Source organism: Miniopterus schreibersii (genome assembly GCF_964146895.1).
Source record: "Miniopterus schreibersii genome assembly, chromosome: 4".
Classification (NCBI taxonomy): domain Eukaryota; kingdom Metazoa; phylum Chordata; class Mammalia; order Chiroptera; family Miniopteridae; genus Miniopterus; species Miniopterus schreibersii.
The window spans coordinates 25,209,037-25,275,497 of NC_138105.1; the positions used below are offsets into that span (position 1 = coordinate 25,209,037).

General features: G+C 48.3%; 1 protein-coding gene across 11 annotated transcripts; it reads left to right on the forward strand.

Moving 5' to 3' along the window:
• Positions 1-5,451: 5,451 nt before the first annotated feature.
• ACSL6 (acyl-CoA synthetase long chain family member 6) lies at positions 5,452-60,382 on the forward strand. Of its 11 annotated transcripts, XM_081136367.1 has the most exons (23): positions 5,501-5,625; positions 5,974-6,058; positions 15,836-15,912; positions 23,912-24,132; positions 27,096-27,210; positions 27,905-27,969; positions 28,223-28,324; positions 28,823-28,922; positions 29,461-29,639; positions 30,645-30,677; positions 32,021-32,072; positions 35,554-35,627; positions 37,269-37,346; positions 38,831-38,965; positions 39,327-39,461; positions 40,788-40,883; positions 41,904-41,976; positions 43,990-44,078; positions 44,814-44,930; positions 47,981-48,124; positions 49,655-49,756; positions 50,730-50,801; positions 59,914-60,382. In XM_081136367.1, the coding sequence occupies exons 4-23, from the start codon at positions 23,938-23,940 to the stop codon at positions 60,049-60,051; spliced, it is 2,094 nt and encodes a 697-aa protein (XP_080992493.1). In that variant the 5' UTR covers positions 5,501-5,625; positions 5,974-6,058; positions 15,836-15,912; positions 23,912-23,937; the 3' UTR covers positions 60,052-60,382. The 11 variants fall into 11 exon arrangements, with proteins under 11 accessions (XP_080992490.1, XP_080992492.1, XP_080992495.1 ...); XM_081136366.1 differs by lacking the exon at positions 15,836-15,912 and having other exon boundaries at positions 5,477-5,625; XM_081136369.1 differs by lacking the exon at positions 15,836-15,912 and having other exon boundaries at positions 5,477-5,625; positions 37,290-37,346.
• The last annotated feature ends 6,079 nt before the right edge of the window (positions 60,383-66,461 follow it).

The window sequence follows — 66,461 nt, forward strand, 5'->3', positions numbered from 1 at the left end:
TTTTATTGGCCTTTTTAAAAGAAAATAATCTGGTTGCTTGTGTCTGTCTAGTTGGCTCATCAGGGAATTTTTAATTAAAAGAACTCTCACATAAGTGGGTTAATTCGTGTCTAACAGTTGGGCAATGGTATTTCTATAGGACAAGTGCACTTCATGTGGGCAGCGACTTTTTTGTTTCTTTCTTCCCTGCTACATCCCCAGTACCTACCCAATGCCTCGGACACAGTGGGTACTCAATATGTACTTAACTGAATGAATGCATGAATGACTACTATGTATCCGTTTTTTTAATTTAAAGAGGTAATAACATGGGGAAAATACTTGTGTGGTCAGGTTTTAAAAAGTAGCATATGATACTGAATAAACTGCATCCATCATTCATTCATTTAACAAATATTTATTGAACTGTGTGCTATGCACGGGGAAAAGACAGGGTTGATGTAAGGACTAAATGAATTAACGTATTAGTCTTCTAAGGCTGCCAACACCACAGACTGGGTGCCTTAAACAACCAAAACTTATTTTCTAACAGTTCTGGAGGCTGGAAGTCTAAGATCAAGGTGTTGGCAGTGTTGGTTTCTGCTGAGGCCTCCTCTCTCTTTGGCTGCAGATGGCCACCTTCTTGCTATGTCCTCACATGGCCTTTGCTCTGTGTGCATGCACTCCCTAGTGCCTGTCTCTTTTTATGATGACACCAGTCCTCTTGGATTAGGACTCCATTCTTAGGAGCTCATTTAACCTTAATTGCCTCCTTAAAGACCCTATCTCCAAATACAATCACATTAGGAGTTAGGTTTTCAACACATGAATGGGGAAAGACACAGTTCAGTCCATAATACAGATGTAAAATGCTTAGAAATAATGCCTGGCACACACTAAGCACTATATAAATGTTTGATATTATTAAGAACTGCACAAAATTGCATTGGTTATTATCCTTGGGGAATGAAATCACAAGTGATTTTAGTTTATATTTTTCTGTATTTTCCAACATTTCTACATTGAACGATTTTATTAATCAGAAATGGGGGACACTACTATTCAATAAAAGACACAGGTTGACCATTGTTTACAGCTTCAACCATTTCATCATATATTTAAAGACTTTGCTCTGATAAGGTTTCAAGTTTTGGCTCAGCTCTCCAGATTGGAGAAACCAAGGTCTGGCTCAGCCCACCCAGGCACATCAGACAGAGCTTCCATCTCCTATGCAGTGATGGGGATGGGGTGAGCATGTTGTATGCCAAACCCATATCCACACCCTCTAGAGGGCTGAAAAGACCTTTAGCAGTGGGACAGTGAGTAGGTCAGTCTGAGTTCTTGGTTGCAAACAAAATCCATACTGACCATTTTAAGCAAAAAATGAACATAGTAAAGAATGTTAGGTAGCTCACAGCATTGTTGGGAGGGTTCTGGAAATAGGGTCAAATCTCATTTTCTAGGAACAACTCCCCAAACCATCCACTATCCATAGCTTCTGCCACCAGCCTTGTGCCAGCAAGATGGAGACCACTTGCAGGGCTTTCTCCTGCTCATTGCTGACTTTGGAATCAAAGGCTTGTGGGGCTGCATCTCATTGGCACTAAGTCACTTATCCACCCCTTCCTGCAAGGAAGGCTGGAAAAGAGAGTTTTCTGGATTTTACCTTGGGAAGAAGGTACTTACAATGTGGGAAACTATCAAAATATAGGAGAGTGTTAAAGAATGTTGGCAAGCTCAAATAACAGAGGGTCCACCACTGTCAGAGAAGTACCCCCCAGATGTCCTAACTGCACAGAACTGAGCTCAGAGTGGCTGAGGCCATCCTTGGCTGGCTCTTAGGGCCACTAGCAGGCTGAACACAGAGTAGACATTGGGCCTCACAGACCAGAGGATGGTCACTTGTGATGTAAAAGAGGCAGGAGAGTCATGGCAAGTTAGTCCTAATGCCCAGAAGCCTCGATCAGCCCTAACTTGTACCAGAGAGAGGCAGGGGCTTGCCCAGAGCTGCATAGTATAATAGCATCAGAACCAGGAATGGGAGTGGTGTCCTTTGACCCACTTCAATGCCTAGCAAGATTTAGGGCCCAACTCAAATATTTCCTCCTCCAGGAGGTCTTCTTTGGGTTAGGCCAGGCTCAAATGTGTGTTATCACGTTCACCACCCTGGACTTCTGATACTTATGCTTTTTTTTGTCTCTCCACATCCCCAGTGTCCAGCACCCAGCAGGGGCAGGACACGTATTAGTGAGCATTAGCTGAATGAGTGTGTGGGGGAGGAAGAAACTTATTTCTATCTTTCTAGGTTCTTTCAGCTGGTCTAATCATTAAAACACTATAAGATAGACTAACAAGAGGGTATGACTAAATTTAATTCTGTACATATGCATGGAACTCCACATACATGAGAGAGTCTGAGACCTCACATACTTGAGAGGTTCAGAGACAGAAAGTGAAAATGAGATACATGTGACATTCGGAGCTAAGGAAGAGATAAGGTGCTTTGGGGCTTCAGAGGGAAGGGTAATTGCAGGGTGATAAGAGGAGCAGATGTTCAGTCACTAGAAGTTTTCCCTGCCCTCTAGATAGGTGAGAAGTATTTCTGGTGATAGCTCTTATTATGGGCAAGGCTCTTAATTTAAATTTTTTAAGGGAGAGGAAAAGTTTCTTTTGAGCCTCCAGGGTCTCCAATGGCTTCAGCTCAAAAAAAATTTACATGCCAAAGTGGCACTTTTTTTTTTTTTTAAGAGAATGGAATGGACAGAGAGAGAGAGATAGAGAAACATCAGTGTGACAGAGAAACATCAATCATTGCCTCCTGTACACACCATGACCAGGGATTGAACCTGAAACCCAGGTATATGCCCTGACTGGGAATCAAACCTGCAACCTTTTGGTGTACAGGATGATGCTCCAGCCAATGGAGCCACTTGGCCAGGGCCAAAGTGGCACATCTTGAGGAAGTCTGTTCTGAAGCCCTTCAAGTGAATGAATGAATGAATGAATGGGAGTCTGGAAGCCAGAACTGCAGGTGACCTGAGGCAGATGCTCTCCTCTCTAGACTTCAGTGCACTGCTCTGTTGAATGGGATAATATTCTCCACCAGACCCTGTGCTAGGGCTGAAAACATGGTCAGGATCAGCCTGCCTGCCCTCTCAGAGGTGCTGATCTGGAAGGAGATAGGTGTGAACAAAGATGCCACTATGTGGCTGACTTTACTGACTAAAAGAGAAGTGCAAGGACCCTCCAGCCTAGCTTCTGCATCTCTAGGCCCTGGGTTCTCTCCTGCTGGGTTCCATGGCTGCCACGCCTACGAAGTCTGAAGTCCTCAGAGTCACAACTTCCCATACCCACAGGTGGTCCATAGATGGAGACCTACAGAGAGGAAGGAGACCTCAGGAGCCCAGGAGAGGAAAGAACAAGCTCCTACACAGTAGTGGGAACAGACTTAGGAGAGATACCTGGCCATGATCCCACAGCCAGACCCAGGGCTTTCCTGTCCCCATCCCTCAGGTGGGACCAAGCCATGCTCAGAGGAAAACAGAGAAATACTCAGTTAAGCTGTAATCTGTCACAGCTCCAGTACAGGTCTTTGAATTAAAATATTCACAAGTAGCAGAGACATCTGAAGGAACAGTAACTGGATGCACCATTCTGCAGGAGGACAGACTAAATGTGTCCCATGACATCACTCTAGAGAGGAGGCTGCCAAGAGCCACGCAAGGGCTTGGAGCAGTTCTACTGCTGAGTGCTGCAGAGGAGGACTGGGCCTGGGGCTTGCTGCTTGGGTCTTGGGCCCCCTGCTCTGTAAAGAAACGCTTTATGGTTTCTGGCCTATGGAGAAATTATCTGCCCACCTCTCTATGCTAATCTAGTCTGGGGAGATACCTTCTTTCTGCCAAGCCTTCAGGTTCCCTGTGGGTCTCCACTTGAGCACCAGCAGGTCTTAAGTTAACCTGCTGCTAGTGGGTGTGGAGGGGGGATTCTGACAGTCATGTGACACCCTCTTGGAGGAGCCCTGCCAAGCCTGGAGCATGAGAGAGTCCATCCAAGTCCCGACTAGGCTCTGCCTCAGTTCCAGCAGGAGCAGCTTTCCCAGGCGTCGAGATCCTGTGACAGGGAAGGAGGTGGAGGATCCTACTGTAATCAAAGGAAGTGTCTCAGAAGTACACATCTGCACTCTTGCAGCTACAAGTTGTACACAGACAGCCCTGGGCACACACATGCCGTATACTGGCACTGCAGGCATAGGTCCCTACACAAACCGGTGCCCCAGCTGATGAGCTGTGAGCACACACGCACAGAGGGTAGGTGGTCTCTGGTGGGTCTGAAGGGACCTCTGACTCTTCCACCCTCTGCTGCCTGACCTCTACTCCCTGGCTTCCTACCCTCTTCTTCCTGAGTCGGCTGGCACCGGGGCTGGCTGGGAGGACTACATCCAGACAGGATTGGGCTGCCTGAGCACTGTCCTTGGTGCTGGAGGCGTAGTGGGACGTGCAGGTTTTGAGAACAGGCAGGATTGTTGGGAGGAGGTGACCTTGAAATCCAGGTGTAGGTCAGGGCCCACCAGAATATCTACACTTCTTGTTTCCGAGGAATGTGCAATTGGAAAGAAGTTGAAGGGTCTCCTCCTTTCAGTCACAGACACCGAAACCCAAGGAGTCCAGCCCCTCGGCCAGCAGCATGTCCCTCTCTGGCTGTGGGTGGCTCTGTGGCCATTCACTGTCGCTGAGGTGCCACACATGGTTGTGTATAAAGATCATGATTGCCTGTGCCCTCTGAGACACCTGTGATTCCATGTGGTTTCCTGTGACTACATGGAGAGCGTGTGACTACATGGAACCCCCTCTGACCTTGGGTGGCCTGAGATCCAATCTTCCCATAGGGGAGATACAAGGACGGTGTCCCAGAGGATCGAGGCACTGTCTGGCCTAGCTGCCCTCTTACTAGAGCCTAGAAAGACGCTCAGCCCCTCTCCTCACTGCCTTGCGGATTTCACACCCAGAGGACCCTGGTGTCCTCAAATTCGGGTCCTCCGGTCTGCGTCGGCGGGCGCCGGCCCACAGGCCTGTGTGCCTCCTAGGACAGGTGACCGACCCCTCTGCCACCTGAGCCTGCCCCGCCGTAAAGCCAGGGTCGCGCGGGTAAGATTCGCGCATTGGTGGGGCGCGCGGCGCCACGCTCCAGCACCGGTCGCCCATGCGCCCCTCTCCTGCCGGTTTCCCCAGAACGCCGGGTCCTAACGTTGGGGGTAGGGGCGGAGACCGCCGGTCCAGGCTGCGGCCCGGCCCCCCCCCCCCCGGTCCCCCGGGAGCCTCGGCAGTTCGGCTGCGCCAGTGAGCTCGCGGGGCGCCCGAGACCCCCGCGGGCTGAGGCAGGCAGGGGGCTCCGCAGTGAGGCGCGCGCCTCGCCCAGCCCCTGCCCCTCCCCCTCCCCCTGAGACTCGCGGAGGCGCCGGGGAGGGGGCGCTGCGGAGCAGGGGGCGGGGGCTAAAAATACCCGGCGCCGGCGGCAGCGCGGCGACTGCTGGGGCTGCGGAGCTGCGGGGCTGAGGCCCGGGAGGCTGTGCCGGGCCAGGCCGGGCCCCGCTGACTGACATGCTGACCTTCTTCCTCGTCTCGGGGGGCTCTCTGTGGCTGTTCGCGGGTAAGACCCCGTCCTGTCCTCGTCCCTCACCCCCAGCCCCGGCGCGCTGGGACCTTGGTCCGAGTGGGAGTGAGTCCTCAGCCCTAGCTGCCAAGCCGTCCTTTCAAGGCCCAGGCCGCCCAGGCCACCCCTTACCCCCCAAATTCTGGCGAGCTCCGGGCGGGTTTGGGGGAGAGCTGGGTGGGTCTGCAGAAATGCGGGGCCTTGCTCTCCGGGACCGCACAACGACGTTCCAGCTCTCGCGGCCCCCTCCCCTCAGGGCGAGGACCCTCAGGCAGGCCCAGAGCCCGCTCGTCCCCCCAAGGCCGAGGCCAGAGACGGACTTAGCGAATCCTTGTCCATCTCCAGGGTCGGAGACAGAGGGTGTTGATCCCAGAGGTTCCGCAGCAGGTCAGCAACGTAACCAGGACTGGCCTGGGGCTTCCTGATCTCGGTAAGGGAGTCTCTCCACGACTCCTCCCTGCCCACCCTTCAGCCGGAACACAAGATTTCTGTGAAGGGAGGTTCGTTTGGCTCCTCAGCTTTGCCCAGGGCTCGTGTCCCCACCTCCCCTCACAGGAGTCAGCCCCTCACCCCGCAGTGTCTCAGGAGGCTGTGAGGACCTCTTCTGAATCTCTGCTCAGCACTTCGCCCCCTTCCCTCCACACACACTGGGGTCTCCCAAGGGGCCCATTCACCCACCAGTTGTGCCCGCACCAGCGCTCCCCTCCCTGAGCTTCCCCTTGTACCGCCCGAGGTTCTCCGCCGCACCCCCACCCCACCCCCTTCATGTGTCGATTGAGCCTGATGTCTGTGAAATGCTTGAACCTGAAACTGGTCTTAAGCTGGACCTGGCCCAGAGCAAATGCTCTGTGAATGTTAGTGTTTATTATTTTACAAACAGCAGCATCAGAGGAGGCGATAAGGTTCTTTTTGAGCCAAACAAGGCAGGGGGAGTCGACCTTTTGGAATTCTTACCTGAAACTTTGCCTGTTATTTAATATTCACAGCAAATCCTAGGAGGTTGGTGGTGCTTTCCCCTTTTTACTGAGATTCAGAAATTAATTGACTTGTCCAATGTTAAACAGATAATATCTGGCAGACTGGGGGTTCCGTCTGAGGTTTTAACTGATTGCTAAGTGTTTGATGGTATGAGGCCCGAAACTAGAAAGTTGGTGGACCAGGTAGTCTTTCCTCCCATCCACTGCCCATTGCCCTGAGTCAGGCCACAGGGACACCTCTCCTGAGCTGGGGAGCTGGGGAGCTGGGGAGCTGGGGAGGCCTCTCTAATCCCCTTCTCTCCCTAAGCTCCTTCTGTCTGCCAGTATCCGTGCAGGGCCACTCTGGGCCTGATGTGCTCATCCAATAGGCAAGGTCAGGGCTAGAGCTGGGGTCAGGAGTGAGGAGCAGGAGTTATCAAAGATGATGACAGCCCTGGCTGGTTTGGCTCAGTGGTTAGAGTGTCAGCTTGTGGACTGAAGAGTCTCGCGTTTGAGTCTGGCCAAGGGCATGTACCTCGGTTGCAGGCTTGATCCCCAGCCCCGGCTGGGGAGCTTCTGGGAAGCAACCAATGGATGTATCTCTCTCACATTGACGTCTCTCTCTCTCTCTCTCTCTCTCTCTCTCTCTCTCTCTCTCCCTTCCACTCTCTCTGAAAAGCAATGGAAAAAAATATCCTTGGGTGAGGGTTAGAAAAACAAACAAGAAATGATGATGATAGGAACAGCCACCCTTTATTGCCTGGGTGAGGGTCTCAGAGCCTTTCTCTAGAACCAGGACCCCTTTGCCCTATCCTTAGGAGGTCCCCACCAGCCATGGGTCCAAGGACAGCTCTCTGGAGCCTTGGTTGTGTGTGGCTGCTGGGAGGTATCTGAGAGCTACAAGGCCACATGAGGCAGAAATCATCAATAGCCTGTGAAAACAAAAACCTCTCACAGTGCAGGGTCCTTGTCTGAAAGTGAGGTTCAGCAGGCACTGACTCAAACTCGCCTTCTGTCCTGCTTCATTGTGGAGCATTTCTCAAAGTGGTCAGGTGCCTCCCCAAATGGAGAAATTGCCTTACTGAGGGACTGGCCAGGATCCTTGGAGTGGTCAAGAAGGGCGACTCTTTATGCAAGTGGCAGCTGCCTCCATAGGGCCCAAACTTCTCAATGCAAACAGTAATTTCCTCAAAGATGCCACACTTGTTCTAAAAGACTGAGGCACTTGTTGGAGAGAACACCCCAGACACACATTGGGGCATTCCCAGATCATGTATCCACTTTGCTTGGGACTTCACTGGGACTCCAGCCTTTCTCTAGGGGTAGAGGGGACTCCTAAGCTAAAACTGAGAAAATATTCTGCCTTGCAGCTGCCACAACCCTTTGGCTCAGCCAGAAACAGGAGAAGACCTCCAAGGTGGTGTCACCCTTTAGTAGAGTGATGTGCTTTTTGCCACCCAGTCTGACAAAGACTGACTCCAAGAGGCCACAGGGAGAGAATGAGGGACAAAAAGAGTAGGGGAGCTGCTTGGAGGAGGAACTGACTATCTGGGAGAGGCAGCCATGTGCTCTGAGCCCTCAAGAGCAGAGGCTGCATCTGTCCTGCTCCCACTGGGGAAGCCGTCCCACATTTCACCTGTGTGTTGAGTAGTAAACAAAGAAAGAGATAAAATAGTCAGATGCTGTGCCTGGTCTCCATGCAGTCAGCACTCAGGACCATGGGAGCAATGGATTGACACTTCTGCCTGCCTATACGGCACCATTGTGTAAAGCAGGTGAACTTCTAAGATGGTACTCCTTTCTCTAGGCTGATGCAGCCTCATGCCCTTGTGCAGGGTCCAGTCTGCTCAACCATATACCTGGCCAGCAGTTGCCACAGAGTCGACTTTTCCAGCATAGAGGGGTGCTTGTCAAAGGCAGGAAGGCCAAACTCCAGATAGAGAAAGTCAGGCCAACAAAGATGTGGAGTAAGAACTATGGTAGGGCCCGGCCGGGCGTGGCTCAGCGGTTGAGCGTCGAACTAGGATCCAGGCGATCAGGGTTCGATTCCCGGTCAGGGCACATGCCCTGGTTTCGGGCTCGATCATTGACTCTCTCATTATTGATGTTTCTATCTCTCTCTCTCCCTCGTCTTTCCTCTCTCTGAAATCAATAAAGATATATTTTTTTAAAAAAAGAACTATGGTACGGGTGAGTCTTCAAGGTCTCATGACTAGGGAGCCTGGGTTGTAGGTGGAGGATTCTGGTGGAGAGGCTTTCATTTAGGGGGCAGAGAAGCTCTCGATTAGCTGTAGTGGACAGGCTGAGCCAGCAAGAGGAGAGTGCAGCCTGGGAGAGCAATGAGAGGCTGTTGTGAAGTGTATGAGAATAGATGTGGCCCAAGGGTGGCCCATTTGAGGCTGAGCTCCAGGAAGGGGAAGATAGGAAGCCTCAGCTGTGACCCTGGGGGCTGGCCCTGGTAGCATAGCATGGTGTGGAAGCCGTCTTGCTGTCCGTGTCCAGGGCAGGTGCAGACCTGCACAGCCTGGCTCAGTTCAGCCCTGTCAGGCCTTCCCCCCCCCCCCCCCCCCCGCTCCAGGCTCTCATAAGGGTGGAAGACTGGTGTGAGGTCTGGGGCCATGCCAGAGAGCCCAAGAAGAAGGCAGCTAGGACCTTGATAGATAGTGGAACTCCAAGCAGAACAGCTGAGGACATACCTCACAAAAGAAAGGCTGGATTTGCACACAGTACACCACTGTGTAGGAAAATTCTGACCTCAAGGCCTTCTTACCCTGCCCAGCCTGTGGTAGGATACAGGGGTGGTCCCAGTGAGAGTACACTGACACCAGGGGGCAGCAGAACTCTCTGGCTAGTTTTCTGTTCCTTGTGATTAAGGTTTCTTAGGTTGACCTTCAGAAGGCCGAATTTGGCTCAGCCCCAGTTGGGAGCCAGGGCGGTCCAATATACACAACAAGCAGGACACGTGAGCACAAAGCTTTGGCTTATTTGCAAAAAGAGGAAAACGTTATAGCTGTTTTATAATAGAATTTGCATTGTGTAACTAGCCAGTGCCTGGCCCATGGCAGGCACTCAGGTATTCACTGAATAAAGCACTATGGGTGGGAAAGGGTTTCTTATGGGGGGAAGTGTTGTTGCAGACTTGCTGACTTGCCTGCTGTTTCCCTGAGCACCTACCATGTGTCAGCACTGTGTTCTACAATTCCCCAAGCTTTCCTTTAATCTTCCCCACAACACTGTAATGCTGTTTTCCCCATTTACTAGATGAGGCGCTGAGACACAGGGAGGTTCAATGATGAAGCAGCTCCTAAGAGCTGTGAGCCAGACCCCACTGTCAGACTTCCAGTCCAGGGAGGCGCCAGAGTCTGAGCTCCTCCAGCAGGCTTGTTAGTGAGCAAGGCAAGGAAGCAGTCCTTGGACAGGGGAGAGTTTAAGGGAGGACAGGTGTGAAGTGCCAAGAGCAATGACTGGCACACAGGAAAGGACTCATTAAGTGTCAGCTAAAGTTATAACAACGTGAGCTAGGCCTTTTTGAAAGGGGGTATGGGATTCTGACACACAGAAAGAGAGAAAGGGAAGGAAAGGCATTCCAGGGAGACCAACCTGTGTCCTCACATAGGCAATAGGACTAACTGAGGGACATACTCTGCTTAGTCAGTGAGGCCACCAGGCCCTAGGATGCCAGGCCAGGCAGTATGGGCTTCATTCTGTATAGTGACTGCTTTTAGGATATACAGCCCAAACTTGGATGACCAAGGTGACACTATCCCTGCACCCCATAAGCCACATGTATCCCTGGTGGCACACACTCAATTGAACTAGTCTTTGGCCTCCTTCACTAGCCCTTTGACCTTTTTTTAAAAAAAAATTAAAAAGTTATTTTATTGATTTCAGAGAGAGGGAAAGGGAGAGAGAGAGATAGAAACATCAATGATGGAGTAATTGATTGGCTACCTCCTGCACGCCCCCTACTAGGGATCAAGCCCACAACCTAGGCATGTGTCCTGACCAGGAATCGAACCTCGGTATCCTGGTTCATGGGTTGATACTCAACCACTGAGCCATGCTGATCGGGCACCCTTTGACCTTCTTGAGGACAGGGCCAAGGTGCCTCCTCTCTGTGCCCCAACTCAGGGCTGGGCACACAATGTGCATCAGTGTTATTGCATACATGAATGATATGAAGAGTTCCCTGAGAAGAGCTTATTTTAATAATGACGTGTTTTATCATATGCTAGAAACAGTAGGGGAAAGCAGGTATGGACTCCTTGTGAGCGGGGCCAGGTCAGCCTTCACTGGACAGCCCTTAGTGCTGAGACCCCAGAACAGAGAAGGAGCTCCGGAAGTGTTTGATGAATGAATGAATGAATGAATGATGGAACCTGCAGCTGCAGGATGACTGGTTTTGTGGAAGATAGTCTTCTCTGAGGACAAGATCCTATTGTTTCCTTAGAGCTCCAAGTTTCCAATCTTCCAGTAGGCTGCTAGCTCTCGCCAAGCAGAGTTGAGAGGAGGCCCCAGTCAAGGTCCACAGCTCACTGGATGGTCTGATGAGATGGCTCCACTCCCTGCCTTAGCCTGGCCAGAGCACCACTAACCACCCATTGGGCCCCAGGAGGGGAGCACTGTGGGCAAGAGGCTACTTTAGGCCCTGGGTGTTGTCTGTCAGCATGCCCAGGGGTGGCCTCCCATCATCACCCAGCTACTCTCGGAGCCCATGGTTGCTTCCCAGATCTAGTTCCTTTGTGTGGCTTCTGATTCATCTGAAGCTTGAGGTCTGTGACAGGCAGAAGTGGAAAGATGGGAAGTGGACTGGGACAAATTCTGAGCCAAGCTGAGCTAGCTATTCTGAGGCCCAACCTGTAATCTCAGAGCCCGAAGGATTTCAAATTTCAAGAAGTCCCACCTTTGCCTATTCACCTACTCTTCCTGGAGGCACCTTTCTTTTAGCAACAGCTGCTCCAGGCATTTTTCTGGGGGTATCTTTGGAGTTGGGGGTGGCTAGCTTCCAATTTGCCGTATATCCATTCAGGCATGAATTCTGAGATAGCTGTCTCCTGGGGTTTTAGAGCAGGAAGCCAGGCCAGGGTGGTGCCAGTGAGGGACCTTAGTTTCAGACCCTGGGATAAGCCAATCTGGGTTGGCACCTGTCGGGCCAGGAACAGACCTAGTGATTGATGGCTATTGGAGGAATGAGAGAGGACATGTTGAATGGGCAGCTCTGGGACAGATCTCACTAAGCAAACCTGCCAGGAACCCTGCCTTACTCCCAGCACACTGCAGCCTGGCCCACCAGCACAGGAGGTGGATCCTGAGAGGCCGAGCAGGATTTGGCCCTGCTACAAAGTCCTGTTTTTGCCTCCAGGATTGTTGGGGCTAAGACTTCCCTGTGGGGCTCCTCCTGACGACCAACCCCTGTCCCAGCCATGGCAATAAACCATCCTGGGCACTGACTGCAGATCCTGCCAAATAGGCAGATGGGCCACTGGGAGGGACAATAAAGTCAACCAGAGATAGGACAGCAAGGAAGCTAGAGGCCACACAGCAAGGACAGAGATGGGGATGAGAGGTAGTCAGAGCTGGGACAGAGAGAGCAGCAAGATGCGCTGTGGGCCAGTCAGCAAGACTGGACAGGGAGGTGGGCCAGAGGCTGGGATGGCGCGGCCCTAGAAGCCAATGAGGGGAAGGCAGTTATCAGCACGGAGAAAGGGCACTCAGCTGGGACCCATCCAGGCCTGCAGTGACCCCTTGACTTTGGAAGAGGCAGTGCTTCTGGCCCCCTAAGATCTTGGCCTGCATGAAGCCACCTAGACCCCGGGACCCTGCTTCGTAGCTGGAGAACTTCAGTATTAATGGTGACAGTACCTTCCAGCAGATGGGCTGGATGTAGTTCTCAGGGGAACACCTTTGACTGATCTATCCTCAGCCCCCCACCCTGCCTACAGGCTGTCTCCCCAAGCCTGGCTCTGTCTGGGGTGGTGGAGGGAAAGGGAGTGTGTGCAGTCCCTCCTCTGGCCGGTGGGCTTGTGGAAGAATTGGATCTCTGTGTCTCCAGTTGCCTTGCCACAGGTCAGACGGCAGGGAAGGCTGTGACCCTTGAAGCCCCCCTTTCATCTTAAGTGTCCTTTCTCCTCCCACGGCAGCTCCATGAACTCTCTGCAGACACTGTGTGGCCCTAACTAACAGTAGGAAGACCTGAGGAGAGGGCAACTGGACAGTCATCAGAGATGGGCACTTTTTTGAGCTGAGAGGCTGAAGAGGCCCATTTCCCATGGATTTAAGGAGGCCTGTGGAGTGTCCACCTGCCCTCCTGTTGGTTCAGAATTCCTTTTCTCTTTTTTTTATAATATATTTTTATTGATTTCAAAGAGAGGAGAGAGAGAGAGAGAGAAAGAAACACCAATGATGAGAGAGAATCATTGATTGGATCCCTCCTGCACGCCCCCTACTGGGGATCGAGCCCGAAGCCCGGCCATGTGCCCTGACTGGTAATCAAACCACGATCTCCTGGTTCATGGGTCGATGTTCAACCACTGAGCCACACCAGAATTGGGCCAGAATTCCTTCTTAAGTGGTTTTGTCCTAGATTGCCTCTTAGGCTAAACAATCTTGCTGTGTCATTGTCTCCTGTTAACAGGAGTTTGAGTAGCATCCACGATGCGTAGGGTACAAGATTTGTGCCATGGTTAATGGGCAGTTCCTGGTGGCCCCAGGGTGTCAGCAAAGCAGCATTTCTGGCCTCTAAAAGTCTGAAGGAGACTGAAGTCTGACCTTGTTCTGCTGCTTCTGTTGAGGATGGAGTCCAAGCCCTGAAGTGTTTCAGAAGCTGGTGATGGCACACACGGGGCTCTGAGTTACTACAAGCCCATCCACATTGCAAGGACACCAGTGGCAGCAGCACTGTGAGTGGCAGGTGGAGAATACATGTGGCCTCCATTCCTAAAAGTCCCCTCTGTGCACTGCAAGGCCTTATGTTTAACATCACACTTTCTTTCCCATTTCCTTTTCCACAAACACCATGAGAATTACTGAAAGTTCCCCGTATAAAAATAAAGCTTGTGCTTGGCCAGTGTGGCTAAGTGGTTGAGCATTGCCCCCCGCATCGGGAGGTTGCCGGTTAGATTCCTGGACAGGGCATATGCCTGGGTTTCGGGCTCGATCCCCAGTTGGTGGCATGCAGGAGGCAGCCAATCGATAATGTTTCTATCTCTCCCTCTCCCTTCCTTTCTCTCTAAAATCAATAAAAACATATTTTAAAAAATAAAAATAATTAGGTTGCTACCTCAGGCCCATCCAGTATTTTTGAAAAGGGTAAAACCAACAGAGCATCAGAATGGGCCATCCCATTTCTTGGTCCCACCCCTCTGACCCAACACGGTGCTTTCCTCAGAAGCCACAGAGCCTCCAGCTCCCTCTGGAGAATGGTGGATTCAGTGAGAATCCGAGTGATGGGTGCTGCCGGTGGGTCAGTATGAGCAGCGTCTAACAGCCTTCTTGGGCCAGCCAGGACCTCATTTTGCTTTGGTCTGAAAGAGAGTTTTGTTTTCCGGTGAGAACAGCCCCAGCCTGGCCTGGCCGGAGCCAGTGGCAGGAATAAAAACCCTTTCATGTGACAGGCCCAGAGTGGAGAGATGCAGGCCTGCCAGCAGCTGGCCCTCCCCTGCCTTTCCTTGGCAGGCGGTCATTTGCATATTTCCCATTCACCCTGGCCTTGAAAAGGAGGCCTGAGTTCTCAGTGCTCCCTGCCCAGCTGAGGGCTGAGCTGCTTGAGCCTGGCATTAACCCTGTGGATGCCATGGGTTCATACTGGCCAACAACAGGACCCGGCAGCCGGAGGGCAGTGAGAGGCTGCAGCAGCTACTGTGTAGCCCTGGCCTCCTGAGGGATGATTCAGGAGGTGGCAGAGTCCCTTGAATCAGCACAGCCTTCTGCTGAAGTGAGTGAGATTCAGACTTGTTTCTTCTTGTGGCATTCAGAAGAGAAACTTTGTCGAAGTATGGGGAAGCCAGAAAATTAAGCTGTATCAAATTTGCCGGAAAATTTACCAAAATTTAACCAAAAGCAAAACTCTTTTCTCTGCTCATTGTCCATGCAATAAAAAAACAATGACACCTGGAATGGTGGGTAAAGGACCCATGTTGGCTTCTGGCTCCAGCAACCGTCCCTTTGCCAGGGACCTAAGGACACAGCTTGCCTAGGGCACTGTTACATCCTGAAACCCCAGCGCACTAGGTCAGGTGAGCTGGTGGGTGCCATTAGCTTGTGGCTGTGATTTCAAAGGTGTGAGGCATATAGACAACACCAACCACAGCCTTTTTCCCTCTGAAGCTAAATGGTATCCTCCCAGCGTCAGCTTCCTGCCCCTGTTCTCAGTGCAGCCAGTCCTCTGCCTCCTTCCCCGGAGCCCAGCATCTTACAGGCTCTTCCTGTGACTTAACAACCCACTTCTGTCACTCTGACCTTTTCTCAGGACTCTCCTTCCTACCCTGCTCCTCATCTCTTTGCTCCCCCTCTGTGACTGAGGATGGGCCTCAGGTTCTCCCTGAGCAGGGCATCCCCAGATTCTCCTGAGTGAAGGGGGGGGGGGGGCAAGCAAATCCCTCTCTTGCTCCCCCAGCTCAATGGCCCCAACCGTATCTGAGCAGGACCTTCCCTACTTAAAGGAGCCTCCAGCTAGCTGGAGGAGATCCCATCCTGTACCCTGCGGCCTGGCCACCTGCAGCTGAGCCCTGAGAGCATGGCCTTGCCAGGAGCAGCCCATGTTCCCTTTACTGAGCTTGAGTCTGTAGGGTCTGCAGTGTGTCCTCAGTCTGGGGCAGCGGTGGAAACAGATCGCTGCTCCTGAGGCCAGAACACTGGCAGCCCTAAGGAGGACTGGCTGGTGGGGAAGAGGGTCATGTTGCAGCCCCAGGGTTTGGCTGTCTGCATAGTGGGGCCTGGCCAGGGGGTTTCCCTCTGCTTGTGTGGTGCCATCGCCCTCGCCAGCACTCCGGGGCTGTGCCTTCTGTCCCAGGGCTTGGTGTGCAGGGAGGGACAGTGAGGCTGGGGCTCATTTTCGCCATCAGTCCTGGTTGTCGTACCCTGGAAATATTTCCAAAGGGAGCGCTGCCACTGTCTTAGCCTCTGCTGTTCCTCTTTGCTCTGAGAATTGTGTTGGACCTGATTTGTAATTAAGAACAAGTTATCTCAGAGCTTGTGAAGGATACTGTGTTTCTCTTTGCTCCTCTGTTCTCAAGGCTATTTATATTTTTCAGTTCCTGAAAGTGTTGTTTGAGCCTGGCCTCCCGGTGCTATGGTCATGTGGGTCCATGGTCCCTGACTAGGTCTTTGGGTGAGTGAGATTCTTGAGAGGTGCTGGCATGAGAATGTGGGGTGGGGTGAGGGCAGTGGAGGCTGCGTCCCACACCAAGTGAATTGCTATGAGGAGGGACGTTCCCAGTGAGTTCCAGCTAGTTGGGACAGGTGGCTCTGCACTTTGGTCAGGCACAGCCAACCTCAGCTGGGCCTTTGCACATTCAAGAGGCTTAATTGAACCTTCAGACTATAATCAGGCTCCTTGGGGAGGCTCGGTGGGTGAGCCACCCTGTAGCCCAGCAACCCTGAATTGTGGGCCCTTCTCTCCTGGGGTATATGAATCGGGCTTGGGGAAGCTCTCAGCCCCAGTTCTGCCCCAATCATTTGTGGTTCTGCAACTCTAATTAAAACTCAAGAGGAAGATGGAGGGAAAGCCCCTCTTACAGCAGAGATCAGCGTGAGTCTTGGGTGGACGGGTGGATGCCGGGACAAGGTCAGGGTCACACAGGTATTACAGTGAGATTTGTGCTCTTTTTTAACCTAGCAACTGGGCCACATACTTCCGGGGCAGAACTGCTGTGGCTCCCTGGCTCTGGCACCTTGAATAGTTTTCTTTCAGCCAGGACCTTGGTTGTGGCCAGTGGATTTTCTGTCCCAGGAGCAGCCCTGAGAAGCATTAAAGGAAGCTTTTGTCTTATTTAAAGAAATCTCTGAAGATGTCTATAGAAAAGTAGGGGACCTTCCAAGAAGGAAGAGGAAAGGGCTTTGTGTGCCAAAGGTGGGTCCTCAGGCATTTGTGCACTTTAAAGCTTCCTCCAGGTGGGCTAGAGTAGAGGCTGGGGTCTGGGGGCCTAGATAGGCTTGTGCCAATTCCAGGTGAGGGTGGCTGGTGCAGAAAGCTCTTGTGAGGTAAGCAGTAGAAACTGTATCAGCCCCAGGGAAGGTGTTGCAAGGCCTGTGGGCTCTAGAGTTGCCAGGCAGGTTGTGCAAACATCTCTCAAGAGGGAGCTGAGAGCATCAGGCCATGTCCTGGGATGGTTTTGATATAGAGGAGATGAGCTGGATTTGGGTGGACAACAGTGGTTGGTCCTAAAAGGCTCAGAAGAGCCCCCTGTGAGTAGGGCTGGGAGAGGGTGGGGGGTGAGCTGGGCCCTGTAGCCTGGACTTGCCTTTCACTCTCTAGCAGTGGTCATAGGTGCTTACTGTGTGCCCAGCCACATGCTGGCCATGGAAATAGGCTATACCTGATGCACACCCCCCATCTCTCACCCCTTGGAAACAGATCTTGCATGAGAGACCTTGATGTCCCAGTCTGTCCACCAGAAGTGCCGAAGGAGTTCAGAGCTCAGTTTTGGTTCCAATTGGCCCAGGTGTGGATTCTGGCTCCAGGCATCCCCCTGGCAAGCCAGGAAAATATCTCTATGGGTGGACATTAAGGAGGGCCACTGTGCTGCCTGGGGTCTTGTGGAGGAAATGAGCCAGCATCTTCCACCTGCAGACCCTGACCCTTGGTCCGGAGTGTCCTCACTGCCCAGAGTATCTCTGAGCAGATGCTTTATCTGGGACTGTGCCCAGTTTCCTTCCTCTCCTTAAGTAGACTGGCTGTGACCTTGTAGGGGTGGACAGAGGAGGCAGCCCCTGGGAGGGGCTGGAGGTGGAGCCTCCTGGACAAGGTGCAGGCCTCCTTCAGCACCAGAGACCTGGCATCCCCACACCCACTCCTCCTCGCCACCCCCACCACTCCTGCTGGCTGCAAGGCCCCAGTCCATGGCTCAGGCCCTGGCCCCTAGTCAGTGTCACGGATGTGTAAAGAGGCTTTGTCCTTAAGCAACCCATTTGGCAGACTCCTCTCCAGGACTGAAGGGGGTAGGGTGGCATGCAGAGGGGTGTGAATTGAGGCTCCTGCAACCTGGCAGAATGGGGGTTAAGGCTGGGTTGCTTGGCTCTTGAGTTGATCTGAGCCAGCACTGCCCAGTGTGCAGATGGAGGGGGGGCCAGAGGGGCCTTTGAGGGGCCAGCAGCTTCTCATAGAGCTGTTCTTTGCCCTGGTCCCTGCCAGACCTTCTCCCGCGGCTGCCAGGGAGCCTCTGCCACCACTGCTAACGCCTCCAATACCACTCGGCTTCTCAGAGCAGGTGGCTGTTGCCATCGGCTGTCCCCAGGAGGGCAGACTTTTGTGCTTTGATCGAGATGTGGTAAGCTCTCTCCCTGAGCCCCACACGTCCTTTGTAAATGGAGGCTGTTAGTAGTGGGACCAGCTCAGCCACCTCCCCAGTGCCAGGAGCCTGCTGCAAAGGTAGGGTGTGAATGCAAGTACTTCTGCAAGTTGTCTTTGTGCCCTGATGGCTGCAAAGGAATGGAGGAACCGCTTCAGCTACTATCTACTGAGAGTTTTCTTTCTGCGTGCCCGGTACCACACTCTCTGTCCATAGCCTGTTCTAGATGAGGCCCAGAGGGTGAAGTGACTTGTCCAATGTCATATAGCTATCAAGAGTCTGAGTCAGGATTTGGACCTGGTCAGTCCAGCACCAGAACTCCCCTTGGGACCTTTTCCCTAGCTCTCTTGCTGGGGACCCAGGGCCCTGGGAGAGACTGTGATTCACCCCCCACCCAGTTAATCATTGGGAGTTGGGCAGGTTCTTTGATGATCTGGTGGCTTGCCTTGTGCTTCCCCACCCTTTCTGAAAACCTCAGAGGTTTGCAGATACCCTGGAATCCCCACCCCACTGTAGGCCGACACAAAGGGAAGCTGGGGTGATTCTAAGGGGAGGGAAGAATCTTAGAGTCATGGAAGGCCTCAGTGTCAGCATAAGGAGTTTGGACTTTTGTACTAAGGTAGTAGGGAGCCAGGTGAGGTTTTTGAGCAGTGGCGTGATATGGTCACATCTGTGTATCATATGCTGCTTGCTAGGCTTGGGACTAGCATGTAACATTGATATCAGTGTAAGCACTGATCAGAGCCAGGAGCCTTGTGAGGAGGCTGGTGTGGGAGTCTGGACTGCACTCAGTGGTGGCTGCACCGGGCCAGGGGCTATGGGGGTAGAGAGGATGGTCAGTTTTGAGAGATGTTTAGGAGGTAGTGCTGGTGGAGCCACTGAGATATATTGTGAAGTTCTAGGGCGGGGGTTGGGAACGTCTGGTGCACGGGCCGAAATCATTTGGTCTAGCCCTGCCAAGGAAACCGCAGGTGGGACTTGAAATTCAATAAATCTAGGAGCTTTTTTTCACAGCTAATTTTTAAGTTGATAATTTTGTATGGCCCACGAATGACGTTATAAATATCCAAATAGCCCTTGGCAGAAAAAAGGTTCCTCACCCCTGGCCCAGAGTGTTGGGCCTAGGAGGCTAGACCAGCAGAGGGTTCTTGAAGCCCAGCCATGGGCCCAGGGCCATCTCCACAGGGACTGTGCTCTGAGTGGGGCTTTGCCTGTCACTCTGCCACCTTTGAGCACCATGCTTCCCGCCAGGGCCTCCTTCTTCCCATTCTTTCCCTCCCTGGATTTTGAGAGCTATAACTCTCACCACCTACCTTCCATGTGCCCTGAATCAGCAGGGGACATGGTGAGGTGGGAGAGTCCCAGCCACCCCCAGCCTGTGACACCACTTGGTATTTTGGACAAGTTCCTACCTAGTGCTGGATCCCCCTGCCAGGTGAATATTTACAAACATAGCTGCTCACTTGGCAACACCAACACCACTGAGGGTCCCTTGGGTGCCCCCTACCCCGCCCTGTGCCGCAGGCTGCTGCAACCAGGAATCGCCTCCTGGGCATGAAAGGAGGCAGCTGTGGCTGGGACCCCAGGGACCACCAAGCTCCACTCAAGTCAACAGAGAGGGCTTGGAGGTCAGAGGAGGCCAAGGCCCTGTGAAATAATGAGATGAGACCAGACTCCCAGGCCTAGGCTTTGCCCTGCCCCTTGCCAAGGGCTTGGTGGCTCAGGCTGGCTCTGAGGCCCATGTCCTCAGAGGACCTGAATTTTTAGCTCTGCCCTACAATAGCTCCCAGGTCTGAAGGGAATCTCAGGGTAAATGCAAGCAGTCCCGACTCTGCCTGAGAAGGCCAGTGAGCCTGGAAGAATGACACCCTCTGGTCACTGCCTAGCTGAGGAGGGCTACAGGCCCAGCCTCAGGGCAGAGGAGCTGCAGCCATTCAGAGATCACCTTAGTGGTGGGGACTAAGTAAGAGCCTGGAGGGAGTGGGTGGCCAAGCCCTTTCCCACCACCTTCCATCACCCCAGGTGAGTGGGCTTCCTGGAGGAGAAGGACCCATCCATGAGAAGATGGCAAATTTTTGATGTGAGGCCAGGAGGGAACCCACCCATAGAGTGTGCATGGCAAAGAACAGTGACTGGCCTGACCGGCTCTGGTGGCCCAGCGCGGCCCCCTAACCCCTACAACCTGGGCCTGAGCTCTTCTGAGCAGAACTGGAGCTGCTTTTTTGCTGGCTCGGCACTACTGCAAAGGAGAACGGGTTGTGGGTAGGGGCGGTGCAGTGTTAGCAGGGGTGGGCTGCAGTACAGCGAAAGGCAGTGGTTTGGGAGGCTGAATCTGGGCCTCGAGTCCTGGCTCCCTCATTTGTTGACTTGTAAATCACAGGTAATTTTTTCAGTGGGGTCTCTGTGTTCCCCACATTATAATAAATCCAGGAAACTGTTGAGGGGATCCAACAGCACAGTGTGTAGGCAAGGGCTTCCCAGGCCCCAGGAATTCAAGAAGCTGAATGTAACAATTTGGTGACTTCTGAAATCTCGGCACATCTGGGAGACCATCCTCAGATTTGTGGCACTGACCCTTGTATAAGATTTCATGTGCTCAAGTCTTTTTCCTAGAGAGAATACTCAGTTTGCTAAGTGTTCAATGATCTCTCTCAACTCCAGCCTTTGTATATATATTTGCTTCCTTCTGCTTGGGACACCCTTTCCTTTTGATCCTTCGGTCTCTGCCAGAAACCTACTCTGAGTCTTCACGCCTGAGTCCGGCACTTCCTCTGGCTCCCTATGCCCGATCCCAGCCCAAACCACACTGCACAGCGCCACCCACTTCCTCAAGTGTTTTCCCCATGGGACTGAGGGCAGGCTCACATCTGGCTTATCCTTGTGCCTAACATTGAGCCAGTTGAGAGCAAGGACCTCTAGGTGAATGCATGGGTGGGTGAGTGGGTGGGTGAGTGAGTGGGTGGGTGGGTGTGTAGGTAAGTAGGTAGGTGGATGAGTGGATGGGTGGGTGGGGAGATGGATGGGTGGATGGATAAGTGAGTAGATGAATGGGTGAATGGGTAGGTGGATGACTGGATGGGTGGGTGGATGGGTGAGTGAGTAGATGGATGGGTGGATGGATGGACAAGGGGTAGATAGATGGCTTTGGCCATTCTGGGCTATGCTCTGTGAAAACACCAGTATCGCAGTAAATGTCACAAGTGCCCATGTTCTGCTACAGCTTAGGGCCCATGAGCAATTGCCAAGGATCAGGGACTAGTGATAGAGAGGTTCCAGGATTTTCTCTAAACTTTTGGGACCATATAGCTGAGCTTTTAGGGTCTTGGCAGGGACTTCTTGGGCCTTGGCTTCCCAGCCCATTGAGTTGGTTCCGCCCGTTAGATAAAATGTCAGTCAGCTCAAGTCCCAACCCAAGTGCTTGTGGCATATCTGGGTTATCACTATATAGTAAGTCATTTATCTGATGGGCCTAGCTGTGGCTTGGTTTCCTCATCTGCAGCTTAGGGAAATAAATGTCCCAACTGGCCAGGACCTTCTGCAGAGTGGTTTTCCTTGATGAATTTGCCATGGTCCATAGCTGAGCCTCTGCTTTGCTGAAGAACCTTAATTCGATCATATGCCAGGAGTGGTTTATTCCTGTGGGATGGCCTCAGAACTAATCCAGGTCAAAGAGGCTGCTGGTGAAACTGGATTTCTAGCTCAGGAATTCAGAGAGAATGCTCTGGCTGGCTGGGGGCTCATTTTCTTTGCTCTCAGGGAGCACCCAGAGCCTCTGGGCTGTGGAAGAGTGTTCCCAGGACTCAGGCAGCCTGTTGTGCCATCTGTAGAGCATAAAATCCCATGGCCCACTGTGCCTGGGCCCAGCCACCTCTGCCCAGTGTTTGGATCAGCCTGGGCTGAGCAGCCTCCTTGGTCTGACAAGCACTCCCTTAGACATCTCTTTAGTCCCGTCATCCCTCTAACTATGCCTGATACAGTACAAGGAACTTGACATGCCTGAGTGGTCCTACCTCATTTTAAAGAAGGGGAAGTGGAGGTCCAGAGAGGTGGGATATGCTCAATCTCTTGTAGCTTCTAAGTGAAGGAGAAGAGAATTGAACTGAGGAACTTTACGTGCTTTCTCTGCAATGACTTTGCACATCACTGACTTCATCTCTGCTGTGGTGATATTACCATTTAGCACAAATACCATTTGTTGGCATTCAGCAGATCTCTGTTCTCTTGCGGGTCAAGCAGTTGCTGTTTGGCTCATATCCCATGGCTGCAGAGTGGCTGCTGTTGGGTTTCTTATTATTCCCCAAGAAGGAAACCACAGCCATGCTTCCAAAGGTCGAATGAGGAGGGTGCATGTGGATGGTGCATGGCAGCCTGGAGCCCCCTGCTCCCCAGCCTCACAGGGCTGGCAGACCTGTAGATGTCACGCTTTTAGCCTCAGGTCCTACTGGGCAGTCACATCAAGGAGGCCCCAATGGGGATAAAAGCATTTAATGCCTGGCCCTCCCTGGCTGCCTTCCTCTGTCCTGGGCAAAGTGAAGACCCCTCAGCCGAGCTGGCCGTATGTCTGCCCTGCTAACACTGCTTGACTTATCAGCTAAGAGGAGCGTGTGGTAGCCCCTGGGCCTGCTCTCTTTGAACCAAAGTCAGTCACCAGTGTTTCTCACAGAAGTGCTCCCACTGCCCAACCCAGGGCATCCTCCAATCTTCCTGATAGGCCCACTGTGTCCACTTGGACTGCAGTGGACGAGTATGGCACTCCTGACTACCATATGCAATGTCCCAGGAGATGCAGATTACCCTAGGAGTACACGGGCATTTTGCTGAGACCTTTCTCTCTGCGCCTTGATTCCTTTCCCTTCCATCAGTTTAGCATCTGCTTCTCTCTGCCACCTCCTGTTTCCTCTGGGCATTAGCTGATGGGATCTCAGGGAGGACAGCACAGGTGAGGACAGTTGTGCCCCCTGGTGCTTGGTCTATGATGGTGCAGAGCCATAGTGCACAGTGGTCAGCAGTCTGAGGCTAGCAGAGCAGTGTTTCTGGGCCCCACCCAGCTGCTCATGGGAAGTCTGCTCTTCCTCAGAAAGTGAGTGCCAGCATCACCTCTGGCCCTGGTAGGCCTTTGGCTCCAACTTTTCTTCAAGGGGAGCCCATGGTGGGCCAGGACGGGCCTGGGGAGACCCTGTTGTGTATCCCACAGGACCCTTGGCAGATAGGTGTCTGCCAGGGCTGGTTTGTGGGCTCCGACCCCTTGTCTTCTCTGTCTTCCTCAGGGTCAGGGCCTGGGGCTAGGAGCTTTGAGATGGAGTGGGAGGAGTGTGCACCTCTTTACCCCCACTCAATCTGGGCACTATGCAAGGCATGCTCACAGCCATATGTCCTCTCCACAGTCCAGGAGCAAAGATAAGCAAAACACTATGACCACCCAACAGAGGTAGAGCACCTGGGCCCTTGGGCTCAAGAGGAATTGACTCCAGAGCTCTCAGAGCCCCTGGAAGATATGGAAGCAGCTGCCAACCATGGTGCAGGGCCTGAGCAGGGCATGGTGCAGGTGCGTGTGGTTCTCAGGAAAACTGGCTGGATGGTTGACTGTCAGGTGTGACTGCTAAGGGTTCTGGCTTGTCGCCTTCCAGGAAGCCAGCTTCTGGGATACACTGCATTATACCAGGAGACTGTAGACCCCACTAGCCCAGGGCTTGCCCTACAGTGTATTTGGCCAAGGTCATTGTGTCACTTGTGATCCAGGGCAGGTGGGAGGACACACCCAGCACTCCTCCCTCGCGTGCTATCAGGTCTCCTCCCTCACCTGCCTCTTGTTTCCTGCAGAGTTCATTCTCTCGCTTCTGGAAAAGATGCAGACACAGGAGATTCTGAGGATGCTGCGGCTGCCCGAGCTGGGTGACGTGGGTCAGTTCTTCCGCAGTCTTTCAGCCACCACCCTCATGAGTATGGGTGCGTTGGCCGCCATCCTCGCCTACTGGTTCACTCACCGGCCAAAGGCCTTGCAACCACCGTGCAACCTCCTGATGCAGTCAGAGGAAGTGGAGGTGAGCAGGGTCCCAGCAGTCGAGCTATGGAAAGTAGTGGGCAGAGGACAGGCATCTCAAAGGTAGAAGCCAAAATTGTGGCTTATTTGACCTGAGATAGCCCAGAGAATCTTGGTTTCCCCTGGCAGCCAGCCAACAAGCCCCATTGGCCTTGGGCAGGGCCTGACCAGATGCTCCTCTGCCTCTCCCAGAAACTGAGCCCTGGGCAGAGCCTGACCTTGGCCTTGACCTGGGCTTCTAGTTTGCCTGCTTCTTGCGCGAGAGCCTTGGCTCATTGGTGCCTCAGTAAGAGGCCTATGCAGGTTCTCAAGGGGCTGCCAGGTCAATTCCCTTCCAGATTCTCCCAATGCCCAGCCCTGGTCTGCTGCTAGGACCCAGAGCTGAGCGCACCCCAGCACCCTGCCCTCCCAGGTCACACAAGAGGAAGAAGGTGCAGTGCCCCAGCCTGGATGGAGGGTATTCTAAGCTAAGTCTAGAAGGACCAGTGATATTTATTTTTCTATTAAGCTTATGGAATTTATTTTGCCTTTTAAAGAATTGCCTTTTTCTGAACTTCAATTCTATTCATTTTGAATAGATAAGATAGTCACACAGTTCAAGAGGAACAAAGGGACTCAAACTGAGAAGCTTCCACGTCTTCCCCTAGCCTCCCGGTTCTCCTCTCCTGAGAACCATGTTAACAATTGTCCATGAGAGAATGTAGAGCTATCCACTCCCTTTTTAATGATACCATGCTGCGTACACTGGCTTTTTTCTCTTGATGGTGCATCTTGGTGAGCATAAGCATGGCAGAGTTTTGCCTGGTGGGAGAGGGTGGAGATAGGGCCGCGTCCTTCGGGGCATTTTTCCAGCACAAGAATGATGTGTGAAAGGTACAGTTGTGTGATAATGCACCTGGGGGCTTTGGGAAGTGGTGGTTCGTGTGGGGTGGCCAGGCAGTGGAGAGAGGCTGCAGATGGGCTAGCAGAGTGGTGACGAGAATGGTCTTTGGTGACCTTGGATTTGAAGGCTGACTGTGCCTTTCACTAGCTATATGGCCATTGGCAGTTTCCTAACTCTCTGAGCCTCAATTTCCTCAACAGTCAAGTGAGTAATAAAAAGAATACTGCTTCCTAAGGCTGTGGTAGGATTCACTGAGATGATACAGAGAAAGCACTAAAGTTAGTTGTTTTGGGTAAGCTTATAATGACAACTCACCTGGACAGGTCAACAAGGCCAAAGTCACATGAACTGGGCAAGTAGCCCTGGGGGTGGGGCAGCATGGATCTATTCTGGGTCTTCAGTAGTGGGAGCAGAGCCTATTTGTGCTGTAGAAGGGTGACTGCGGCACAGGCAGGTATGAGGAGGAAAGTGGTGTGTCTGGGCTCCACGTGCCAGTGCTCTGGATACAGTCTGGATGGGGAATGACCCTGGTTCAGTGTGTGGGGGCCACAAAGGCAACTTGTGGGTATGGCTGGGAGGACAGGCCAAGGACACAGCTCAGGTCTCCCTCCCCGGAAGATTGAGTCCTCCCTTGCCTCTCACCCAGGAGCACAGAAAGCCAGAGTGGCTGCTGTGGAGTAGGCAGAGGAGAGAGTAGGAAATGAGGTGAGGGGGGCCCAGATCATATAGGGCCTGGCAGTATTTGTTGTATGCTACAGAGTGAGAAACATAATTTGGGTCATGTCGCTCACCCCAGCTTAGAATCCTCCCCTGGTTCCCCATTGCCCTCAACCTTAAGTCCAGACTCCTTGCCTTGACCTGGGGTCTCTCTGGCCTCCATTTACCACTTGGAGCTCCGTGAATTGTCCAGTTTCCTGAATGCACTTGTGTCTCCTGCCCCATGCATGTGCACTTGCTCTTGCTCTGGCAAGACCACCATTTCCTGCTTGTCTTTCTGCCTCTTATGTATCCTTCAAAACCCAGCTCAGTAGCCACTCCCTGACACACACGCCACCTGAACCCCTTCTGTCCCTGGCACACTCTCTTGTTTTATCATTTTTGTTACCCTGAATGCTATCCAGGTCTGAAGGTATATGTCCCCAGCTTCCCTTATTGGTGGGCCTGGTGTTCAGGAAGCATTCACTGACCAAACAGAATTTTCCATTACAAAACAGTTGAAAGCTGCCTGTGGTTTTGAGTTTGGCTGTTTTATGGCTCTCAGACATTTTTCCTCAGATCTGATGTTTCAAGAGATGGCTGGCCCTGGGCCAGCTCAAAACAGCCCAAATCATGCTCAGAGAAGAGGTATAACTGTGGTACTGGAGAGTTCTGGGTTTGGGGAGCCTGAGGAGAGGTGCCAGGGTGACAGGAGAGGAGGTGCAAGAGCCCCAGCTCCTCTCCCTAGTTCATGGCACAGGTGGTATTTGCTGCCTTCCCACTCTGGATCCACACCACTGAGGGCGCAGGAGCTCACTGCTCTGTGCCCTCCACAGCCTTCTGGGCCTCTCTGTTCCTGGGCAAGTACCTTCAGCTAGTCCTCAGAAAATTCACACTATTATGTGGATGATGGATGGCACCCAAATAATCCTTAACCTAAGGGTGTAGCAGCAGCAGATGATGGGATGAGGGGGACACCTAGGCAGGTTGATCATGAAGCCAGGGCTAGCCTAACTCTAGCCAACACTCTCAGCTCCATTGTATGAGTGAAACAGGTGGTATGAACAGCCAGTGAAACTCGGAACATTTTGTATATGCTGACCTGGTGTGTGGGTTCTGTGTGTGTGTGGGAGACCAGTGTACTGGGCCTGTGTGAATGAGCCAACTTTGTGTGTGCATGGGTACATACAGGTCAAGTGTGTACAAGCCACATTGTGTGTGTACAGTCCAGGTGTGTATAGGCCATGTGTGTGAGTGCACAGAGAGCATGTCCCAGCTCCAACTGGGGTGTGTATTCAAGCTATGTACAGCCTGGTGCATGCTGGTGCCCTTCTCAAGCCACTGCCTGCCTTAGCCAGCTTCTCTGGCCTGTGCTTGTCTTGTAGGACAGTGGTGGTGCCCGGCGATCAGTGATTGGAGATGGCCCTCAGCTGCTCACCCACTACTACGATGATGCCAGGACCATGTACCAAGTGTTCCTTCGTGGACTTAGCATCTCAGGTGAGAGGGACCATGGTGCTGTGGAGGAGCTTTGGCAGGGGTTGAGCAGGTTCAAGGGTGGGGGTGAACCAGCATGGTACCAGCGGCATGACAGCTGAATGGTGCCCAGGTTCAGAGGAAAGAAGCCACTCTCGGCCCTCTGCCCATCCAGTCAGAGAAGTAACTGCATTATGTGGCCAAAGGAAATGACCTCAGCTTTGTTCCAGCCCTAGGACTAATTAACCTTAAGCTGCCTCTTAGCCCAACTCTGTATCTTCCATTGGTAGCCTCTGGTGAGCCTTGAACCACCAGGCCACTGGCTGGCATGATTCTGACCCTGAGCCTCTAAGATGTCTGGATGACCCAGGGTATGAGGTAGAGGGAGGTGGTTGCAGAGAGGCAAACTACCACCTCTGGCCCCAGGTCTCCATGCTCTCTTGGGGCCACATCACACAGGTCATGGTGGGAAACAGCACTGCACTAGCCCCCATTCCTGGACCTCCCTGATCCCTGGGGCAGTGCCATGCTTGTGTACTTTAGGCCTCCTGGGGCTTCAGCAGGTCAGAGGTCAGATAGGCAGCTGCGGGGGCGGGGTAGGGGAGGGAGTTCACTTGGCCCATGGATCACCCCACAATATGGGGTGTCCATCCGGGTGTCTGCTAGCACCTCTACCCTGCCCTCCTCCTTTGCACAAGACCTGTTTATCTCTCTGTAGGAAATGGACCGTGCCTTGGTTTTAGGAAGCCCAATCAGCCTTATCAGTGGCTGTCCTACCAGGAGGTGAGTGATAGAGGACAGGCTCCACTCTGTCTGCCCTCGCAGGCCTGGCACTTGGGGGGCTTGTGGGCACCCTGCTGGCTCTCAGAGGGTCATATTTTCCTTGTCTGGCTTGTCTGCCAAACTCCCGGCAGTAGCCTCACATGGCTGCCAGACACCAGGGTGGGGAGTTGGGGAGGTCTCTCAGACCCGTAGGAGTGCCGCCTGGGGGTGTCCCTCCCCTGCTTTCCTGTCACTTCCCCATACCCATGTGCAGGTGGCTGACAGGGCTGAATTTCTGGGGTCCGGACTCCTCCAGCACAATTGTAAAGCAAGCACAGATCAGTTTATTGGTATTTTTGCACAAAATCGACCAGAGGTGAGTATCTGCCTTGACTGGTTTTAGAAGTATCAGTGGAATAGGGGTTTGGGTACCATAGAACATCCCTGCTCCCACTGTTTGTAGGGCCTGGGACAGGAGAGAAAATGGAGATCCTTCATCCATGCTACACCCTCCTGCTCCCTTGGCTTTGCCCCTAATCGGGAATGGACTTCCCCACCAAGCTCCATTCACATCCCACCCAGTCCAACACACAGCTGCTCCCTGAGCCGGGGGAAGGAACCACCTGGGGAAGAAGCCCATGCCAGCCCTGGAGATTGGATTCCCAGAATTCCCTGGGGCAAGCATGGTCTAGAAGGCTGTGCATGAGCAGGAACAACCCATTAGCCTCAAAGATTCCTTGTCACATGCAGAGGCCAGAAGGGAACACTCTATCACAGGATCTAGAGCAAGAACCCTGGTTGCCGGGGCTTCAGGGCAGTACAGCCCTCTTTTCTGCTCTGTGTTCCCCCACCCCTGACCCACATGTCTCCACAGTGGATCATTGCGGAGCTTGCCTGCTACACTTATTCTATGGTTGTGGTTCCGCTCTATGACACCCTGGGCCCTGGGACTATCCGCTACATCATCAACACAGGTGAGCCCACCCACTGCCCCCTCCCTGCCACTGGCAGCCAGCCCCTGGCCACAGCCTCTAAGGCTATGCCAGTTGTCTAACACTAATCAGAAGCACGTTGCTTGCACTCTCAGAGAACACTAGGGGCTTCCACTTTGGTCCCTGAGGTGGCTTCCTAAGTCCACCTGTCTCCAGTTAGACTCCTTCCACATGGTCTGGCTGCCAAGAAGGAGCCTCTGCACCAGCCCCCCGGGGCTGCCCACCCTCACACAGCTTGGGGCAGATGCTAGTGATGGTAAATATCTCAAGGTCACCTGGGATGATAGGACCTTAGTCCTCAGCAAAGGGATGCTTGGAAACCGCCCCAGGAGATGCCATGCCTTCTGCCCTTGGCTCCATCCAGCCCCTATACACTTTTCTCTATATGCAACGCATAACCCAGAGGGCCTGTCTTACCTATTTACTTACACACCAGCTGTGGCACACACAGCCCATGGTTCTGCTGCCCAGCATGTGCTGCCCACAGTCACAGCCTGACACTCCTTGATGGTTCCTGCAGCTGACATCAGCACTGTGATTGTGGACAAACCTCGGAAGGCCCAGCTTCTGCTGGAGCACGTAGAGCGGAAGGAGACTCCAGGACTCAAGCTGATCATCCTCATGGAACCATTTGAGGAAACTCTGAAAGACAGAGGCCAAGAGTGTGGAGTGGTCATTAAGTCCATGCAGGCTGTGGAGGTGAGGGGCTGCTTCTGTCTGGGCTGTTTGCTGGGCCACAGCTGCTTGCCCCCCGAGTAAGAGTTGTGGGTTATCTGCCCTTCTCATGACCTTGGGTGGATGTCGTGGGTGGTCAGGCCATTTGAGGGCTGAGACAGCAAGCTTCACAGGGCTGGTGGTGGTTGGTGAGGTCGGTGCCCACAGGCATCCTCTGGGTGGCAGGCCCAGTTAGCTAGCACAGCTAATGACACCTGTGCCAACACATGAGGGGTGGTGTCAGCCTGTCCAGGGCTGCTTCTCATTTCCAGCTAACCATAAGCCTGTCTGAGCCTAAAGACTGTAGACATGAGGTCTGAGAGTCACAGAGAGGTTCTTGCAAATGTGTCCCAGACCCCTAGCAGCCAGCAGAACCAATTTTTCTGTGCATGGCCTCCCCAAAGATGTTAGGCTGGTGGCAGCTGGTGTCTGCTGGAGTAACACGACATCCTGGCCCCCAGGGCCTCAGGTCCTGCCCATTGGCAGCTGACCCCAATTCTGCCCCATGGGATCTAGGCCCCTAGGCCCTCCAGCTCCTCTCCTGCCTCCCTGTCTGCTCCTAACTGTACCTATAATGCCTATACACTTGCACCCTTCCTTGGTTTTAGGGGCCATACCTATGGTGGCAACCCCTATCCGCCTCTCCAGGCCTGACTAATATTGAAGGCCAGGCCACCCAGCCACTCTCTCCTAAGCATGTGTCCAGATGTACCACAGGCACCTCAAGCTGTCTATCCCACTGTGCATGTGCACAGTGCCTGGCCTTCCCCTGGGCCTCAGGCCTCCTCTGTAAGGTAGGGGGGTGGCCTAGGCCTGGATATGTATCTGAGGAAAGGCCACTGAGATGGTGACATGGGCCACATCTGGGCAGAGAATCCTGAACTCTGGGCTTGGCGCAGGAACAAGGCATACTGTGCAGAGTTTATTTTGATTTTTTTTTTTATTGATGAGAACTTTTGATCACTTAAAATCAGTATTTTCCTCTTCTAGGACTGCGGCCAGCAGGATCTTCATGTTCCTGTGGTGAGCTCACCTGCCAACAGGTCTTTGTTGAGCGGATGGTGTGCAGGGCCTGTGCTCTCAGAGCCTCTCACTGTGCACTGGGGCTCAGCAGACAGGCCAGAGCAACAACCCCGTGGTAATAAGCAGCTCCTTTGAGCAACTCAGGAAATACCTGCACAGGGTGCCCAGGACTTCTGTGGGTGAAGGTCCAGGGAGGGACATGGAGCAGAAGTCAGATGTTTGGGAGGAAGAAAAAAGGGCAGCCAATCCTGGTCACCCTTGGTTCTCCAGGAACTTTTTGTTTGGGAGTCTTCCTTTTCTCTTTGAATGTAGTGAACTCCCCAGAGGATGGGATGGACAGAAGCAGCAACAGAACCAGTAGTGGACCCCAGGGCTGAGTAGCCCCATGGCCTCTGCTGTCTTCGTTCATCTTTTCTGTGTGTCATCCTCAGTGATATTGCCTAGGGTCAAGTCACTAGTGCTCGCTACTCCCTGGGAGGGGCCATTCAGGGGTTTTCAGCTTTCTAACAAGGCCTCTTGCCTCCAGCCGACCCTCCAACTTAGCCCTCCCCACTCCCCTCCCTATGCCCATGAGCTTTCTCATACATGGGCCTGAGCAGGTCACAGCCCTGTTTCCCAGGCCCTTCACAGGTAGTCCCTGGTATGTGCCCATCTCGAACACATCGTGCCCCGACCTCTAAGAACAGCATGCTGTGACCTCTTGTGCCGCTGCCGGTGTTTGGGCTAGTTCCTCACCCTCACTTCATCTGGAGAGATCTTGCTTGTCCTTCCATCTCCGCTCATGTCACCTCCTCTGGGAAGCTATCCTCTATGTGCAAGCAGTTTTGGTGGGCTCTTCCCAGTGACCCCCAGACTCTGTGCCCAGTGCCAGGCTAAGGGCCTGATGCAGAGCAGACTTGGCAACACAGTGGGCAGCTCAGTCCTTGGACTACACATTCTGTTCCCAAGCTCAACCGCAACCATTGGGGAGAAAGTGGGAAGGAAGAGAGGGAACTGGGTCACATCCACTAGAATGGTCAGATCTTTGGTCGAGGCCTAGATGTGTCCACTGCAGCCCCATCCCACCTAGTATTCAGCTCAGACTCGGGGGGGGTGGGGAGCAGGACTGAGTGTGAGGTTAGTGGGACAGGTTGATATCCATGCCCCAGCTCCTTTTCCCCTTTCCCGGGAACTTGCCTGCCCACCTTTCTGACTGCAGCACACGGGCACACATATGTGCTGACACATACAGCACACACAGGGGGAGTGCACAGAAGGGCTGGCTGGTGGAGGGGCCCAGGGGTCTTAGTCCCTGGTTGGTCACACTGGGTCTCTTTAACACATGCCTCTTCTCACGTCTGCAGCCCCCAAAGCCCAGTGACCTCTCCATTGTGTGTTTCACAAGTGGCACAACAGGTAAGCAAAGGCACCCAGGTCGCCAGCCAGGACCACCTGCGCCCTTCCCTGGCAGCCTTGTCAGGGTGACTCAGGAATCTTAGTGCCCTCGGGGATGGGCTGAGCCTTGTCCTTTGCCTGACTCCGGATGTTGGGTCCCTCCTGCTACCCCAGTGTTTTCTCATACACTGGCCCAGACAGGGCAGCACAGGGTGGCTGGACGCAGATGGGCAGGTGTGGACTGGGAGTTCCAGGGTGGGGGCCTGCCACCTCCCGGAGCCGGAGCCAGAGGAGGGCTGAGCCACTGGGTCACGTCATTTCTCCATAAGAAGCAGCTCTCACCCTTCAGCTTCCTGCCCTTGCCTGGTCTCTGTGTCAGGGACTGCAGGAGTGTGGGGTGTGGTGTCTGAGAGCCACTTTCCAGGGAGCTAGAAGCCAGTCACTTATCCCTTCTGCCACCACTGTCCCCGATTCTCATCTGTGATGAGGGTGCTTAAAGGTGCCAAGTAGAAGACGGGAAGGTATATGAAAGGGCTGTGCGGATGCTCGCAGGCTGGAGCTGGCGTGCCATGGTCAAGGCTGACAGGAAGGGGACAAGCGGAGACGATGCACTGCATGCCTGGTGCTGACAGCATCAGCAGGAACAGACAGGGACGGCTTCCTGGGGGAGACAGAATGCGCACAGGCACAGCACATCGCAGCCTGCAGTGCCCTGTTCGCCCTCTTGCCGTGCCACTTGCACCTCTGTACAGCCTGTGAGGTGAGCAGGTATGAGGACAGTCCCAGTGGACTCCGCCAGCAAATGGAAGTATTGGACTTGTGCCCTGCTCTGCCAGCTCCCAGCCCTGTGTTCTTCCCATTGCTGCCTCTCCATCTCATCTGACCACTGGAGAAGTCACTTGCCCTGCCCCAAGTGGGCAAGAAGTTTCCAGCCATCTTTCTCCAGATTGAAGGCTGGCCCACCTTGTTGATAGCTCTTGGTGGGCAGTGACTTCGCGCTCCCCATGCCTGCTACAGACACATACCCTGAGGCATCTGGCAGATCCTTGACCAGCCCCACAGGAGGGACTGTCCATGTGGGTGGATTGTGAGCAACATGAATCGAGATGGATTTTTTTTAAATATGTTTCTGATTGATTTTGCAGAGAGAGGAAGGGAGAGGGAGAGGGAGAAACACTGGTCGGTTGCCTCCCCTACATACCCTGACCAGGGATCAAACATGCAACCTTAGCATGTGCCCTGATCAGGAATTGAACCAGCGACCTTTCAGTGCACAGGATGACACTCAACCAACTGAGCCATACCAGCCAGGGCTCGAGATGGATATTTACCATTAACTCAAGTGGGTTTGAGAATCTCCAGCACACTGCTAAACCCTGTTAGAGAAAAAGTAACACAGCACTCGCTAACCAGGAGCTGACAGCCAACCCAGAATTCAGAAATGCCCTTCAGGTTCATGTTGCTTTGTGTCATGAGTTTCACAGTGTGAAATTTTGGTGACACATCCCTCTGCCCTGGGTTGGGGGCAGGTCACTACTGTGGCCTTTAGCTTTGTACCCTTGCCATCCAAGAGTGCCCTCAGGCTTTTAATAGATCACTTGGTCACAGATGCTGCCCCCGTATCAGGGAAAGAACTTATGATGCATAAATGTGCTGTGGCCCAGCTGGAGAGGGCAGGCCCCACATCCAGTGCTTTCCTAGGCTGTGGAGTCAATCGAAAGTTGAACCATCCTGCCCAGCCAGGCTCTGTGCCTGCAGTTGGGGTGTGGGATGTGGGGGAGGGATATACAGAGCCTGAAAACAGGTGGTGTTTAATGTCATGCATCCCACTCCAGGCATGTGGCTGGTGCCAGGGCAGAGCTGGGCAGTGAGCAGGCCTCTTGCCTGATGTCACCCTGCCTGGCTGCACACTTGGCCTCCTTGGCGTTAGTCTAAGCCTGTGCTGTGCCTCTGGTCGTCATCTTCCTGTCAAGCACATGAGCCATGCGTGTCCTTAGCAGCATAGCCCCTGATGTAGCTTCCCTTCCACGCTGAGTGTCCCACTTCTCAGCTTCATAGACACCTATGTTGTTCTTTCAGTGGGGAAAGATAGAAAATATGATGTGAACCTGACACGTGGCTCATGATTCTGGTGGTGGAATCATCCGGGCAAGATTTTCCTTCTCAGTGGTGATGGGATTTAATTCAGAATTACAAGTGTTGATCCAAAGTATGAATCAATCTGCTTCCCTGCGACTTCTCCCCTCCCAGCTGGGCTGGCTGCTGGCTTGGTGGGGAAGGCGTGCCCCCCTCCTCTCTCCTGTCCCTCGCTTCTCCTCCGCACTTGCAGGTGAAGGCCCCTCCCCTCCCCCACCAGGTGGAAGTGGGAGGGACAGTAAGTAAATGACAGAGGGAAGCTGGAAGGTAATTTGAGGCAGACGTTTAAAACTTGCTCTTTGTTTCATGGATGCTTGCTGCTTTAGTGTAATGTTCTCATCTCTGCTCACTCAGCCCTTGATTACTGCTTTCTGGGGTGAGGGTTGCAAAGTTACCTCATTGGTTTACTTGATATTTTGGGGGCAAACTGCACATGGCCTGGCCCCACTCCTTTGGAGTTTACAGCTATTGCATCTGCTGACTCAGTGGAAACTTATAATTTAACATCTCTTGTGCATGGATTATGTCCTTAGAGCATAGAGAAGCCCTGTGAGGTAGGTATCACTGTCCCTGTTTTCCAGGTAAGGAAAGGGAGGAGGAACCGCTTGCTGGCAGTGAGAGGCAAGGCCAGGATTTGAGCTCAGTCACATCCACCCAGCAGCACATCAGTGTGTGTCCTCCCTGACATGAAATGGTGGCCAAGCCAGCCTCCCTCCCCAGCCTGCTGTGCCCTGGGTCCCCACCAGGCCTCTGGTCCTCTGAGTCATCCTGGCAGCCTGGGGCTTCCTCACAAGCAGCAGTGAAAGGTCATGACATGACAAAGCTAGACCGTCCATGTCCTATCCCTGCTGCTGAGCAGGCAGGAAGGGCTGCTTCAGCCCTCTGGGCCTCCAGCCTGGCCTGAGCCTGGGCCTTTTCAGGTACTGGACACAGCAAGGAAGTCTCCTGCCAGCAGAGTTGGCTGCGGGTTTCTCGAGATTAGATCTGCTCCAGCTCAGAGAGCAGCATAGGGAACTGGGTGTATGTGAGGAATCCAGGGGCCAAGAGCCTGTGCTCCCTGAGGGAGGCAGGAGAGGGTGAGGCTCAGGCCACAAGTAGCCAGTCCCTTGAGGCACGCCACCAGTAAAGCTGTCACTTGCCCTCTGGTCCTGAGCTACTGGGAGCCTCCAGGTGGGCTTCAAGTGTCTACAAGATAAAGGTCCCCGAAGCAGCATTCCTTTGCCTAAGACTCTGAGGGTGGCTGTGGACAAAGGCCAGAGGCTTGGGGGGATAGCGCTGGGTGTCTGGGACTGCCGGCTTGGATGCTGTTCTTAAGGAGTGGCCCTTTAGCTACCAACTAATTCGCCTTCTTGCTTTCTCTTTTCAGGGAACCCAAAAGGTGCAATGCTAACCCATGGGAACGTGGTGGCTGATTTCTCAGGCTTTCTGAAAGTGACAGAGGTGAATAAAGTAGACTCACGAATGCAGACGTCTCCTGAGGACATCCTCAAACCTCAGAGGTTTCGGGGGTTTGTTTTCTGCCTCCACAGCCCTGCCCAATGTGATCTGGGCTGCCTTTCATAGGCAGAAGTTTCTATTCTCATTAGAGCAACCCCACTTTTACAGGTGCTTTTAACCCCAAACACCGAAATGATCCACACCTGCTAAATACTCAGTTGATTTCTAAGAGTGCTAAGATCCCAGAAGGTAAAACACATAAATCTGTTTTTGCATTTTGAACTTCAAAAGCCTGTGGTTGTGTGTACCTTTATTTAGAAAGTAATCTTTAGATAGTTGTTTCTCAGGTAGCCCAGGGTTTAATTCAGTCGTTTTGTGTTGAAGGACTCCTAGAGTCCGAGAAGCAACATCGACTGCTAATTTATAAGGCTGTACTTAAAAAGGTAAATCCAAAATTTAAAAAGCTTGCTATCTCGGCCTGAGAAAAACATGTTAGCATTTTATAATTGGCTAAGAAAGAAGGAGCTTTTTCGGGCAAGTAGAGAGTATCCGAATCTCCTACAGTTTCCTTAAGGAGCAAGGAATGTACCTTTTCATGTAAGTTCGGCTTTTTCACCACTGTGGAGAAAAACCATGACCCACATCCATAGCAGATGGCATTATGGACCATATTCCCCAAAGAGATAGATATTTGGTAGAGCCCTGGTCAGGAGCCATGAGCCATGAGCCAGGTTCCCAGATCTCGTCCAAACTTGTCCGAAAGCTGACCCAGGAGGATGTAGGTGTCTGCAAAAGGACAGAGAGCGGGGAAGTCCAGCAACGGAAAGCTGAAGGCACGGCCCATCCCTGAGCTCAGGCCTTGTGCAGACCCCCTGGCCCAGCCCTGTCTCTGAGGTCAGTCCATCTGTGAGTCACAAGCTGGGGGACACAGCATGGCTCCCCCTCAGCCTTCCCCTTCAGGCCCTGTTTCCAGGGCTTGTGACTCAGCCATCTGTTTGGGGCTTGGCCTTGCCCCCTCCTTTGTCCAGGGCATGTACCCCTGCTGCAGTTGGTGTAGATCTAGAGTTTTCTGGGCCCCTTTCTTTGGAATGACTAGAAAGTGCTGGCAAGCCGAGACCTCTGAATGGCTGCCCAGGTGGCCCAGGGAGACTGGTGAAATGGGGCCTGGAGCGGATCCTGGAAGCTGTGGGGAGAGGGGGAGGCCTGTCCGGCGCCGACTGACTCGAGTGAGGTGCAGGCCCTTCCCAAAAGGAGACTTCCCTGCGGAGCTCGGCTCTGCTGGTTTATGTGTGCTTCATTTGGCTCTTTGCTTCTGCAGATAACCTAGACCCACTGGCGCTGTGACCTAACACTCCGCTTCCTATGCTGCCCTGTCTCTCTCCCTCTCCTCGCTCTCTTCCACTTTTTCTTTCCCTCTCTCCCTCTCTTATTTCTTCACCTTTTCTCTCTCCCTCTCCTCCTCCTCTCTTTTTCTCACTTGTTTTTCCCCCTCTCATCTCACCTCTTTCTCTGTGCCCCCCACTCCCCTCCCCCTCTTCCTGTTTGCCCCTCCAGGACCATTTTCTCTTTATTGTTTTATGACTCTCTTGTTGTCTTCCTGTCAGTGTTTCTTTCCTTTCTGTCTCCCATGCCCATCACCTGCAGAAAGTGATCTTTCCGAGACAGGACGATGTGCTCATCTCCTTCCTGCCTCTGGCTCACATGTTTGAGAGAGTGATCCAGGTAAGACGCCCGCCTGACTGACCGGGCCTTGCCTGGGCTCCTTCTGTTTTCTTACAGAGTCAGTGGGCTCCCACTTGTGCGGATGTGCACATTTCCTATTTGCCTTTAGCACACATGTTTGAGCGAATGGTGCAGGTAAGGCCCTGGCTTTAGGGAGGCACGATCTGTGCCCAGAACTTAGAACCCAGAACCCTAGCAAGGTGTCACTTGTCACTGGTGCCAGGAAGAACTAAAGTGCCCTGTCCTTAGAAGGTACCACAGGAGTCAAAGGGGTCAGAGGACCTTCGCTACCCCACCTGTTCCTCCTGGGAGCATTGTTCCAGGGAAGACCCCAGGCCTGACCTGTCTTACCTGTGGACACACCTGGGCTGAGAGAGGCCCCAGCTGAGGGCATCTGCTTGGGAAGCATCACAGCTTTGCAGAAGTGCTTTATCATTTCACCTCTGTGCAGTATGGCTCCGTTTATGGCCCAAACACTTATATTCTATAACTTCCATTACTCACAAACCCTTAAATAAGAAAGCAAGACAGTAAAATTGGGCAATCAAACTGTCACGACCCCTTAGGCTGTAGATGGGACTGTTGTTATGATTGGCCCAGAGACAGGCCTTATGGGGACACAGAGGGAGTGGGCTGGGGCGGGGGGGGGGGGAGTCAGTCTGCATGATGTTGGGGGAACAAAGAATTCTTCTACGTGTGTCACTCAAGAGACCAGCCTATAAATAAATGGTCTTCTAAGCCTCTCCCATCTTGCTTTGGGGGAGGTATGGTGTATTAGGGCATGCTTTCCAGCTTTCCAGACCTAGATTAGAATGCCAGCGGTACTGTGAACTAGTTTTGTGACTGGGAAGGTCCCTTTACCTCTCTGAGCTTTGCATTCCTCACCATAAAATGGAAACATAAAATACTGTCTCCCTTACAGGGTTGCTGTGAGCATTAAAGAAAGGAGCATGTATTAGGCCCCTGGCATACTCCTAGTCCCATTAGCAACAGCAGGCTCCCCCTTGGTCTCCCACCCAACATTAGCAGCATGTCCAGTATTCGTGGGCACTGCATACCCTTCCAGAGTTACTGAGGTGTCCCAGGGAAATCTACAGGCTCTCTTGAGACCTGGAGCAGACCTATCCATAAGGTATAGCAAAGCTCAGAGACCTGAGTCCCCTGGGAGACTCCTGTCCAGGGTTTGGGAGTGAGCAGGATGGGGCAGACACAGTGGGACTGACTGCTCTGGTATCTCTCGAAGGCTCTGATTCCACTCTGTCTCCTGCTTCTCCCTGTACCTGAGCAGGACTTAGTGTGAAGGTGGTGAGGTGAGGGAGGGAGGGTGTCACCTGGAATGGTATTCAGTGTCTCATGGCAGCAGCCAGAGCTGGGGTAGTGGGTCATGGGCACCCTCCATGTAGGGCAGAACTGTGGATGGCTCTGTACTGCAGCCAGGAGTGCCTCCCTTGAGGGACTCCTCTTTTTCTGTCCTCCCCTTCCAGTCTGTTGTCTACTGCCACGGCGGGCGCGTCGGCTTCTTCCAGGGAGACATCCGCCTCCTCTCAGATGACATGAAGGCTCTATGCCCCACCATCTTCCCTGTGGTTCCTCGACTGCTGAACCGGATGTATGACAAGGTGAGCCCCTCAGGGAGTCTCTGACCAGGCTGAGGGTCTAGATATCTGCATTTGTGGATGGGGTCTGAAGCCCCAGGCAGGCTTCCCATGCCTCCAACCCCAGGTCCTGGAAATGGCCTCTTCTCTTGTATTCCCTGACTCTCACCTGTTTTCTTCCTATTTTCAGGAATTTCTTGTCCCTCAATATGCCTAGACCTCAGTAGCATTGTCCTTTGGCTGGATGTCATACATTCAGTACCTCCTCTAGGGGCAAAATGGGGTGTGGCTTCTCTGTTGGCCAGTCTGGACCTCCTTTGGGGGAGGCAGTGTCTGGAGGTGGGACATGCAGGCCTAGCAGCTACTTCTAACTTCCGCTCCTCAGATCTTCAGCCAGGCAAACACACCGCTAAAGCGCTGGTTCCTGGAGTTTGCAGCAAATCGTAAACAGGCTGAGGTCCGAAGTGGAGTCATCAGGAATGATAGTATCTGGGATGAACTCTTATTTCATAAGATTCAGGTAAGAGAATGAACAAGTGATTATAGAGTGACACGCAAGTGTCCCATGGATCACCTTACAGGAGAATTAGAGTGGCTCATCCCAGTGGCCTATAGTTTTATAAAATAATAACTCATTTGGTCATGAAATCAAAGCTTAAGCTACTGTTGAAAGCTTTTTTATTTTTTAAATCCTCACCCGAGGCTATTTTTTCCATTGCTTTTCAGAGAGAATGGAAGGGAGAAAGAGAACGAGAGAGAGAGAGAGAGAAACATAGATTTAAGAGACACATCGATTGGTTGCCTCCCACATGCACCTGGACCGGGGCAAGGGCCCTTGGCCGGAATTGAACGCTGGACCTTTCAGTCCACAGGCTGATGCTCTAACCACTGAGCCAAATTGGCCAGGGCTACCACTGAAATCTTAAAGGACTCATTTTTGTTATTTGGAGATGTGTTATATTGGTCAAAATGCAAGCAGCAGGAAGGACTTCTAGAAAGTAGGTCCCTTGACTTCCAAAGGCATTGGGGCAAGTTTGCCTTGGGTGGTCAGGTCCACCAAGGAGCTCCTGGGGCCTGAAGGTTCTCTTGGCCCTTTTTGTGGCCCTGGCCCATGGTGGCTTTCCAGCAGCATTAGGTTCTAGATCGATGGCCAAGAATCATCCTTTGCCTTTTTAGTCCTGTCCCTTCAACCTTGCCCAAACCGGGCTGATCATGAATTACTCATTTTTGGATCTCCACTAAAGTTTTCAAGTTCTGCGTTATCTAAGGAATTTGTAGTTAGTTATAACAAAAAAAGTGGTTTTTTCCTTACTACTCTATTTTTAGCTATGAAAATTAATATTTAAACTCTCTTGGCCCAACTTACAGAAACAATCTATTTAAAGCATGCTTTGTCCTCTGCAGTACATAGTAAATAGAGCAGAGCATGGTATTGATTTATAAATGAAAAAGGGCTAGGCTATTATTGTGGAAGTGGGAAGGCATTGTCCTAAGTAATTGTTTTTGGATGCTTGCAAATGAGGGGAGAGTGAGGGAACAGCTGTGTATTTTAAGGAAAGTAGAACCAAAATTACCGAGTGCCTCATAGGTTAATGGCACTTATCTCAAAAGACATAAAAGAGTTGGCCATATCTTGGGTTGAGTTGCACAGCTGATTGTGTTGACTCACTTTGAAGGAGAACGGACTTCCTTAGCTCATGTTGTACAGCCTCAGGCCTTTTCTCTGATCCCTACCCTAGGGTCCAAGTAGGGTCCAATTGTTGAATGTTGACCCTGGCTGAGGCTCGGATGAGTTAGATGCCACCTCCAGCAGCACAGACTTTGGCAGGTTCTTTTCTCCCCGCAGGCCAGCCTTGGTGGGTGTGTGCGGATGATTGTGACTGGAGCAGCTCCCGCATCACCAACAGTCCTGGGATTCCTCCGGGCAGCTCTGGGGTGCCAGGTATTACTTTCATGTGGCCTTCCTGGGGGCAATGAGATGTGTGTTAGGATAAGGCCAGAAACCCATTATACCCTTTACTGTACAGAGAAAGATCCTGGGGACAAGATTTTAGTGGGATAAAAGCTCAGTTTCTCAGGGGATGAAAACATCCCAGTGCCAGTAAAAGCCAGGATGACCTTTTGACATACTGGAAAGCCGAGGTGTATCCACTCTGGGAAAAGGGGGCCAATAAGCTCTATATGGCTCATCAGTGTGCTGCAGAATTTGTAGCACACCTGCAACAGTATCTCTGCATTCTTCAGCCTGCAAAATATTGCCCAACCCAGAAAAGGAGCACAGGGGAGGGGGTGCTGAAAGTCTATTTGTGTTTTGTCATTTGTTTCAATACGTTTGGTCATCTCTAAGAAATTCATTCCTTCATTTACCCATTTGACTAATATTTATTAATTTTCTAAAATCATATGCAGGGTATAGTAACATGGCTGTGGCTGAAGGGTCTTAGTAAAGTAGGCACATCTATTTCATCAATGTGCGCGCTTAAATTTTTATACTTCCAAAGCCACTGGCCTCTTCTACTACCCCAACAGGACCTGACCACTTCTAAGGGCCGATTCTCCCACATGGTATATTCCTGCAAGCACATGAGGCTCTGGAGGGGACTATCTTACAGAGACAAAATAAACCATACAGTATATTTTAAAGTATTTGTCTTTACTATATATTATCCAAATGAAAAATAGAGTCAGTAGTTGAAAACAGGTCAGAAATCTTTATCCCAAACCACATAACCTTATCTATTAAGTGTGGCAAAAGTAGCACTTCTTCCAAGCCAATATAGCCACAGCTGTTATCTGTGTTCAACTTCACCTGGAGTTACCTACCTCCAGAGCACCTCTCCTCCCACTGTGCCCAGCATGGAGCAGCCAGATGCTGGGAGGGAGCTTAGTTGACTGATGGGGGCAGTCAGCCAGCTGCAAGAGGCTGTGTGCCTACAGTGTGGTTTCCATGTTTTGCTTGAAGGTTTATGAAGGTTATGGCCAAACTGAGTGCACAGCTGGATGTACCTTCACCACACCTGGGGACTGGACCTCAGGTAGGATGGACAGCAGATGTGGGAATAACTCACCAGGCACTGTTGAGTTAAAACAGCTGCAAAATATTCTCATGGGAAGTAAATTTACAAGGTCACTTTAGAAAAACAGCAGAAATAGGAGAAAAACATTGGTGGAAACTATGTCTAGGTTGTGGGATTATGGGTCTGTTGTTCTTTGTTACATATTTTTGCATTTTCCTACTTTATTTCATTTATTTTGTAGATAAATAGAAGTAATATTTTTTAAAAAAAGAAGTGATAGATCACAAAATGTAGCTCCAGATGAAAAAATTATTATAGCAGTAAATATCAGCATACTAGATCTCATAGATTCTGAATACCACACAGCTATGCTTATAGTCATTTTAGAATGTAGCAGGCTATGAATTGGATATGGTTAAAGAAGGAGAGGCAACTTCCTCATGTTCAGAGCACTGTTTCTTAAAGGGCCATTTCCAAGGCGCTTTGGGAACGACAGTCTCCTATGACATTAGTGTCTAGGAGGCAGTGGTAGTAGCCTCAGGAAGGAGCAGGTCCTACACAATCCCTCATTCAGAAGAGACTCATCTTTCCGGGTAAGGAGGAAGCAGCAGGTAGCCCCTGTATTGTCCATCGTAAATTTAGACCAGATACTGGAAGACTCTGAAAACCATTCAGCAAAAGAATCCTTGAGGATACCAACTTCCTCTGTGAGCCCAGGGCCACTCTCAGGCTTCAGTTTGCTCAACTGCAAACTAGGAAACTTGGGATAATGTGCATGCATAAGAAATATGCCCAGTAATGCAATCCTGTTTTCAGGGCACCTTGAGGTAGTCAGCAGAAACATGATAGGTGGATTCTAAGTCAGAGTCATATTTGGCCAAGTCAACTGCAGGAGCATTTTACCCTGAGTTTTTATCTTTTAAACTCTAGCTGAATAAAGCCTTTGGTGTATAAATTCTTTGATCTTTCTACCACTGGCAAATCTACTACAAGGACTGTCTTCTGAGGTCCTGGTTCACGAACGTTTTTTATTGCTGCTGTCATATTTACCGATCGCTCTCACGCATCCCTCTTATGTCATTCTCTACGTATTCCTATGTAAGGCTTTTGGGGGGTTGCCTTTTTTGTTCATCCTTACCACACAGACTTGCAAAGGCTATGGAGCATAAGATAGGTGTCTCTGTACAATCATGAAAGATTTTTCAGCCTCTCATTTAAAAGAGAAAACAGTGTCCCCACCTCATTTTTTATCTCCATGGCCCTGTCCCTCATTGTTCTTTCAGGACCTTAGCCAGCACCTTATTAAAAATCTTCCGCCTTGCCAGTGAATTCTGTAACAACCACACAAAAATTACTAGAAAATGACTTCAGTGTAATTTTGTGGTTGGAATGTGTAAGGTGAAGAAAATTTGAAGTCTTTTTTTTTAGGGGTGCATTACCTCGTTCTGTTTTCCATTTCTTTGTTATTCAAAGTGTAGTGTGTGGACCAGCAGCATCATCACCTGGGTGCCTGTAAGAAAGGCAGGATCTCAGGGCTCATTCCAGACCCACTGAATCAGAACTGCATTTTAACAAGATTTCTAGATGACTACCATGCACATTGATCAATAGTGTGATGACTAGAGGAAAAGCAATGATGACTGTATTTTATGAACCCCAAACCAAGACGTGGTCGGACAATGGGGAAAACCTTTTAATATGGGCACTATTGCAAAAAGTCCTGACCGTGTGGTTGGTGTGGGTATGAGCCCCACCACAGACTCTGCAGGTTGGTGCTAGGCCAGGTGCACCTGTCTAGCTCTTTCAGAATCAGATGTAAAACAAAGGCCCTCAAAGGCTGGCCTCTCCTTTCTCTAGAGCTTTGTTTTATCATCAGCGCTTGCCTATGACAAATGCCCATCTAAATATGTATTGCTTTCCCTCCATAATTCCCTCCTTTGACCACGCGGGGGGTTTTGCATGGCATGGAGCACCTTCAGTGCTGAAATTGATCTGAACACTGACCAAGGCCATGTTGCTCTGGTGTTCTAGGGCACGTAGGGGCGCCTCTGCCCTGCAATCATATCAAGCTCATCGATGTTGAGGAACTGAACTATTGGACCTACAAAGGAGAGGGAGAGGTAAACTTTCAGCATTTAGCCATTCGTGTCTGTGGATGCTACATGTAGTGAGTAAAAGAAAAAAAAGGAATTATTTTCCTTTTACCCTATATGTAAAACTCACTTTAAATTACTGATTAATTTGACTCAGCTGAATTCAGTATTTCTTCTCCTGTTTATGAAACAAGGCTGGGGCTGGGCTGGTCTAAATCAAGATTTGGTATTTCCAAACTTTTTCTAAAATCCCATTTTTTTCCTAAGTGGCATGGCCTGCTGCTGTGGCTCTGTCCCAGCAGAAACATGGCCTGTTGCAGATAGGCCAGATGGGGTAGATAGAGCTGGCCTGTACCCAGCCATCCCACGGGAGTGTGCACAAGTTGCCTGGCTGCCTGGTTGTGAAGCAGGGCCTGAAGGCTCTCAGGTAGAATCAGCTGCCCATTGGTATCTGATGTGACCCCATCCAGTGTCACAAAGCAGCACCTGCTGAAGGCCAGGGGGTTCCTGAGGAAGAAGAGATGGTGGAGGGAGGCCTGGGGTGGCCAGGGCAGAGAGGAAAGATGGAGAGGATGCTGCTTGAGAGAAGGCAGGAGACAGCTCAGATGCTGGTGGCTGTTCTGTCCTCTGTCATCATCACCGCCGTTTTCACAATGGATTTCCTGAGGGGTAGCGTACAGTATTCTACACTTGCCCCCTAACAGCATCACATCAGGAATCCTTATGCTGTGGGCTGAGAGAAACCGGTGTTTGTCCCTACAGATATGTGTGAGAGGACCAAATGTGTTCAAAGGTTACTTGAAAGATCCAGACAAGACAAAGGAGGCTCTGGACAGTGATGGCTGGCTCCATACTGGAGACATTGGGCAGTGGCTGCCGGTGCGTATGCTGGGAACCATGGAGCTCCAAACATTTGGGTGGTGGGTGTAAATCTGATTCACTCTGAGGCAGGGGTCTTCTCCGTGTCCTGCCTGACACCTAGTCATTCAGGAACACCTCTAGGGATTGAGAGGTTTCTTTACTTTGCCCCCAAGCTTCCTCCCTCACCCTCCTGAGGCAGGTGATAGGGATCTTTGTGGGAGGGTAGAACTGGAGTGTGGGACCCACTTCCTACCCTTAATGGTTCCCAGAAAGACCTACAGTGCTGTGGAATCTGATGGGTAGAGTACAAGGAGCAGGAGCTCATAGCTCTGGAAGATCAGAAAGGCAGGGGGTGGGAGCCCACGGACGCTGGCCCCCAACTGAGAGGTGGCACTAAGCAGCAGGAAAAGCTTGGAGCTGGGCCAGAAGACGGCTGCATTCCTTTGGCTCTGACAGTAGTGGCTCTCGTGACCATGAGCAAAGCCTCATCCCTCTCTGGGACCCCATATTGACTCACTTGTAAAATAAGAATGTGAGGCTACAGGAAACTCTTTGGCTGTGGTCCCCAACTTTTAGCCCAAATCAGCTCTTGTGCCTCATTCTGTCATTTGTAAAGTGGGGATAGTACCATTGCTTACCTGCACAGTCATTGTTGTGAGGAATAAGTGAGGTTATGCCGGTAAAGCACTTAGCACAAAGCCTGGCACATAGGACATGCTTAGATGAGAGCTATGAGCAGAAAAAGACTGTCCCTGAAACCAAGAGCCCTCACCTGACAGAGCCTGCCCCAGGGACCTCTCTAAGGTTTTGGGTCGACGCTCTGAGATGCTGAGTTTATTGGTCATGTGAGTGGTGTTGAGCTCTCTCCAGGGCTGGCGAGCTGTCTGCCCCTGCTCGGATCTGCATGCTTCCCTTTGAGAAATGCTCACTCCTGCAGCAGACAAGGATGTGTCCATAATGTGTGCCCTGGGCCAGGGACTCTGCTCAGGGGAGAGACACTTCTTTAGACAGTTCCCAACCCAGTGCGGTGGACATGAACCAAGGGCCACACTCACCTGGGGAGAGGCAGAGGACAGGTACCTACTGGGTCTGAGTCTCAGGATATGAGTCGTGCCCTGAGTGGGAGGAGAGAATGGGAAGGACAGTCAGGGCAGGAGTAATAGCACATGCTGAGTAGAAAGACACTAGAGGTATAAAGCAAGCATTTCTAACTGAGGGCCCACAGAGATGGAGGAGGAAGGCTGGAGAAGTCAGCAGGGCTCTGGACACTGACGGGGTAGATTGTCCCATCAGCTAAGGAAGCTTAGGCTTCAGGTCCTCTCACTTGCATAGTCCCCTTCCAAGGTTCTGTACTTCATTTTATACTATTTTTCTTAATCAGGACTCTCAAATTTGGAAAAAGCTTAAAGCCCCACAAAACCTTGGCTGCATGGTAACTTGCATGAAACCACCTGCCTTGCAGAGTGTTGTGAGCAGCAAGTAAATTAACTCATGTAAAGTACCTGGTACTGTGTTTCAACTCAAAGCCTAAGACAGCAGGCAGGCAGTCTGTGGGAGACAATTTTTTAAAATTATTGTTTGGAAATAGTATTAAATAGATATAGCAAGGAAAAGGTATAAGCTGCTGCTTTTTCTTCTTTTTTTTAATGTTAATCCTTACCCAAGGATATTTTTCCATTGATTTTTTTAGAGAGAGTGAGGGTGGAGGGGGGGGAGAGAGAGAGAAACATCGATGTGAGAGAGACACATCAATTGGTTGCCTCCTGCACTCACCCCAACTGGGGCCTGGGAATTGAACCTGCGACAGCTACATGCCCCTTCACGGGAATTGAACCCCCAACCCTTTGGTGGGCAGGCTGACATGCCGGCCAGGGCTGGTATAAACTTCTGATCCAGAAACACCTGGTTCAAATCCTGGTTCCCCTACCTCCTAGCTGTGTGGCTTTGAAGGAGTTAAGGAACCTCTCTGATCCTCCCTTTCCTCATCAGTGCTATAGAGGTGATGACATGGGCTTCCATGAATACCAAAGAAGCCAGGGTAGGGAAGGTGTGATGTCCAGCCTGGCTTTTGAGCAAAACAGAGCCTGCCTGTTTTTCTCTTCTGGAGAGATTGCTCTGGTTCTGGTGGATCGAACAGATGGAGCAGGAACAGAGTGTGTGTGTGCAGAGGTCCAGTCAGGAAGTGGTTTTGATGGAAAGAGGTTTGTGCCCGAGGATGGATGAGGCTGATTGCTAGAAGTCCCAGGAGAGGCAGCTGGCAAGGCCATCTCCAGTTTTAGGGCTTGGGGACTGGGACAGGCGTGAGGAGGATGGTGATGAGCTTCCTTTGGGGGCATGTTGCATCTGCAGACAGCCTGGGTTCTGATGCCTTCTGAGGATAGTTGAGTTCTGGGTCTGGCTCTCAGTGAAGAGGCCTGGCTGGAAGCTTGGACAGACATGGGAGTGACCAGTGAAGAGATAAATGGTAGTTACCTCAAGGCACATGGCAGTGGAGGTGAGGAATGTACAGCATTCAAGGATTGAGCCAAGGGATAGAGACCCACTTAGGAAACTCAAAAAAGGTCGAGGGGAAGCAGGGAGGTGATGGGGGTCCTGGAGGCCAGGAGCATAAGCACTCACTACCCAGGGGGTGGCCTTCCTGCCGCAGAGGTTTTGGCCATCTGGCTGATCAGGTGGATGTCACTGGGGGCCTCTGCCAGAGCTGTGCTGTGTGCTGGGGACAGAGAGGCTACTCTTATGGGTGAGGCAGTAGCTGGGGTGACACCTAAGCATGGTTTAAGGGAGCAAATCTGAAGATGCTGTGAGAAAAGGGGCAGCTGCAGCACAGGCCTGGGTGAGAGGGAAGCGCTGGCGGGAAGGCAGGTGGGCTGTCTGAGGGGGAGGGTGGCAGGGGAGGAAGGGAGAAAGGGAGGGGGTAAATGCTGACGGGGAAAGCACGGTGGCTGTGTAAGAGCAGAGGTGTCAGATGGAGGAGCGGATCTGGGTGGAGTCTGCAGGGTGGGACAGGACAGGAATGAGGGGCTATGGCACTAAGGTTAGCGGTTGAAGCTGTTTGTCCAACTCCACAGGCGGGGACTCTTAAAATTATTGACCGGAAGAAGCACATATTTAAACTTGCTCAGGGAGAATATATTGCACCTGAGAAGATTGAGAACATCTACATCCGGAGTGAGCCTGTGGCACAAACCTATGTCCATGGGGACAGCTTACAGGTGAGTCCCCTGTGCTTCAGCCTCCCACACGTGCTGGACCTGCTGAAAAATCTGTAGTTATCTCAGAATGATTTCCTAAGTATTTAGTATTTGATTAAATGGTAAACATTAATTTCTAATCAGACACCCATATTCTCCTACATATTAGATTATGAGAGAAAACTCCTTTGTAAATGAGAAATCTTAATTGCTTAGGGTTTGATAAATTGCAGTTAGGTAATAAGTTGCTTGAAGTAGTAGTAATGGACACTCCCACTACTTTTAACTTTGTGTGTGTGTGTTTAATAATTTTTTATTTTTTTATTACAGTTGATGTACAATATAATATTAGTTTCAGTTGTACACCCCAGTGATTCGATATTTACATAATATACAAAGTGATTATCCCAGTAAGTCTAGTACACATCTATCACCATACATAGTTATTATAATATTATTGACTATATTTCCTGTGCTGTACCCACTGCTTTTAACTATTGTTCTACCTACTTCCACAAGGAATGTTGAAGTAAGTTGCTAAAGCAAAATTCAGGATGTCTGCTGTTTTGGTTTTGAAATATGCAAATGAGCTTCATAGATAAATAGATATGGTATTGCAAAAATGGCACTTATGATGATATAGCTTAATATATTAAGCTAATATGTTAATTAATGTGGTTTAGGATTAACTTATTTGGAGAGGATTTATCTTTTCTGTTTTCAACATCATTTAGATTTGAAGTCAGAAAGATCACTGTGAATATAGTCTTTGCATTCATTGGATTTAATCATTTAATGAACCATATTAATGAAATGGAGGACCATATTAATTAAACAACTTTTAAATGGTCAGGAAATCCTGAGATATATTTTGGTTCATAGAGTTGTTTGTTTAGCATCCTGAAGATGTACTCATGTGAGTTTAGCATGAGAATCAAAGGTACATGTAGGTCCACAGTATTTGACTATACATCCTTGGTGAAAGATATCTTTAAGCACAAAAGGAAGTACAAAAAAACTCTTAAACTGCTTTCAGTAATCATATTGTTAGTAATGATACAACGTGTAGGTCTAACTTTATTGATTCTTAATCTCCTTAGGCTCATTCTTTATTAATTTTTTTTATGAAGTTAGGGAAATAGATCAGAAAATAAATACTCAAGAATGTGTGATATATTGGCTGAAATGTTTCATAACACAGGCATAGACTTATTTTTAGAAAAGGGTGGAGTCTGAGAATACCAAGAGATTACTCTTAATGCTGGACCACAAATAACCACTTTAAAAGCTTTTGTCACTGATACGATATCGTATGCCAACTATACTTTAATAATTAAAAAAATAATATAAGGGCTTTTGTGATTATAAAAAGCTTTTGTCAATTTTGGTGATTGTTTTATCTTGGTAATTGGTACATCTTATACTAGTATCTTTAATTTTGTATCTATTTCAAAATTTTTATAATGTTTTTAGAAAAAAATTGAAATAAATATGGTGAGTATGGGAAAAAGTGCTTTCGTGATGACTTGTTTTTCTTTGGTGGGATTGCAGGCCTTTTTGGTGGGCATTGTTGTGCCCGACCCTGAAGTCATGCCCTCCTGGGCACAGAAGAGAGGAATTGAAGGGACATACTTAGAGCTCTGCTTAAATAAGGTCTGTACCGTGGGGCTGTTTCCTAAAAGGTTGCTGGACCTTTTTCGATACTGCTTAATGAGAGGACAGAAGAACAGTAGACTGGCAAAATTCGAACACGTAGGGAAATTTCTAACTTTATAAATGGTGGGAATCCTAAACGAGAGCTTCATCTTTTTTTGTTGTAGTTGAAGGAACTTACATTTCTTCTTAGAAAGTTTGATAAACTATTGAATTTTAGAGCCAAGAGACATCACAGAAAGCTTGTCCAGCCCACTTATTTTGCAGCTTGTAGGAGAGTCCAGAGAGGATGGCAGCTTGCTTAAGGCCACACAGCTGGTTAACAGCAGTGTCAGATGTGAGCACAGGCCTTCTGACTCACTGGCTATGCTCTCTCCAAGTGTGAGGTGGATTTTGCATTTACTGGGCTTAGAAAGAGAGTTATGGAATTGAAAAAGTAATACAGTTCTTCCTGCTTAGAGCATTAGCCACTCACATTACAGAAACCTCGTGGTACATGGACGATCCTCTGGAAGAGGATCTCTGTGCTCTGGCTCAGCATCAGCCCCTCCAGGCACATGGTCCATTCCTCAGCAACCACGGACCCTATTGCTTCCACTAGGCCCTGGGCTCTTTTGGGGATTATGGGGCCCCTGGGACTCACCAGGCTTACCAGAGGGCCACTTAAAAACATCAAGTGGTTGACTTGGGGTGCTGAAAACACAACACAATATACAGATGATGTATTATAGAATTGTACACCTGAAACCTATATAATTTTATTAACCAATGTCACCCCAATAAATTCAATTTTTAAAAAATCAAGTGGTCCCTTAGCCTGTCACTCCTTTGGGCCTGGTACTTATTTGCCAGATGAGAGGTGATTGGCATGCTCCCAGGGAGTGTCAGCTCCAGTTGGAGGGATGGGAGTGAGAGCATGTTGGTATGAATTGTGGTTTTGGTATTGTAATTTTACCTATATGATTCAATTCAGGAGCTGAAGAAAGCCATTTTGGAAGATATGGTGAGGTTGGGAAAAGAAAGTGGACTCCATTCTTTTGAACAGGTAACTATAACCTTCCCCATACTTGTCACAGCCCTTTGAGCAGTGATAAAAATTAAATTAACCCACAGTGACCCTGACCTAGATTCCCCACCCTCCATGCTGTGGCCTGCAGGCAGGCTTTGTACCAGTGGACCCCTGAAGGCCTGTTCTAACCTGACCGCAACAGCCTGCATCCTGAACTAAAATAGGTCAGATATCGAGTGAGACTGCTCGTTGTCCTCATAATCACAAGCATTCATAAAACTGAAATATTACCCTAGCCGTCACTACTAGATCATGTGTACATGATCTGTCTCCAAGCTGCCTGCAACTGTCCAGACCAGAGCCCTGTCTTATTTTTATTTTTATGGGGACACTCTTCTTGGCTGCAGCAGGCAAGCTTACTTGCTAGGACATCAGAAAAATTGTGCTCCTCAGGCCAAAGATCTGTTAGCCCAGCATGCCCTCTACAAAGAGGAAGAAAGGAAGAATGTATTAGGAGGGGACACAGTAGTCCTCTAAGACCTTTTGTCTTTGAAAGGTTGGGGTTCTTATTGTAACTGAGTTTATAAGTATACTTGGTCCTTCTTACATATATCATTTTTATACCCTCTTTAGTCAAAAATTCAAAAAGAAAAATTTAACAAGCAGAAAAGTATTAATATACTGATTATTATTTCCTAGTGTATAATTAATATAATTGGTTTTCATAAAATTTTGTTTCTCCAATAGGGTACACCTGAAACCTATATAATTTTATTAACCAATGTCACCCCAATAAATTCAATTAAAAAAAATCTAGTGGTCCCTTAAGCCTGTCACTCCTTTGGGCATGCCTGGTACTTATTTCCCAGATGAGAGGTGGTGATTGGGATGCTCCCAGGGAGTGTCAGTACTATACCAAATATAGCATTAGGGATCTGCAAGGCTTATGAGAATTTTAAATTTTGTATGTTCATTTTGATGATAATCTAAAAACATTTTAAAACCAGTTTTAAATATAAAACTCTTAGAGCAATTACTTGCAATTAAAAAACATTTCCACGGTTTAAGACTCATTTTTTAAAATTTCAAACTGAGGAAATCTAAACATAGTTTCAGGGTCTGAGAGAATTGTTTTTCTTTTGAAATAGATTTACCTAGTTTGAGAAACACTACACTGCTCTCATCTGACAGCATATTTGAGGGCAAATAAGACCTGAATGAATAAATCTTAATAAAATTATAAAAATAAAAATAATGAAATCTGAGGCACTCAGTAAGTTATATTTATCTTTCTGAATGGAAAGGTCAATTCTGGCATCATAATTTTTTAAATTTCTAAATTTGGTAGAACTCACTTCATTGCTCTTCCATTAGGAAGCTGCTGACCAGATCATGTGATCATGTAGAGCAGGGGTCACAGATGAGTGGTCCGAGACCTGGCTGGTCCCAGCCTCAGTGTTGATCTAAATGGCTGGCTCTGAGGGCCCTGGAGATGCAGGAGGCCTGGACCCGATTACTAAACTGATTAGCTCCTGTGATTCCTAAGGCCTGCACGCCCCCTTCTGGGCTTGGGATGTATGACCTGCCCCAGGGCATGTGGAGAATCGTAACATCTAGATTCCTCTTCCTGGAAAAGACTACCAGCTCTCAAGATTATGCTTAAAAGGCACTGTTGGCTATGTTTCCCGGGTTAACCATTGTGCAAGTTAGAGCTTTCACTGAGAGGAGATGTGTTCTTGACTTTCCATAAGCCTTGAGCAGAGTTACTGCTCTAATGATCTGCCCTCACCATGGTAACGTCAAATACAGAGACGCCATGTGGCATCCAAAAGGCCTGAGTTTTATTGCCAAGTCTGTCACCTCTTTGTTGGTCTGTGGCTTCCTCCCCACCACAGCCAGTGTACGTGCCCTCAGCTGGCCAGGGGAGAGCAAACACCTGCCTGAGGAGGGTCCAGTGTTGTTACAAAATTCAACAGAAATTGAGTTAATCTATAATCCATCATCAGCCTGTCCTTTCCCTTTTCCTGAAATATGAATGATCAATTAAGGCTTACCACTAAGTTTTGAAGAAATACATACACACACAAATAGGTATCCAAGTTCAAGACTTAAATCATTCAACAAAAACTTTAAGAGTTCAGACTTACTGAGCAGGGTTGATATAAATTTAACTTTGAATTAGATTAAAAATTAATGTAATTTAATTTCCAGAAACAGACAATTCCTAGAACTAAGCCAGCCATTATTAATTTATGGAGATCTTTGGAAGATATATTTTAATGAGTGGATAGGAAGCATTTAAAATAACTATCAATACTTTTAACATGTACGTCCCTGGGAAGTATCTGACCATACTTAAGTGTGCTTTAACCATCTTCTTCCCTTATTAGTTGTCATAGGCAGTACAAAATGAACCTCAACACTTGATAGATTTTTCAAATTCTAACTGGGAAGCCCTCATTTAAAATATTTATTTCCTGTCACTGAAATGAATACTTACCTAATCAGTATGCCTTTAAGTGAGAAATGAATTGAGCATTTTCCAAATTAATTTAAAATGTTTTTTCTACTTTATTCTTCTGTACTAAATTATTCACTCTGTGTTTATTATCTACAAGCAATATTGTACATTAATAGTATTTCATTATAACCATTGAAAGTTTCAAAATACTATGTTTCTTCAAAATTATGAAAAGTTCTGTGCTTTAATGACTTGGCATAAATTGATACTTTTCAGGTATTTTATTCCAATACAGTATTTAAATGTACATTACATTTTTTTTTAATCCTTACCCGAGGATATTTTTTCCATTGCTTCTCAGAGAGTGGAAGGGAGAGAGAGAGAGAGACATTGATGTGAGAGAGAGACATCGAGTGGTTGCCTCCCGCACGATCCCAACCTAGGCGGGGATCAAGCCTGCAACCAAGGTTCAGGCCTTTGTCCGGAATCGAACTCAGTACCCTTCAGTCTGCTGGCCAGTGCTCTAACCACTGAGCCAAACTGGCTAGGGCTGTTTCCATTCATTTTTTCACATTTGACAGTTTAGTTGTATTAGAAAATATATAATTATTTGTAAAAAAAAAAAAAAAAAAAAAGAAAATTGATTTTGTCATTCGTTTACTTCCTTAGAAGCTGTGGGCTTGTGACCCACAGTTAAGGTCAGTGTTAGTTAAACAACTGGCTTGACCTATCTTTTTCCAGCTTACTGACTAGACTTTTAGTTGCTGGAGCAGTCGGTATAGGTGTTTTCATGGGAGAATTTACATAGACCCAAGGCTGTAGGTTGGATGGAGCAGGGACTGGCAGCCTGGCAACTGCGCCCCTCTGATCTGTTCGCTAAGGGGCTGAGAGGTGAGCCGAGCCCCATGTTGCTTGAATGCCTGAAAGGATGTATTTAATGATACACCAAGCCTGTTCGCAGAGAGTCCCCTTGAACTGCAGATGTCCCAGTCACCCCTTTGGACTTGCTGCAGGCGGCTGGTTTGACAGGTATTCAGAATCTACCTGCTGATGCAGTCCTTTCTTCCTAAGATCATAATGGTTTCTTTTACCTTCTACTTACCATCTAGATAGCGTTATGTAGCTCTCCCTCGGAAATCCATCTTGCCTGAGCTGTATTGTTTTTAGCTTCTGCTTGTCACTACTGGATTTTCAAAGGGCTCACCCCCAGGCTTGTACTGAGCATAGACCCTTGTCCCAATTACTCGGTGTTCTCCACACGCTGTTAGGAATGCAGAGGAGCTGGAGCCCTGGCTGCCTGGGCACTGTAGAAATGACATCTTGGCATTTGCCTCTCCTTTGAAAATTATATAATTAATTTCATTTACAAAAGAAGGTGGATAGCTGGTTTGCACTTATCAAGAGTCTTCGTGTGATACTGTTTCTATCAGAAGAGATTTTTTTTTAAGTTAAGGGCATTAGCACCATCAGTTTTTCAATTTTTCATTTTATGACAGTGAGCATGAGTTATAAAGTTAAACCACTGCATCTAGGATTAAGTTTGATTTAGACTGTGTGCAGGTTGAATAGCTTTGGTGTCAAACGGTAGTCTCCAAACTTGTTTTAAGTAGCAGAATTTGGGTGACATCTTATATGAAAGTCGAACATGCACAAAAAGTAAGAGCAGCATTGTTCTGGGGGGTTCAGGGCTTGAGCCAGAGCTTCTCTTCCACACCCCTTCAAGTCAACCACCTCATTTTATCCCTCCCCCACTCCACCGCCATACAGTTCTGCCTCTCTCCCACATCATCCCACTCCTGCCTATCTGCACCCCACCTCCACACCACCCCCAGCACTAGCCTCTTCAGAACCCTTAGTTCTCAGCGCACTATAGTCTGAAAACGTCTCCCTGGGGACCTGTTTCCAGTGAACTTTGGTTCTCCTAGGATGGTTCATGTTTGATAAAAAAAAATTAGGAAAAAAGTCTATTCCAGAGAGTACAGAAAACAGCAGCCCTATTCTCTATCAACCCCTTGCTTCTTTGGATATCAAGAACACTGGGTTTTCCAACCAAACACTTTTTATGAGAACCTTAACTAATTTTGAGACATTTGATAGTAACCCCCTTTAGCCCAGGTTTCCAGCTATTTATATTGGATTTCCAAGTAGAAATCATTTCACTATGTGAAGTAAAGTTAAGGCAGCTGCCTATAACGCTAGCTCTTGTTTTAGCCAAAAGTCCCCTCCTCCTCTTCCCTCCCTCCCCTACGTGAATCCCTTACAATGCTATTCTTTTTATAAAAAGCGAATCCTTCATTTGAACAAATTTCTAAGTTACAGAGATGAATCGGATTTATTAATGCTGTGATCATTTGAAAACTTTTACATTTTTAAATTACAAGCATGGGTTAAGAAAAGCCAGAATTTGTTAAAAATTAAAGCTTTTTAAGAAGTTGGAAGTATATCTGTTTGAGAGGTGTTCTTTGTATAGTGAGTTTTTGATCTGAAAAATGGGTAAATGTAAGGGAGAATTTTCCCAGAAAAGAATTCTTTGCCATTCTCCAAATACCCACCTGCCAGGGCACTAGACTATTAACATCAGGGATTTTGAAAACTATCGATGACATATTGAATTTTTGTGGCTAGTTGCATACATTGATTTTTTTTTTTCCAGTTTTTGTAGTGTGGTAAAATACACATAACATTAAATTTATCATCTTAACCATTTTTTAAAAATCATATCTTTATTGATTTCAGAGAGAGGAAAGGAGAGGGAGAGAGAGAGATAGAAATATCAGTGATGAGAGAGTCGCTGATCATCTGCCTCCTGCACGCCCCTGACTGGGGATCGAGCCTGCAGCCCGCAACCCGGGCATGTGCCCTGACCGGGAATCGAACCCCGATCGCCTGGATCTTAGGTAGATGCTCAACCGCTGAGCCACGTCTGGCCGGGCATTGACCATTTTTAAGTGTACAGTTGAGTGGCATTATATGCATTTGTAATATTGTACAACCATCACTACCATCCGTCTCCATAATTCTTTTCATCTCATAAAACTGAAACTCTGTAGTGTCACTAAACAATAACCCCCAATTCCACGCCCCTCCTCACAACCACCATTTAACTTTCTGTCTCTATGAGTTTGACTACTCTAAGTATTTCGTATAAGTGGATCATATAGTATTTGTCTTTTTGTCACTTGCTTATTTCACTTAGCATAATGTCCCCAGGTGCATCCGTGCTGTAGCATGTGTCAGAACCTCCTTCCTTTTTAAGGTGGACTATGTTCCATTGTATATGTAGAACACGTTTTGCTTATCCACTCATCCACTGATGGACGCTGGGTTGCTTCCACATTTTAGCTGTTGTGAATGCTGTTGTGGGGCACACCAGGAGTGGAATTACTTGGGTCATATGGTAGTTCTATTTTTAATTTTTGGAGGAACTGCCATACTGTTTTCCACAGTGGCTGCACCATTTTACATTCCCACCAACAGTGCGCAAGGGCTCCAATTTCTCTGTCTCTTCACCAACACTTTATTTTCTGTTTTTTGTATACTAGCCATCCTAATGGGTGTGAGGTAATATATACATTGATTTTTGAAGTAACATTTTCTAATTGTGTCCATTGATTTTATTAACAGTTCTCATATGACAGTAGCATCTGAAGCAGTGACCTCTCTCTCTCGTTCTCCTGGCTTTTGTAACCTACATTCTAGTTCCTTTCTTCTCAAATCACTCCTCCTCCATCTCAGGCCTAGACTGCAGCTCTGTCCTACATACTTAGACTTACATATCCAATGTACAAAGAGTACTTGGTGTCTCAGAAACATTTCAAATTTTACATGAATTCTTGATCTTCCCACCTCCAAAGAATCTTTCTGCTCCTCCAGTTTTTCTACTCAAGCAGAAACCTAGAACCATTATTATGTCTCTTTCTTTACCACTTGCCCAGGCCAATTTTAAGCCGTGTCCTTTCTACCCCTGAAATCTATTTCCATTTCCACAGCCAACTTTATAGTCCAAATGAACATCAGTCTTGCCTCTTGGCTGGTCTTCCAGCTTCCGCTTTTTCCTCACTTCAATCTATTCATAACAGATTAATCAATCTAAAGAGCCATTCTGGTTCTGTCTCTTACTGCTTAGCTTAAAAATTATTTACAGAATTATTTCCAAACATCCTGCCTTGGCATATTAGTCCTTTATAATCCAGCCTATCCCGCCAGCCCTGTCTCTTTCATCTTCATTTCTATGATGTGCTTCAGCCTACACTTGTAATGCCTCAAATGTGCTTTTGGCACATGTGGCCTCTGCCTAGGGCAGGGGTGGGGAATGTCCTGCCCGAGAAGTCACTTGGTCTGGCCCGGCCAAGGCAACCCCAGGCTGGACTCGAGATCAATAAATCTAGGAGCTTTTTTAATAGCTAATTTTTAAGTCGGTAATTCTGTATGGCCCGTGAATGATGTTATAAATATCCAAATGGCCCTTGGCAGAAGAAGGGCTCCCCACCCCTGGCTTAGAGCACCCTCCTTCTCAGACCATGTAGCAGCGGCCGCTCCCCTTCCGCGTACTGACCCATCTGGCTAACGCCTCCTTGTCCTTCAGAGTTCACCTTGGCACCCTTTTCGATGAAACCTGCCCAAGCCTGCATTAGGTGCTCTATCAGAAATGCATTCAGCTGTAGCAGAAAACCCACAGTGTCTTAAACACATAGGGTGTATTTGCTGTGTTTTTTTCTCACATAAGAAGTCCAAAGATCAGCCATCCAAGGTAGGCACAGGTCCTCAAGGGCCTGGGCTCTGCCTATCTTTCTATTCCCCAATCTTAGTGTGTTGGCTCATCACCTAATAGTCACAAGGTGGCTGCTTCAGCTTTGGACACGGTTTATATTCAAGGAAGGAAAAAGGAAGAGTATGTAGAGATAGCTATCTTTAAATCTTTTATTAGGAAAGCAAAACTTTCCCTTCTCATTAGCGAAAAATGGATCTTATGCCTACCCCTAGCTGCAAAGGAGGCTGGGAAGTCAGGGGAAAGAATTGTCATGATTGACATGACCCCAAAACAAATCAAAGTGTGATTAGCATAGAAAAAGCAGGGAGTGGGTACTGGGAAAGCGGCTGACTGCCTGCCAAAGGTGATGCTCTCTGTGCTTGTCCCTGTAGTGGCAGAATCGCACTGCAGCCTTTCATGAGATGGTTAGGTCCACATGGGCAGGGACTGGTTCTTGATCTTCTTTGCCTCCATAGTGCCTAACACAATACCTGACACACAGTAGTTTCTCAACAAATATCAATTACACAAAACAACAAAATGAATGTATGTGTGTATTTAATAGCTATATTTTGAATTAATTTTTAAAAGTCTATATTGTAGAAATTCATAACCCTATTTGCTATATAATAATATGGATCTATTATCTCAACAAAGCCATGGAATTCAGACCCAACTTTCAGAATACAGTTTCTTAGAGATAGTGTCAGCTCAATCCCAGATTATAACATTCTCACTGAACTGACAGTGACCCTTTCAGCTGGAGCCCCACATAGGAGGAGCCTACCTCTCTGGCCCTCCATTCAGCCTTGCGAAGAGACCTGGGATATGCCTCAAGGAAATAGGCAATGTGAACACCAAGTCTGATCCTTTTGTGCCTCCTTCCAATGAATGTGAAAATTCCATGCCAAAACTTTTTTTAAAACATAGACTCATCATGTCCCCGTAGACTTTATATCCCTCCTGTGAGTGGCACCATCATCCATGCAGCCATCAAAGCCAGAAAGCTGGGAGTCCTTGAGGCTGTCTCCCTCTACTGCAGTTTGCCCGTTTATCTCTGAATTGTTCTTAGAACTGCTTGCTTGTCTCTGTCTCTGCCACTACTACAAGTGTAGACTCTTATCTTCTCTCCTGTGGATTGGCCAGAGCCTTCTGATTGGTTTCCCTGTTTCCAATCTTAACATTCTGAAAAACCACTTCCACATATCTCTTGGAGAGAGCTTTGTAAAATATATCCTCATCCATGTCTTTGCCCTGTATAAAAACCTTCAGCCCCTCCTTATTGTCTTCAGCATAAAGTCTGAGCTCTCCATAAACTGCCCCAACTACTGCTGCAGCTTCACCTCTCACCCCCTGTACCTCCGACTTGATGTAACTACTAGAAACCACTTGGATTTCTTTTCTCACACTCAGCCACTTCTCACTTCCATAGCTTTGTTCTTGGGATTGCCTCTGCCCAGAAAGCCCTGTCCTGCCCACGTCTCCTCCTTTGCTGGCTCTCACTCCCTCTTTAACACGCATCTGATTTGGGAAGGCTGCTGCTCCCTCTGTGCCGTAACTGAGCTTGGGGCCCTTCATCCTGAGCATAGCAGATTGTCTAATGATTGCCCCACGTGTCTGCTCTACTGGATGCAAAAGTGCACTCCCTGAGGGCAGGGGCGCTCATGACTCCTCCTTGTGCCCTCAGCATCTGCCACGGAGTAAGCAGCCAATTCATTTCTGTTGACTGGCTGAATGAAGGAATAAAAAGGGAAAGAAGGCAGCTTTCAGACTTGTCAAAGAGGCTGCAATGTTATTAACATAATTTTGACATTTAAGTAGGCGTAGTGTTTTTATATCAATATATCTATTCCCATATGCCTGTTTACTTTTATCATGTATGCTATAAATGCTGTGTTATATTCCTGATAAAGATGTATTCTGCGTTTGGTTTTTAGGTTAAAGCCATTCACATCCATTCTGACATGTTCTCAGTTCAAAATGGCTTGCTGACACCAACACTAAAGGCTAAGAGACCTGAGCTGAGAGAGTACTTCAAAAAACAAATAGAAGAGCTTTACTCAACCTCCATGTGAAGTTCAAGGGAAGTTCTTCTCAGTACAATGGACTGTGTAGCAATATTATAGTTACTATTGAAAGTAATGAGTCAGAATGATGCAGCCGAAAATTAATAAGCACGTGACTTTATGACTGAGCCTTTTCCTGTCCCAAGAGGTCTTTAACAATATTTTCTCTATCATCACCGAATACACTTTATTTTTATTAAAATGATATTGTAGCGAGCTGCTAAAAATCTTGCAAATGGCAATGTAAAAATCAAGACTTTTCTCAAGAACTGTGTACCACTAAAAGAAATACATTCTCAATGTTCACAGCACTCCTATTAAATGTAAAGGAAAAACATAATTGATATATTGTACTTAATTACTTGTGAAATAGAAACCAGATACAGCAAATATCTAGGCAATGTGGACTACCTCATTCAATAACTGATTGTCAAAATCATAATTAGATCAGACTTAAAAATTAAAACTAGGTGTACAGAATCATGCTAAAGTAAAACAACTCACATTCTACATAACTTCAGATTCTTCAAACATGACAATCCTTGTTGATGTGAAGTTTTCTCTAATTTTTACGTTTATTCATGGAAAATGCAAATTCAGATATTCTTAAAACAAATGTTATACTTATATAACATGTTACAAAAATCTTTCAATACATTTTTTCGTTTATAAGCTCGTTAAAATACTTAGTAACTACCTAGAAAAAAAATATATAACTGCTTCAAGAATAGTATGTATATATGCTTGGACCTCTTACCACATGAATTCTAAAAGCTGTCTGTCGACTCTACAGTGAATGGACCTTTGGGGAAGACTTGTGAAGAGAAACCCAGAATTATTTCTCAGGGTGGGCAGCCATTAATGTACCTATGTTCCTTGCTGGGTTCTTCCAGTCTTCCATTCTCAATATGTCCATGCCAGGCCTGGGAAACCCAAAATGGCTATAATTCTGAACAATTTCACTTTCTTTCAGTAAGACTATCAAAGCACGACATGGGGAGGAAGGAATGTTATTTACAAATAAACTCATTTTCCCACAACATAATTTTGAAGAACCTCTTCAAAATACCCCTGGAAAACTTTGAAGTCCCTCATAGATAAATATCTCCTTGGGGCAGGCATAATTCCATTCATAAAATCTGAAATGCTTCTAAACTCAACCACAAAAACCTCTCTTGCATTATGAACAGCTATTAAGGCCCAAGCTACAAACTCTGTCTGCAGAGGGAAACGTCCCTAGGAAAGTGTTTTTTTTGTTGTTATTGACTTGAGAGAGAGAGAGAGAGAAAGAGAGAGAGAGACGGAAACATCAATTGTTGTTCCATTTATTTATACGTTCATTGGTTGTTTTTTGTATGTGCTCTGATGGGGGGATCAAACCCACAACCTTAGTGTGTCGGGATGACGCTCTAACCAGCTGAGCTACCTGGCCAGGACGAAATTTTCTTTAGAGACAGGACTCTGAAAGCAGAGATGAGGGCAGTGTCCACAGTCCAGAAACCCTTTTCCCCTGGAGCAAATCCAAACTGTAAGTTAAAAACTGTAATTACACAGCTCTTCTGGATGAGTGTGCCTCAGTGATTACACACGTACAGTTCAGTCGTGGCAAAAGCCGGTCACAGCTTCGTTGGCTGTATTTATCCAGTTCTTTACATATATCCTGTGGCATATTATCTTTGCATACCCACTATTTGCACTTACAAATTTAACTTTTCATAAATGAGCTAGTTCTACACACATTAATTTTTAAAGGCATTTCTGAATAAACAAATACTAGAAAATGCCAAACCCCACATCTATATAGCATTAATTTTTTATATTTTATGTATATTTGACTAATGAAAAGGGAAAAATTATTACCCGAATTGAATAGTCATACTATTTATTCAAGGCAAGTAGCTTCACACCTTGAAGAAAATGAAGCTGTTTCCTGTTGTCCTTCCATTCAGCTTAATTGCCTAGTTGGCTTTGTTTCCAAAAGGATTTTGACAATGTCATATAACCAAGTAATTTAAAACTTATTTTCATTCTATTTATACCTCATAGTAGTTAGATATGGTTGAATATGGACAACGTAAGATTTCTTCTTTTTCTTATTTTGAAGATCTTATGTTTCTACCAGCCTTCCTGATCTGTGTGAAATCATCACGCTTGGGCCAATAAAAAAGTTACTGCAGATGTGCTGAGAGAAGTGAACAGTGGGCCCTAAATATATTGCATGTACATTTATCTATTCTTCTGTTTAACTCCACTGAATTTTTTTAATAAAGGAGAAATGAAACAGTATGTATTAATGAAAAAAAATCCTTCTTGCTTCAGATTTCCCAGCTTTATTTAGGGGGAAAAGGCTTGTATTTCTCTTTAACCAATATAGAAAAAGGCTATGTACTTAAGACATTCACCTTCATAGTGGATGCCAGACCCAATTTAAGTCTAGAGGTACAACAGAGGTCAATTCCTTAAGCATAAACATGTTCTTAAACACTTGGCCTTGTATGTTTCTCATTCAAATGTGTTAGTAATTCTCACATTTTACAGACTAATCTTGTGTATATTTTAAAACAGAATATGCACCAATATTTTTCCCTTTGCCATAAAGGACATCTCTACAGTGTACTGTGATTCCCCCCAGGTGAGAGAGGAAACCGACCAGGTGTGTGTGCAGGCCTTGCTCCACCTGTTAGGGACTCACAAACTCAGGAGTTCAAGGAATGAATATACCATGTCTCCCTCACACGAGCAAGTCAACCTTTCATTCCCAATTTAGGTAAAACTGCAAGCATGAGAAAAATTAGAACTTTCCATTGCTATTTTTATAGTCAGGTGATGTTTTAGCAACTTGAAGTCGGCACTTAACTTGATTGTATTACCCATCGGAGAACCAATAATCTTATTTTTCTGCAGTAAAGAAAATGAATTATTCTTTATTTTCCAAATGTATAAAGCACAAATGTGATCTAGTTATTTAGAATACAAAATACTACGAAATGAATGTAAAGAATGGAAAATGTATTTTTGCATGAAAACAGACTACTTACAAACTTGCTTAATTATCTCAGGAAAAAATGAATAATCGTATATAAAATTGATCAACTATATATTGAGCTAAGTTGCTGCATTTTCTTGCCTGTTTTACTTTAAAGAAGCATACACATGAAAAGACAAAATGATCCTGGTAGTCTGAATTTTCTCTCCAGTATGCTGCACAGTCCTTTCTGTGATTCTACAATTAACGGCAGTAAGAATGGGATTAGCATTCAAGTGAGGACAAAGCCCCAACTGGGAAACTTCAGTTAGACTATGTGAATGGTTATCACTCAGCAGCAATAGATAAATACCTGGAATACAAGCATTTCTAAACCTGGTCCCAAACTGAAAAGGTTTTCATGAGGTGACAGTTGCTTTTAATCATTCATTTGACTGGTTATTTTAATTTTCCTTGTTAAGTCATTGCAACAAGTGCATGGGGGGAAAAATGGATATTTTTTGAAGAATTGCTTATTCTACTTTCAATTTTTAAAAGGGAGATTAAAATATTTACTTTTTAAATATGCATAAGAGTATCTTAACTATCATTATATTTTAGTTGCTTTGTTTTTAATAGCATGCCTATCAAATATAAAATGCATTTATGAAAACTTTTGTAAAAAATAAAGATTTGTTTCTCAAAGTTGCTTATAATTACTATTTTATATGTTCATATGGCATACTCCTGTGATGTTAGTATATTTGGTAATCATCGATCATAGTGCTTATGGTAAACATGGTATCAAGCCATGTCACTAGTCTGCATACTGCACATCCTCTGTAAGGGTCCCCAAACTTCCAAGCCTTTTGGTCCCTCAAGAGGCTCTCCTTTATTTTATTTTTTATGTGTTGTTTTTTTTTAATTTATTACTGACTTCAGAGAGAAAAGAAGGGAGAGGGAGAAATAGAAACATCAATGATGAGAGTCATTGATCTGCCGCCCCTGGCACGCCCCCTACTGGGGATCGAGCCCAAAAGCCAGACATGTGCCCTGCCCTGAACCATGACATGACCTGGTTCGTAGGTTGACGCTCAACCACTGAGCCAAGGCGGCCAGGATCTCCTTTGCTTTGAATATATTCTGTTACCGAATATGTCCTGGATTTAAATCACTTTTATACTTTTAAAACAACAAATATAACAATATTTTCATAATGCCTTTTACCCACATACAAATTAACAGGTATACTTTCTTAAAATGGTACGTTCTGCCATTTGCCATTCTAAATTATGCAGATTCTGCCTTCTTTATATTTGCTAAGCCTCCACTCTTCTCTATTCTCACAGTTTTTAGTGTAATTGGCTCCACTCTCATCTCTTGTCTGGAATATTATAGTGCTTTCTTAATTAGTCTTTCATTTCCATCCGAGCTTCCTCAAATTTCACTATCCACATTTCAGTCACGGTGACCTTTCTAAGTTGAAAATCTGGTCATGCCACTCTCCTAATTAATATTCCGTCAATGACTTCCCATAGTTTCCAGAATAAAGTTCAGACTCCCTGGTTTAGCACACAAGGCCCAGAACCTCTTCTCCTGCCCTTCCCCCATGGAGTCTTGGCTCCAATCATACCAACTACTTTTTGTAGTGACCTAAAAGCATCATGTTTTTCTGTGCCTCCATGTGGCACATAGTTCCCTTTTTGTAGAATGCCCTTCCTTCAATCCCTCTAACTCCTACCATTCATCTCTTAAAACTCAGCTCAGGTATTATTTTCTCTGAGAGCTTGACTGGTTGATTGTCCTTCTGCCCTACTCCCACTCTGACTGTGAGTTTCTTGAGTTTGTAGCTCCAGTGCAGAAGGTCTGGGCCATGATGGATGCTCAAGAAAAGTCTATTGAATGAAAATACCCTTGTCCTTTTTTTTTTTTTCTCCCATTTGTTGCATAGCATTAAGACTGCAATGCCTGAAGGTACATCTCATCTAACACTGATTTTTTTTTTTTTTTTCCATTCTTGACAATTAAGCTTAAATAAACTGGTTTTCAGTTGGGCCCTAAAGCCTGTGGATGGTACCACAATTGAAGCTGCTCAGTGGGTCAATTTAAAAAAAAATACACTGAAAAACATTATTCATAAAGATTTCTTCTGACTCCAGGGAATCCTAAACCCACAAACTGGCTATTTTCCAAAAAACTCTCTTCAGAAATCTCTTCAAAATTTGCAGTTTGTTTTCCTATGGAAGGTAGCATCTCCATGACTGTCCCAAACCTAATCAAATCCATCATCACATGACTGAAATGAAACACTGATAGCAGAATCCTGAGTGTAGATGTGGGAGCAGTACAACAGGGAAATAGAAGAAGTTCAACACTCATGACTGAATGTCTATATTGGTGTTTGTGTATTTGGAGATGGGGTGAGGGAACACAGAGAGATGACTGAGTTGAGATTTGTCTCTGCCCTACCTCACCCTTTTGTAGGAGACACATTTTCTTCCCCTTTTATAAGCTGGCTCTAAGTGAAGTTTTAAACAGACCAAGTCTGTCTGTAGTCCCTTCCTCTCCCCTTGCTACCAAGGACTTCAAGCTCCTTGCCTTGCCCCCCATCTATTGCCCAGCCATGTGTTAGGAGGAATGGGAGCATGACAAGCCCATGCCAAATATCAGGAGATCCATGCCATCTATGCCAACCATCTGTCATAATGAGCCTCCCTAGGCTGTAGTTTCTTCAGCTGCATAATGAGGGGCAACTGGGTCATCTCTATGGACGCTTTTGGCTCAAGAAATCATACTAAAGGTTATTTCCAGTTTCGAAACCCATTAACTCCCTTAAATCTTTACTTGATGGCACTTCAGTAAATGTATTTCAAAGTTCTAGAAATGTAAGACAGAGTTCTAAGGGAATAGAGCCACCAAAGGGTGGGTCAACCTTTGCTTTAAGGTGTTTTCCTCTCTCAGTGTTTCTGGCATTTCTAGGCCTAGGGCATCCCAGGACCCTGACTCTCCAAAGGTTATTTAAGAAAGGGAGAGAGGGGAGCCTGGAGACGTGGCTTATAACTAGAGGCTGGCTGTCAGCATATTCTAGTTATGACTAAAGAAAGGATATTGAAATATGATCATTGATTTATACTGCAACAAAACTGTGAGATCCTTGACTGAAGGGTTATTTCTAATTCACCTCTATCCCCAGGACCTACCACAGTGCCTAACACAGAATAAGGCGCTGAGTAAGTATGATTCAGTGACTCAAAATACTCTAATCAGGTAAGAATGACTACCCTCTGTTCTTTATGAAGTTAAGTTTTAATATATTAATTATATATTAAATCGATTGTCATAAATGACTTTCTATGAGCAGATTTGAAATAAAAAATTCAGAGTGATACAAAAATATAGCGGCTATATATGTGTTTATAGTCACACACAATATTGGAGCATCACAGAAAAATCT

Bases quoted from the DNA above. Each gene is read 5' to 3' on its own strand.
- ACSL6 (XM_081136362.1), top strand. From the start codon at position 18,108: ATGGAGGCTGTTAGTAGTGGGACCAGCTCAGCCACCTCCCCAGTGCCA. The intron at 30,678-32,020 runs GTGAGCTCACCT...TCACGTCTGCAG, and splicing joins AGGATCTTCATGTTCCTGTG to CCCCCAAAGCCCAGTGACCT. The intron at 50,802-59,913 runs GTAACTATAACC...TTTGGTTTTTAG, and splicing joins GACTCCATTCTTTTGAACAG to GTTAAAGCCATTCACATCCA.